Below are 71,661 nucleotides of genomic sequence, written 5' to 3' on the forward strand. Positions count from 1 at the left end.
TAGAGAAGAGCTTTGTGAGAGACATTGTGCTCGCCCCACGGGAGCCACGAAAAGCAACTCTAGTAGAGCGTGTCATTGAGCTACCCTCACTTTCGGGGTATGTTCTTACGATGCCCAACGTGCGGGCTTGGCGGATGATGCCAATTAGCCGCCGAACCACCAAGTGAGCAGTCGACACAACGGGGACTAGCGTGTTGGCAAGCACATGAACATCAGGAAAAAATCACTGTGTCAACTTTGTTCTTCCCATTGGTTTGCATACTTGTTACACAACCTTGTAATTACTTTTATATACATTGTGCTTGTGTAGTTGCTCCTGTAATTAGTTTGCTTGTATGGCTCACTAGTTACCTTCTTTCTTGTGTAGCATTGAAGTAGCTCCCTTGCATGACTAATTTGGTTTGTGTAACCTTGTTAGTCACATTGCTTAGTTTGTGTAGCTAAGTATTTATGCTCTCTAATTTGGTATTGGTTGCCTTGTTATTGAGTATTGCTAGTGAGCTTAGTTGGCTTTGTGCTTTTGCTTACTAGTATGTGTAGGAGCTCCTCGTTGCTTAAAGTACTAGTGGCATAGGTTTGTGTGACCTTGCTTCTATAATTGATTAGGTGAGCTCTAGCTAGCCCGACACCTTAGTTACTTAATTAGGATCTTTGTAAGGTGCTAGAGAACTTTGATAGAGGGGTGTAGTCTTGGTTAGACCGAATTGTTTTAATTCCACATTTGTTTCGGTTAGCCGACGCAATTAATTTTAGAAATGACTATTCACCCCCCATCTAGTTCACCATCTCGGCCCTACAGAAGGCCCGTTGCTCTCTTGTCATGGGTTCTGGCTCTTTCTAGACCAATTGATTGGAGGCGGGGATGGTGGAGGTCTAAGCACCACACTAAGTCCGAGACTCAGGTGTGGGGGTTGGAGTCCAAGTTTAGATGGATACCTGCACCCCTTGATAGGAGAGTGGTGGGTTGGTCCTACTTGTGCCTGGGGTACAAGCGGGGCATGTGTTTCAGGGTACCCAGCTGGGATACATTGGTTCATGAATCACCATGTAATACGGTACGACTTGTCTACGATCTAGCACCATAGTAAGAACTGGAAGATGAAAGGGAATGAATGGATCTGATTGCTCAACTCTTGCATGAAAGTAGAACAGGTGCTTACATAGAATAGTTAGCTAACGAACTAATCATGACTGCTAATAAAATACATACATAAGGATTCACTACTAGTAATGCTTATTGCAAAAAGGAAACCCAGAACACTATGAAGCCTATCATATCCTTTAGAGTCAGGAAATTATTCCCACTAATCGGGTAAGTCTTGCGAGTACATTGTGTACTTAGGATTTATTTACCCTATTGTAGGTACAGCTTGAGAAATGGCTGTTGTGTGGAGGATTCTTCTAGTAGGCATAGACGGATCATTATATCTTATCGTTAGATGTTTATTTTAATTTCGTTGTTTAAATTCCGCACTCTAAACTTGATATTGTAATAATGTATTTCTGAGAACTCTTGTTGTATGAAATGAACAAAGTAATGTAAACTCGTTCTTATTATTGGATCCTAGAGGGAAAACATGGATTGTTTGAGTTCTCCCTTGGGGTGTGCTCGATGGAACCGTCCGATGTTGCTTGCTTTCAGGGTGCTTAGTGTCTAGTGGAAGACAAACGCCTCCGGAAGCGTGTTATTTTAGGCAGTTCTACCACACAGCCAGGGTGCGCATACGGGGCTGGGTGAGGTGGATGGGAGTGGGGTATGCATGCATGGTGGGGTGAGGTAGATGGGGGAGGGACATGTGCGTGCAGCAGCGATACGGTGCAGCGACAAGCGTGGGTGGCTGGGTAGGGTCAGTAGCATGCACGGGCCGTCCGGACACGCACATCCGCTACGGACGTCCAGGCACTAGTAAGTCCCCTTTACTTTGCATTGGGTTGCTGCTGCTGCTCATCGACAGCCGTAGCATATTAAGCAAACTCTGCGTACGTCCTGGATGTATCATAGTATTTTAATTCTTCTAGTTTATTTCTTCACACCTCCTCTATCTCAGTCACTTGAGAACGAGGACACGCTCAGGCGACGCAAATTTAGGCGCCCCACGCCACGCACTCACTACACCTGCAGCACCTAAGCCCTACTCCGGCGAGCTCCTCCCCCCAACCCACTCCAATGAGTGGACCCAGTGACCTCCCCACCTCTGGTGAGCAGATCTAGTGGTAGCCATGGCAGATCCCATGAGGTAGGCCAGTTCTAGCCATGCCCTTCTTCCCTAACTCTAGAGGCCTTAGAAGGGTCCAGCCAGGGGAGGTAGGCAGGTCAAGCGGTGGGGATGGTGGAGGGTAGTTTTAGGGGCCCTCACGGTGATGGAAACAGCCGAGCTAGGTCAGGGCGGGGGCATCGAGGCCATTCTTGCCGGAGTTGGAGAAGAAAGCGGTGGGGGGAGAAGAGGGAGACCGCCGCGTGTCGACTAAAGATGCTCAACAGTCCACCGAGGGGTATGCCCACGATGATAGATTATTTGGTAGAGGTGCGCGTGATTAGGAACCAGATGGTAACAGAGACACAAGACACAAGATTTATATAGGTTCAGGCCGTCAAGATGACGTAAAACCCTACGTCATGTGCTCTGTTTGGTTTGTATTGATCTGGATGACCATGTAGCTCTCGACTAGGGGACCCCTGCCCCTCCTTATATACTCTAGAGGGGTAGGGTTACAAGGAAAGTATCCTAGTCGGTTATATGGCAGGTATTCTATTTGGATTATAACTTCTATAAGAGTCCTAGTAAATCATATCTTCTAGAAGCTTTGCGGTGTACGTCGACCAGTGTTGTGCGCCGCAAGTCTTGATGTCGTGGATTGGACCGTCCTTGATGGTACGACCCATGTCCCCTGCTGTAGGTACCTGGGGGTATATCCCCCACACCACGGGTGCGGTGGGTAGTGGCGGGGAGCGGGCGGGAGTCGGGACACGGTTGGAACCGAGGAAGAAGATGAACAGCGATTGCATCAACCAGGGATGTTGGATCTTGATCCAACGGCTCAAATCCATCGCTTGAAAAGAAGGACAATTCAGGCGCCTGATATATAACAATTCCCTTATTTCAATAATTATTTGTCTCTTCGGACACTAATTCACACTGTGTTTGTTTTTGACACAAGAATGCAAAAGCTCAAAATCACCTGGGTGTTTTTTACTCATAAATCGAAGGACATAAAATCACATACATGAAATAAGCATGTTGTGTATATTTCAGACTTGTTTGAATACTTATGTATTCGTTTCAATCCACATGTGTTGAGTGGATCGTAGTGTAAAATTAGTTTAAGTTCCACTCTATTCATCTCAACAAATGTGGATTGAGTTGAATACGAGGGTAACCCTGAAAGCGTTTTTGTAAGTAACATCCTATGTTTTTTTCTCATGCTAAAAAACACTAAAATTTTAAAATTTTACAACAAACCAAAACTTGTTTGCCTGTTTACACACAAAACCGTTTTCAAAAACCCTTTTAAAAACCTGCATTAAATTAAAGCATTTACATCTTTTAAGATTTCCTTGAATTTAAATGCAGCACTAAAAATCCATTTGCGTGTGAAACCATTTGAATTGAATTCATTCTTCTATAAATCCTAAAAGGGATAAGTCCTTTTTTTTAGAAACGTCCATTTTCTTTTCCTGTCTAAGCCAAATCAGACCCAAACCACATCCCAGTTCGGCCCGCTTCCTGTTTCCTTTTTCCTCTGCACCAGCCCACCTTCTTCTTCTCTTCCCTTTCGGCTTAGCCGACTCTGCTCCAGCCCACCTCTCCTCTTCCCTTTGTCCATGAGATATAATTAATTTTGCTCAAAAAAAATGAGATATAATTAATTGAAAAAGATCATATTAACCCCTCTTAATTTCGGTGGCCGTCCGATTTACCCCTTGTCTAGAAAATCAGTTTTTTTACTCCCCTCAACTTTTAAAACAGTTTATTTTAACCCTGAACGTTTTTAATAGCGGTATTGTTGTGGTGCCATGTTAGAAGAGGGTAAATTGAACTGAGTTAAAAATTCAGGGAGGCAAATTAGACTACAATCTTTTTCTAAAAAAATATCAAAAAATTCATAAAAAAATTCAAAAAATTATCCACGGAAAATAATAGAATTAAAAATCCTAAAATCTAGTTTAATCATAGAAAATTCATAGAAATTTTTTAGCTCGGAAAATTATGAAACTAGTTTTAGATTTCTTTTTTTCAATCATGCTCTATCCTATGGTGACTAGTTTGAAATTGTTTGAATTTTGATGGACTCATTTTGGTACTTATTTGATAGCAACAACTCTCATTATCTATTATAACAAATCGATGTTTGTAACATCCTGGCCCAGGGCTTAACAGGATTAATAGGATACTCATACCAACAAGTTGCAACTTCTTTTTCGGAAGCCCATCTCTAAAGAACTCTGAGGTTAAGCGTGCTTGGTCTAGAGCAATTTCAGGATGGGTGACCGACCGGAAAGTCCTTCCCGGGTGCGCATGAGTGAGGACAAAGTGGCCAGAAAAGACTTGTGTGGGTCTGTGAGGGCAGTCTATGTCCTAGAAAAGCTGCCAGATGTAAGCGGACACGGCCTTGTAGAGGCGGGACGTTATAGAATGGTATCAGAGCCGACTCTCGCGGTTTCACAGGTGCGTGTGTCTTAGTTGCGCAGGCATGGTGCGCATGGCTGGAGTGGTCCTAGAGTGGTCACACAGCATGGCACATGCGCTGGCACTGGACACACGGATGTGGCCAAGAGGGGACGTTCCTGGCTTGGGATTGACCGACGAGGACATCGGTCTCTTAAGAGGGTGAGGATGTAACATCCCGGCCTAGGGCTTAACAGGATTAATAGGATACTCATACCAACAAGTTGCAACTTCTTTTCCGGAAGCCCATCTCTAAATAACTCTAAGGTTAAACGTGCTTGGTCTAGAGCATTTTCAGGATAGGTGAAGTCCTTCCCGGGTGCACATGAGTGAGGACAAAGTGCGCAGAAAAGACTTATGTGGGTCTGTGAGGGCAGTCTATGTCCTAAAAAATGCCAGATGTAAGCAGGCCTGGCCTTGTAGAGACGGGACGTTACAATGTTGATCGTCCGGAGCGCTAGTGTTGCATCGTCAGGACCGTATACAGTGGGCACTGGTCCCCTGCCCTGGATAAATTTTCAAAGTATTCACATTAGCGTGTTTGGCTGCAAGCACACTACCGCACATATGCATACACCCTTCGTTTAATATATTTAATTAAGTTTTACAAATTACTAAATTTATTTAAGTTTTAGTACAATGAATTATGGAGTTTAGCGCGACAAGAAAATCTAGATGGTAGCACACGGATTATGGTGTGTGTGTAGGTAGGATCAAGTGATATGAACATGATCGAGTGACACATATTCATACTCAATAGTATTAAGTATGATGTAGTTATATAATACTTGTATTGTCATCTATGTCACTTGGTCATTAACGTAGGCTAATTATAATAGATAACAGAGCACGCATATATGCAGCAGGGTGCAAACAGCCACGTAGTCTAACACAACTACTTTGAATCCCGGCAGCATCCACTACGGTCCAAATGACTGCTCCACTAGCGTTTTTGTGTAGTCCAGGTCCAGATGATCAACTTTGACTAATTATAATTAGCAGTAAACAATTGATCACTTACCATCTAGCTATTATTTGAGCAAAAGGGCCGTTTAAACGGACAACACTACCGATTAAAGAGAAATGATGTACCAGCGAAACAAGTAGAGCAATGGGAGCAGAGCGCCAACACATTGAGGAAACGAACACGAGCAGCATTACTGTAACCTGGGCTACATGTAGAGTTTATTTGGCGGGTAGGGCCAAGGCCAGCCCGGACGAAATTAAAAAAATATAATTAATTATCTAGTTTAAGATTGGTCGAAATTTTTTGAGAAGACCACCCAAACAAAACTCAAAGGAACTTCCCTCAAAATGCACTGAGGGCAGTCCCAATGAAAAAAACTAGTAGTTTCTATAATATAGGATATCGCACCAAAAAAGTAATGTTTTCTAACCCATGGTTTCTATGAGTAATAATTATTTTCTCTTTCTCTCTCCCAACTCTATCTTCTTCCTCCAATGGAAGTGTGGCACGAGCCCCCTAGAAACTGGTGGTTTCTCCCCAATGACGATTTCATGGTTTTTTGATGCATTGGGTCAAGAGAAGACCTGATTTCTTCATGAGGAAACCATTTCTAGGATTTTTGCTCTCTTTCTTTATTAATTACGTTGCCATGTCAGCGTTTTGCCTACGTGGTAAGTCATTTAATGAGGATAGAAATCATCATCAATATACTATTGGGATTGCCCTGAGGGCTTCTCCAGTGGTGTTTTAAAAGCGACTCATGGGAATATTTTAATTGGCATGAGTTGATGGAGAGACCACCGCAACAAACCGATACATGGAGTGTGTCAGGAACCGACCACGAAACATGAGCCGATTTATACAGATTAAAATAGCATTCATGTGGAAAGAAAACGAGGAGAGAAGGAATGAAAAACACTGGCTCGCTTGTGCATGTGTCCTGCTCACGAGAGCAAAATAATTTTTTATTTAATTGGCCCACGGGAAGAGTTGACCCACCACTGGTGATTACTAGAATCGACTCACTGCCAGAGCTTACGTGGTCTTCTCTCTCCTCGGAAAATCGACTCACTGCCAGAGCTTACGTGGTCTTCTCTCTCCTCGAAAAATCGACTCACCCCTACGGATGGCCTAAGGCCACTAGATCAATAAACATGAAGGAACAGAATAACTCATTCACTACTGGAGGCCGCGGCTTTGCCGAGTGTTTTTACACTCGGCAAAGAGCCCTTTGCACTCGGCAAAGGCTTTGCGAGTGTAGCACTCGGCAAAGTCCGCTCGGTAAAATTTTTCTTGGCAAAGGGTCTTTGCCGAGTGCTTTTTATCGGGACACTCGGCAAAATAAAAAAAAATTTGCCGAGTGCTTGGGGCGGCACTCGGCAAAATATTTTCGGCCACTGCGGCGCCGGCCGTTACCGGTTATTTTGCCGAGTGCCCGACCCAGCACTCGGCAAAATTTTTTTATTTTTTTTAAAAAATTACTTTGCCGAGTGCCCCAGCCCAGGCACTCGGCAAAGTTTTTTTTTATTTTTTTTAAAAATTACTTTGCCGAGTGCCTGGGCTGGGGCACTCGGCAAAGTTTTTTTTTTAAATTACTTTGCCGAGTGCCCCTATCCAGGCACTCGGCAAAGTTTTTTATATTTTTTAAAAATAATTTCTTTGCCGAGTGCCCCTGTTTAGGCACTCGGCAAAGAATTTCTGATTTTTTTAAAAAAATACTTTGCTGAGTGCCTGGGCAGGGGCATTCGGCAAAGTACTTTTTTAAAAAAAAATAAAAAAAACTTTCAGGGCCCAAAACTGCCAACAGGGATGTTCCAACAAAACAGCAAGTTTCTAGGATTTCTATATACTCGTTTCTTTTTTTCTATTATTTTTGTTTCAAATTTATAATAAAAAAATGCTATGCAATGGAAACGATCTAAAGAAGAGGTGGATAGTTCAGATAATGATATATGTTATACACATTCAATGTAGATAAAAAATGAGTCAGTATGAACATCTAACTGTATGTAAAAGTAGAGCACTATGACCTTTGTGTCTTAGATGGATTGCTTAAACCATTAAATTTCCAGCTGACACTGATATAGATAATTTTTTGGGTAATAGCCATTGTGCAGAGCAATGCGTGAATTTTGAAATAGAAGAACCAATATGACAGAAAGAAGCAATCGTACCTTACATTTTGTAAGAACTTTTAAGTAATTAGATATACCAATTTATTGTCATTCGAGTATTCAAAAGTTCTCATCCCCATGCTGCAATTTAGTTTGATTTCCAAAGATCTGCAGCTATAACCTGTAAGGTGGGAACACTGTATGCTGGGGAGTATGCTGGTAGCTCCCAAGCAAATCAACCTATGTCCCTAAAACCTATGTAGTTTGCTCATATTAAGTGAAAAGTGGTGAAGAGAAGTCACTCATTATATTCTATCAGTTTAACTTCAAAAACAAGTGACTAAAATGGATGCACAGTATGGAGAAGATATGAACGTTAACATTTTTTCATGGAAAGCATAAGTGTAGTCGTAGACCAAAAAATGATAAAATAACTGAAAACCAGTTTACACAAATATGAAGATAGATTATACTGCATAAAGATTGTTTAGGTGCTATGCCTATGATCAAGTCACATGAATAAAATCAGTTTTTCTTTAGCTATATTCTGTAACACTATTGGGTCACATGGTAGTGAGCCACTACTACAACTTGGTAGCATTGCAGCTGCAGAGTCACTCAGAAGTTAGAACAAATCGCACTTGTAACTATTGATCTCAAGCTACCTCAATGTCGAATCAATCTATCAATATTTAGAGCCCAGTACATATGAACACATCTTGTTCACTTGCATTTTATAAAACATGAACAGAAGAAGAATAATGACCTGTTACCTCAAGGGCATATATCATTGTATACATTGTGTGCGGAGTAGTAGTACATATTTGGCTCAGATTTGCCCCATTGTAATCACATAGCCTCTAAATTGGTTGCTTGTATATGGTATGCAAGCCATCCTAGTTTAGCGGCTCACAAGTATGGGGACATTTCATCATCATTGCCGCTGCCTCAGCATACAAAGTTTCACATCATTGCATATGCCATTGCCTCAGTACAATTGGTTTAGAAGTTTGAACAAATTCATCATTGCAAATGCCACAAATTCAGTTAGCAGATAGAGAAGCAAGTAGTAGTAGTAAGCAACTTAAAATTTGGCATTTGCTCAGAAAAAATTGGCATCATAGGCATGCTCAGAACAAATTAGCATCATAGGCAATGGCATATGCTAAGCATTCCAAATATTGGCATCACAGGCAGCGGCAATGATACGGTAGCAAAAGAAAGAAGCCAGCCAAGTTGCCGATGGAAAATAGAATTAGCAAAAGCCTACTGCTGCTGAAAATCCAATTAATGTGAACTGCTGCTCCTGCTCTTGGTGCTGTGCGTGCACGGGTTCTGGATGAGCACCGATTGGTGCTTGGAAGCTGAGCACAGCCAACCAGAGGTGAGTGAGCTTCGGCGAGGACTGGACACTGCCGCGCCGAACTGCAAACAGAGGGAGGGAGCAGGCTTGGGTCTGCACGAGCACACACATGTTTTGACCGGTGAAGGCACCAGCGCCTGCGAGCTGCACCTGAGAATTACGAACTGGGACCGAGCGCAAGAAACAGACATGGGCGAGCGCCAAAAATTCGACGGGAACTCGACCAAAACAAAAGGATTCGTCCCCAAACTTTGCACAGGCAATCACCACAGAGTAGGTAAGCTATTCCCAAGAAATCATCGCTCAATTCGTGCTCAAACTCCAGAAAATCCAGATCACGTGCGAGAACTCGAAAAATCCCCAAAAACAAAATCGTGGTGCTCAAGTGAAGGATTTATTAGGGGATCACCCTAGCCTTGATCACACATGTCCTAGCACCAAAATCCCTCAAGAAGTTTCACCCCAATCACAGCCAAATTCGACGAACCAAAAATCACTAAAAATGCATCCGAAAATCACACAAAAATAAAAACTTCAGTTTTGGAGAGGGGAACAAGTGGTGCACGAATTTGATCCTGGGATTAGCTCAAGATGTCGGATTACAAGCCACTTCAGTTTTGGCGGCCGGGGGCAGGGGGCGCCGATGGCGGCCGGGGTCGGGTGTGCCTGTGTGTGTGTGGCGCGGGTGGGAGTGCGCGTGTGTGGCTGTGTGCGGCCGGATGCGGGGTATATGAGTGGGGGTTTGCCGAGTGTGCGAGATCTGGCACTCGGCAAACCCGTTCTTTGCCGAGGGTTAGAATTGAGGCACTCGGTAAATTCAGTTTTTTTTTATTTTTTTATTTTTCTTCTTTTCTTCTATCCTCATATATTATACTAAATCGGAAGTAAATTGTTTGTTTGAGGCCCTAAACGAATTCAAATCAAAAAGTGGTCAACTACAAAGTTTTATAACTTTTCGAGATCTACAATTTTTATTTAGGAAGTTTTTCCATCCGAGGTCATTTGAAAAATTCGAATTTTAAATTTTAGAGATTCAAACGTAGTTTTGCATGATAAGATGATTTCAAGTCAAAAAGTTGTCAACTAGATAGTTTCATAACTTTTTGAGATCTACAATTTTCATTTAGGAAGTTTTTCCATTCGAGGTCTTTTCAAAAATTCAAATTTTAAAATTTTCAAATTCAAACGTCGTTTTTGCATGACAAGATGATTTAAAATCAAAATGTTGCCAACTACAAAATTTCATAACTTCTCAAGATCTACAAAGTTTATTTTGATAATTTATTCATCCAATATAGTGGTAGTAACATTGTTCACAAATCTTATATATCTCTCTTCTACTTTCATGAAACTAATATGAGAGATATAAGAGAGATGTAGATTTTATGAACAATGTTATTGTCGCTTTGTCAAATGAAGAAATGACCAAAATAAACTTTGTAGATCTTGAGAAGTTATAAAACTTTGTAGTTAAAATTTTTTTCATTTGAATTCATTTAGGGCCTCAAAAATTGCTTTGAAAAAATAATTTGCCGAGGGAAAAAAAATGCACACGGCAAAATGCCTCTTTGCCGAGTGCCAAAAAATGGCACTCGGCAAAATACATCTTTGCTGAGTGCCAGAAAAAAGGCACTCGGCAAAGACTCATTTTGCCGTGTGCCGAAAAATAGCACTCGGCAAAATACATCTTTGCCGAGTGCTAGAAAAAAGGCACTCGGCAAAGACGCATTTTGCCGAGTGCCGAAAAATGGCACTCGGTAAAATACATCTTTGCCGAGTTTTTTTTTGCCGAGTGTATTTTATTTGGCACTCGGCAAAGACCATCTTTGCCGAGTGCCCGATAAAATACACTCGGCAAAGCCTCCGGCACTCGGCAAAGTGTCAGTTTCCGGTAGTGATTATTAGTCCCTCTATATTTTGAATTATAAGGCGTTTTTGTTTTTTAGAAACAATGTTTGTATCTTGTATTTAAATATAATGTATATCCAAGTACTTCATCCATACCAAATTTTAAGACGTTTTAGCATTTCTAGATTCATAGCTTCTTCTATAAATCTAATCATAACATATATCTAGATATATATAGCAAAAGTTATGAATTTATAAAAGTTAAAACGTCTTGTAATTTAAAACGAATGGAGTATAGTAAAAGCCACCTATATACATCTAGCTAGAAAAGCTAAAATACTTCCTCCGTATAGGATTTAGAAGTCGTTCTTGGAAGATAGGCACGCGTAGCAAAGGAAGTCGCCGGGGTGCACGGACGTGAGTTTGGACTGCTTTGCCCTCGTCGCCTCCAGACGCTAATACTCCAGCAACCCAAAAATTGCGTCAGCTAAGGGATTCGAACCCTGCCCACAGGCCTCCAGACGCGGCCGCCTGACCAATCAAGCTACGTACGATTGTTGTCTTGAGGATACCCGTAGCCCTATTTAATAAGGGCAAACATGGAAGAATACCTCCTAATTCATGACTCCTCGGTAAGCACAATCATATTCTAAACGACTTCTAAATCCTATACGGAGGGAGTACATTTTATAATTTGAAATGGAGCATATTCTAGCTAGGCCGGTTGCGTCAATACCTTCATTTTTTGTCGGTGGCGGCGGGCATGAAGAGGGGCGCACGGGCCGGTGCCAGCGCCGAGGACGACATCGACAGGAGCACGCGGAAGAAGCTGAGGCTGACCATGGAGCAATGCACCATCGAACCCCCTTCGTCTGCGTGGCTGAGCGTCTTGACAATTGGTGAGAGCGGGTTAAACAGGTAATACCCTCGAGTACCCTACGGTATATATCCACAAGACCACAAACAAATGGATAGCCCTCTAATCCTACCCAAACAATACGGATACGGATTTGGGTACGGGCAATGGGTACTAACTACAGAGTGGCATCACTCACTACCCGTTGTGACCCACGCACGGTAACTTTCATCGATTTGTTTCCCATCTGAGGATTGGAGATAGTTTGGTGTGGTTCGTCCTATATACTCCCTCCGTCCAGGAAAGAATACAATTCTAGTATGATGTTATGGTTTGGTATCTTAAGTTCGATCAATTATAGATAAAAAAGTATCAATATTTATGATATCAAATAAATATCATTAGATTATTTACGAAATGTGTTTTCATAATAAATTATTTCGGAGCTGTAAATACGAATAGTATTCACCATAAATTTAGTTAAACGTAAACCACTTTTACTGGCACGGCATTCTTTTCTGGACAGAGATAGTATACGGGACGGCCGCCTCTGTGTGTATGGTAAATTTGGAACATTGAAAGCTCCTTCTCTAGTGAATTTTGCGGTGCGGCAATGCGGACCTGGTCTGGTCTGGTGGTGTTTGTTTCAGAATTCTGATGCACCGTCTGACCGTCACCGACAACACCGTTGGTTCGTTCGTCCTGAAGCTTGCTTAGCCCTTGGTGCGGCTGACAACAAACAAACTCCTCTCTAGCACAGTAGCACGTCGACAGGTGTCCACCCGAAGCGTGCGCGGTGATCCCAGTGTCCATGATGGGAATCATGTGCACGGAACCAGCGAAGCAGAAAGCAGGGGGAAAACACATTTCAATCACGGCCTTTTGCGCGCATCAAATTTCTTGCTGAGCTAAGCACCAGATATAATACTCTGGCGCCTGATCTCTGGCTGCTCTCATGGAGTACCATGATAGTACTCCGATGTGGAAAGCAGCAGCTGTTTTGACGCCGTTGGCTGTGATCTGATTTCTTCATTTCCACCCAGCCCAACAAGGTACAGACGTACAGTACTTGGCCGTCTTGATCTGCTGTGTACTGTGATTTGTGATTGCTCAGGCTTCCGTACGTGATTACTGCCGCCGAAATGGACTCTTCCACTCTTTCTTGTTCAACTGTTTGCATCATCTGCTAGCTGCTGGAGATGAACGGAGACGGTTGCGGCCGGGCTCTAGGATGGTCCGAGATCTGTGCCACCCAAGGCCATGCTGCTCGACTCGTAGTCTGGTCACCGGCGCAGGATCTAGCTCGGTGGCTCTGGCTCCTGTCCTGCGGCTTTCGGCCTGGTTCGTTTCAACCCTGGTTGAAAAATACTGTTTTCACTGAATTGATGTGAGAGAAAAATATCGTTTCACTATAGATGATCTATACTATTGAATGGGTATCGTGTTTGAGATGTTTCTATTGGAGACGGTCTTAGGCCTTGATGTGGCTGACAACAAACAAACTCCTCTCTAGCACAGTAGCACGTCGACAGGTGTCCACCCGAAGCGTGCGCGGTGATCCTAGTGTCCATGATGGGAATCATGTGCACGGTACCAGCAAAGCAGAAAGCAGGGGAAAAACATATTTCGTGTTTAGTTCGCGAAATGAAAAATTTTGGATGTCACATCGGATGTTTTGGGAATATCGGAAGGGGTTTTCGGATACTAATAAAAAAAACTAATTACATAGCTCGCCTGAAAACTGCGAAACGAATTTATTAAGCCTAATTAATCCATCATTAGCGCATGTTAATTACTGTAGCACTTATGGCTAATCATGGACTAATTAGTCTTAAAACATTCGTCTCGCGATTTCCAATCAAACTGTGCAATTAGTTTTTTTCGTCTATATTTAATACTCCATGCATGTGCCGTAAGATTCGATGTGATAGTTTGGGGTGAAATTTTTGGGAACTAAACCAGGCCTCAATCACGGCCTTTTGCGCCCATCAAATTCCTTGCTGAGCTAAGCACCAGATACATGTCCTGTTCGCTTGGCTGATAAGTCATGACTGAAAGTAATATTAACTGATCTATTGTGGAAGAAAAATATTATTCGTTAGGTGAAAAAATACAGCTTATAAGCCAAGCGCCTGATCTCTAGCTGCTCTCATGGAGTACCATGATAGTACTCCGATGTGGAAAGCAGCAGCTGTTTTGATGCCGTGGGCTGTCCTCTGTTCGTTTTGGCTGGATTGACTTATAAGCTATGGGCTGAAAGTACTGCTGGTTGGTTATTGTTGGTTATTTTGGTGTAAGAGAAAAATATTGTGGCTCGCTGATAAGCCAAATCAGATACAGGTGCCGAACAGGCCGCTGATTTCTTCGTTTCCACCCAGCCCAACAAGGGACAGACGTACAGTACTTGGCCGTCTTGATCTGCTGTGTACTGTGATTTGTGATTGCTCAGGTTTCCGTACGTGATTACTGCCGCGGAAATGGACTCTTCCACTCTTTCTTGTTCAACTGTTTGCATCATCTGCTAGCTGCTGGAGATGAACGGAGACGGTTGCGGCCGGGCTCTAGGATGGTCCGAGCTCTGTGCCACCCAAGGCCATGCTGCTAGACTCCTAGTCTGGTCACCGGCGCAGGATCTAGCTCGGTGGCTCTGGCTCCTGTCCTGTGGCTTTTGCCCCGTTCGCTGGTCCCAAATTTGACTGAAACTGGCTGAAAAATACAATTTTGGCTGAATTACTGTGAGAGAAAAACGTTGTTCCGGCTGAAAAAAAAGAAACCAAACAAACCGAATATGGGAGGACCCGTAGCATGCTTGAGTGTGTTGTACAGTTGCTGTTGCAGAGATGGATCGATCAGAGACAGATAGAAAAGAGAAGGGGGGCCAACAGGGCCGGCCGATGCACCCAGGCGCAAGCAAGCAACAGGGACTGGATTAGGTAGGTCCGTCCGACAGACGAAGCAAGCAAAGCCATGTGACGGCTCAGTGAAAAAGAGTGAGAGAGAGGTGCGCGTCTAGAACCTTTAATCTCCTGTGCCTTTTTTGCAGCTTTCTTTTCGAATTGCTAGCTTGACAACAAGGGGATTCTGGTCGTGCCGACAGACAGGTTTCAGTCTTGGGTGAGTCTCACCGAGGTTTTCAGCACTAGTGTGTTGTACATTTGTGGTATGCCGAAAGGTTTGGCTTCCGGGACACCAAGAACGAGGCTTTTTGTGAGTTTGAAAACCCGATTTACGTCGTCCTCGTTGGTGATATGATGACAGGTAAACAAACTACAACTGCATCTGCGTGATACATACTTATTAAGCTTTTTTTTTCTACCGAGTTAATAGATTGATTGCTACTACATACAGTATCTGTTAGGCCATCAGCTGAAGCAACAGAGGATGCCAATGCAGCCTGACGGTGAGCGTCACTGTGTGAGGATAGCAGAGCGTTGCTTTTTAGCAGGCTACTCCAAACAGTATAGTAGTATAAAACGAGATGCTCGCCTCGCCTCCTCCAGCTCTAAAGCCTCACGGCTGGCTCTGCCTCTGCCAGGCCAAATAAAACTAACACATGGGGCCACATTTTCTGCACGGATCCACCAATCAGACGCGTGCGCTTTTACACCAAAGTGTGCACTGCATTGCACCAAAGCACATCTCGCCAGGGAGGGGGAGGGGGAGGGGAGCTTTGCTTGCTCACTCAAAGCATGTCATCTTGGATTTTAGCCATTTTGCCCGTGGCGGTTGGCCTGTTGCTACCTTGCTATAAGGGGAAGCCAGTGCGGTGCAGGACGGCTGCACTGCACGGCCCTAACGCAGTAGCCAGCAGGCTGGTACTGTGGAGTGAGTGCACAAGCGAGCGAGACTGAGAGCCACTGAGATTTATATACCAGTACCCGAGGTTGGTGCCCCGTGCCCGGGCGGAGAGATGGGTCTCACCGGCGGCATTGTCCAGAGGGTCTTCTCCAAGAGCCCTTGCTCGTCCGCCGGCGGCAGCCGTGGCCACAGTGTACGTGCTTTTTCTCTTATAGACGATCTCTTCCTCCGATCCCCCTCTGTCGCTGACACCAGCAGATGTGTGTTCGTGACTTCCTGCTACTCTACTCGAGTGCAAAAAAAAAAGGAGGAGATCATTCTTCGCACCCACAGTCACTTGTTCGGACTGATGACGCTTGCATGAGCATGGTCGTCGCAGGAGAAGGGGTCTGCTGCTGATCACAGGAGGAGATGGAGCTCTCTACGGCTGTACCTCTGCGGCGAGGAGATGAACGCGGCCGCAGAGGAGGAGGAGGACGACGACGGCGAGACGGTGTCCGTCAAGAGCTTCGAGACCTGCTGCGTGATGCCGCCGGACGAGGCGCACGTCGTCCCGGTGGTGGATCATCGTTTGATGAGCCACGCGGACAACACCGTGGACGACAACCCTGGGGAGCCTGCAGAAGATCGAAGCAGGGTTCCTGGTGGCGAGCAGAGCCACGGCAACGTCGTCGTGCCGGCCAGGAAAGAAGAGGGAGCAGCAACGCTGATCCAGTCTGCGTTTAGAGGCTTCCTGGTGTGAATTTCTAGCTTCTGAAACTAAACTAATTCCGGTTAATAGAAAAAAGCAAACTAAACTGAACTAAACTAAATTTGCTGGACCGCAGGCGAGGAGGCAGCTGCAGGAGCTGAGGACGCGCCAAGAGCAAGAAGAAACGGACGGCGCCCAACAAGAGCCCACCAGGAGCCCCACCTGGGCGTCCGTTGCGACGTCGGTGCTGGTCCAGGTAGGCGAGCCGTTGAGCAACCTCCGGCTGAGCGAGGAGAGCGCGTCGGTGCAGCAGCAGCGGTCCAGCCAGAGGTCGCGCCCGCCGCCGCCGCCGCCAGCGTTCAGAGTCAAGGAGGAGTGGGACGACAGCACGGTGAGCTCCAACGTGTCGAGGATGCGGATCCAGAGCAGGATCGAGGCGACGACGCGGCGCGAGAGAGCCCTCGCCTACGCATTCTCGCAGCAGGTAGGTGCTGAATGAATGTCGTGAAGCTGAATGAGTGCATGATGCATGCGCTGACCGCTGAGAGGTAGCGCTGATGGCGATTCTTGTTGTCTAGCTCCGGAGCTGCGGCGGCGGGAGCAGTAAGAAGCGGACGGCGCGGGCGGAGCAGGGGGAGTTCAACGTGGGGTGGAGCTGGCTGGAGCGGTGGATGGCGACGCGGCAAGCGGAGCCCGCGGCGGACGACTGCATGAGCCGGAACGCGGACACGGCCTCGGCCACGGCGGCGGGGCACCGGCGGGTGGTGGTCGTCAGGAGGCGGAACAACGACCTCGCCGTCGAGGAGAAGGAGAGCTGCGGCTCCAACGACGTCTCCGTCGTCAGCTTCGACGGCTCCTCCAGCCTCGGTGGTGCTGGTGGTGCCCGGAGCGGGCTCAGCTGCCATAAGCCGCCGGGCGGCAAGAGCCGGCTCAAGGGCGGCCGAAACCTGCCGCGCCGGAAGCAGGCGGCGGCGTCGGACCACCACCGCTTTCAGGCAAGATCACACAAGGTAACGTAACTGATGATCCCTTCGTATTCTTCACCGACCGTACGTAGTTCCAATTGCCGCTGATTTGTGATAATGCGCAGGTGAGCAAGAAGGGGCACCACCGAGTGGAGCAGGCGCCGCACAAGGACCGACTCGACGCCGGCGGCTTCGACTTCGACGCTTGCCAACCTCCCACGGATTACTGAGACGGACACGGAGCCTTGCGTCCACCTGCTCTGCACATAGATTTGGAAGGGATTTGCAACGCTGCTACCTGGAGCAGCTGACGATTTGTTTGGGCTCGCACCAGTCTAAGACTGTACAGTTCCTATCTGCTGTCTGTGTCGCGTCAGTCATGTAAAGTTCCTCGCTACACGCGTAACACGTCGTATCAAATGTCGGTCTCTGTAACTCAGCATTTCCTGTCACCAACTTGGCGACGAGCAAAAGCGTCACGGCTACATACACGATAACAAGTTCGCTACACACGACAAGGAGCAACCAGAGAGTGATAACTGATAATGTGATAGACCATATCCAGCTCCGTTTGTACCTAGAGTACGTACATCCGATCTACGGCACCACCATTCCACCACCAATCAGGCTGCAAAGGTACTATAGCTCTTACTACTGCACTGCACTGGTATACTTGTATCTAAACAAAACACGGCCACAACAGTTCAGTTACTACCAACCAATTCAGTTGCTGGACGCCTGCGAGGTCGCATCTTCCTTGGCGATGGCGACGTAGTTCACCGGGGCGACGGGTCTGCTGGCATCCCTCCTCCCATCCCGGCTCTCGGTCCTGCCGCCGCTCTGGAGGGCCGACAGCCTGCGAACTGGCGTGCCATTGGCAGCACCACCGACACCGCTCGTCCGTGCGCCAGCCACCTTCCTTGAGGACGACTGGGGCCGTGCAGGGCTCGGCTTTGACCCGAACAGCTTCTCCTGTTCAGCGGCCAGCTGATCATTCAATCTTTTTCTGGTCCTGATGAAAGGTAATAGTGATTAGATTAGATTGTAGCTCATGAACCAGTCACAGGAAGCAGCAGGCTTTGCGCACTGAGAATGTATATACCCTCATTCTTCGTTTCTCGCCTTCCTTCTGCCTCAGGATTTTGTATTCATCCAGCATTGCAAGAAGAGGAACGCCGTCGTAGGTGAACGCCATGCCATGCTCTTGTTCCCATGCCCGGGGGTCTTTGCAACCAGTGTGTCGACAATAGCTAGCGTGACAAAAACATCAAAGGTATTCATCAAAAGTTAGCTCAAGCCATGAATAATATTGTCTTACAAAATTCCAATGTCATGTGAGCAAGCATAACCAGCAGGTAAAGTACATCTACATCCTGTTCATGTTCAGAACATACCTGGAATTTTATTGACCTTCAGATGTGCACCCCGAGTTGCACTGTACCTGTTATCATCCTGCAATTAAGAAAGCATAAATGTCAGGGCCTTGTGATAGGACAGCAAGTGAAGGCAATGGAAAGTATATAAAAAATGCAATTTCAAGTATTGCAATATGTACAGGAGACAAATTACAGCTTGGCATCTTCCATGTGATGGATAAGTCTCATGTGTGGCTGGTCTTTGTGGGGCTATGATGCTCACATGGTCATGGTCCTTGTGGCTGTTTTTCTGTTTTTAGGACAGCATCTTAGACTAGAGGACAGCATCTTAGAGGACAGCATCTTAGACTAGAGGACAGCATCTTAGCTAGGACAGCATATTAGCATCTTAGACTAGCATCTTGGCATATGCTTGGCTGGCTAGCAGCCTATAAATATGTAACCCCAACCCCTTGGGTTGGCATGGCATTTGTGTGAGCTTGTGTGAGAAATAGACAAGAAAATTGCCCCAACTCCTAGTGTCATCCTCTCTCGATGAGAGTAAGAATTCTCCTACTACCAAGAGTGAGAATTCAGCGACTAACAACTGGTATCAGAGCCGTATTATCCTATAGCCTGAGCATCTCTTGTTCATCTTCTCTCCCAGCCCCACAACAACCCCAGTTGTTGGCAGCAGCAGCTCCTCCGGCCGCTCCTGTTCACTCCTCTCCCAGCTCGTCTGAAGCAGCCCTCTCCCCACGCAGCAGCCCCCCGGTAGCGCGTCATGTCCGCAGAGCAGTCTCAGCGCTCGGTCGCCTCGAGCACGCGGCGTCGGCAGGAGGCCGAACTTGCTGCGGCAGAGGAACACGAGCGAGCGGCGGCAGAGACCGCTGCGGCGGCGGCAAGGGCGTCGAGGCTAGCAGCGGCGGAGCTGGCAGCAGCCAGAGCGGAGGCGGAAGCAGCGGCGGCGGCGAATGCAGCGCGTGCGGCGGCGGCGGAGGTCGAGGCTCTGCGCGGCAGCATCGGCAGCTCCATTTCCGCTGACGACACCGCCGACGCGGACCTCGAGCTGCTAGAGAGGGAGGCAGCGCGAGCGCGGGCGGCGCAGTGGACAGCCGCGCACGTCCACGAGCGTGGCGGCAGCCCAGACAGGCGCGGACGCGCTGGCGGCGCTCCTGGAGGAGGCGCGCACGGCGGTGGCGCTCCTGGGGCAGCCGCGCACGCCCACGAGCGCGGCGGCAGCCCAGACAGGCGCGGACGCGCCGGTGGCGCTCCTGGAGGAGGCGCGCACGGCGGCGGCGCTCCTAGAGGAGGCGCGCACGGCAACGGTGGCGGACGGGTCGATGGAGAGCGCGGCCTTCACAGGCAGCGTGGCTCTCTCTCCCCGGATCGGTACCGACGGGTCGATGGAGAGCGCGGCCTTCACAGGCAGCATGGCTCTCTCTCCCCGGATCGGTACCGTGGTTACCACGGGCTCCAGGCTGTTGTCAGGGACGTCGGTCCCGGCGGTGGGTGGCCTACCCTCACCAAGACCAACTACGTCGAGTGGGCTGCGGTGATGAGGGTAAAGCTCCAGGTGCGGCACATGTGGGAGGCAGTCCGGTACGGCGACGTCGACTACGACCTAGATCGACGGGCGCTGGATGCTCTCATCGCTGCAGTCCCGCCCGAGATGCAGTTCTCGCTTACCAGCAAGCGGACTGCCAAGGAGGCTTGGGACGCCATCGCTGCGGCACGCATCGGCAGCGACCGCGCCCGCAAGTCCACACTGCAGGCACTTCGCAAGGAGTGGGAGAACCTGGCCTTCAAGCCAGGTGAGGACGTTGATGACTTTGCTCTCCGTCTCAACACTCTGTTGCAGAAGATGGTGCAGTTCGGCGACGACACCTACGGTGAGGAGAGAGCTGTCGAAAAGCTCTTCCGCTGCGTCCCCGAGAAGTACAAGCAGATGGCTCGCTCGATCGAGTCACTGCTGGATCTCTCCACGATGTCGATCGAGGAGGCGATAGGTCGCCTCAAGGTCGTCGATAGTGATGAGCCACAGTCCCTCTCGGGGCCCATCACCACTGGCGGGAAGCTCCTTCTCACTCGGGAGCAGTGGCTTGCCAGCCAGGGTGACCGGAGGAAGGGGGAGCCTTCTTCCGCGACAGGCGGCCGCAAGCGTGGCAAGCCGCGCAAGGCGCGCAGAGACGCCCAGGCCGGGGCGCGAGGACGTGCCGAGGGTGATGCCCGCGGAGGCGCCCAGGGCGGCGCCGCCGGCAGGCACAAGCCGGCACGAGACGACACCTGCCGCAACTGCGGCCAGCTTGGCCATTGGGCCAAGGACTGTCGACAGCCACGACGCGGCCAGGCCCACGTCGCACAGGCGGAGGAGGAGCCGGCTCTGTTCATGGCACATGCCAGCGTCGAGCTACCTCCAGCGGCACCGGCCGCAGCGGCTCTCCTCCACCTTGACGAGCCAAAAGCACACGCCCTCCTCGGCGACAGCTCCGGCAACGACAAGACTGACGGGTGGTGCCTCGACACCGGCGCCACCCATCACATGACCGGTCGACGGGAGTTCTTCACCGAGCTTGACTCTAGCGTCCGAGGCTCCGTCAAGTTTGGGGATGCCTCTGGCGTGGAGATCAAGGGCGTCGGCTCCATCATCTTCACCGCCGTGTCTGGTGAGCACAGGCTGCTCACCGGAGTCTACTACATCCCCGCGTTGAGGAACTCCATCATCAGCTTGGGACAGCTGGATGAGAACGGTTCGCGCGTGGTGGTTGAGGACGGAGTCATGAGGATTTGGGATCGTCGTCGTCGCCTTCTTGCCAAGGTATCCAGAAGCGCAAATCGACTCTACGTCCTTAACGTGCAGGTGGCACAACCCCTCTGTCTCGCTGCTCGTCGGGACGACGATGCGTGGCAGTGGCACGAGCGTTTCGGGCACCTTCACTTTGAGGCCCTGAAGCGGCTCAGTGCCACGGAGATGGTGCGAGGCCTGCCGTGCCTCGACCATGTGGAGCAGCTCTGCGACGTCTGCGTGTTGACGAAGCAGAGGCGACTCCCCTTTCCCCAGCAGGCGAGCTTTCGAGCCAAGGAGAGGCTCGAGCTCGTGCACGGGGACTTGTGTGGCCCGGTGACACCGGCCACACCGGGAGGACGACGCTACTTCCTGCTGCTCGTCGACGACCTCTCCTGCTACATGTGGGTGATGGTCCTCGGCAGCAAGGGAGAGGCTGCGGACGCCATCAGACGCGCGCAGGCTTCTGCGGAGGCGGAGTGCGGCCGCAAGCTGCGCGTGCTGCGCACCGACAACGGCGGCGAATTCACGGCGGCTGAATTCGCGTCGTACTGCGCTGACGAGGGCATTCAGCGCCACTACTCCGCGCCGTACAGCCCGCAGCAGAACGGCGTCGTCGAGCGGCGCAACCAGACGGTTGTGGGGATGGCTCGGGCCCTCCTCAAGCAGAGGGGGATGCCGGCTGTCTTCTGGGGAGAGGCGGTGGTGACGGCCGTCTACATCCTCAACCGCTCGCCTACCAAGGCGCTCGACGGCAGGACGCCGTACGAGGCTTGGCATGGGCGCAAGCCGGCGGTCTCCCACTTGCGGGTCTTCGGCTGCCTCGCGTTCGCCAAGGAGCTTGGCCACATCAGCAAGCTCGACGACAGGAGCACTCCGGGAGTGTTCATCGGCTACGCGGAGGGCTCGAAGGCCTACCGCATCCTCGACCCGAAGACACAGCGTGTGCGCACGGCGCGCGACGTTGTGTTCGACGAAGGGCGAGGATGGGCGTGGGACAAGGCGGTGGACGATGGCTCGGCTCCGACTTACGACGACTTCACTGTCGAGTACGTCCACTTCGAGGGAGCTGGGGGAGTAGGCAGCTCTTCTTCGGCAAGCGCGTCTACCCCAGTCCCCGAGCCTCCACCGACCCCGGCGCCTGCTACTCCGACAGCTCCACGCTCTCCAGCCAGGACCTCGGCTGCGATGAGTTCTTCGCCGGCTTCACCACAGCCGGCAACGCCACGCACTCCAGCACCGACAGGCACCTCTCCGGGCACGTCTACTCCAACACCAGCTCGTGTCGAGCATAGCCCGGTTGAGCTCGCTACTCCGCTCTCTCACGACGAGGAGCGCATCGACGCGTACCACGACGGCGAGCCGTTGCGGTACCGTACGATGGAGAACCTTCTCGGCGACCAGTTGGTGCCGGGACTGGTGCCTCATGACCTGGAGGACCTGGAGGCGCAGTTGCACCTTGCGTGTGACGACGGCGAGCCTCGGTCATTCGCAGAGGCCGAGAGACACGCGCCATGGCGCGCCGCGATGCAGTTGGAGATGGATGCGGTTGAGAAGAACCGCACCTGGGAGCTTGCTGACCTTCCTCGTGGTCATCGCGCGATCACCCTTAAGTGGGTGTACAAGCTGAAGAGGGATAAAGCCGGTGCCATCGTCAAGCACAAGGCTCGCTTGGTGGCACGAGGTTTCGTGCAGCAGGAGGGGGTCGACTTCGACGACGCCTTTGCTCCCGTGGCACGGATGGAGTCCGTGCGACTCCTCCTTGCGCTAGCTGCCCAGGAGGGCTGGCGTGTTCATCACATGGACGTCAAGTCGGCGTTCCTTAACGGCGACTTGAAGGAGGTCTACGTGCACCAGCCGCCGGGATTTGCGATCCCCGGCAAGGAGGGCAAGGTGCTCCGCCTGCGCAAGGCCCTCTATGGCTTGCGACAGGCACCGAGGGCGTGGAATGCCAAGCTGGATTCCACGCTAAAGGGGATGGGCTTCGAGCAAAGCCCGCACGAGGCGGCCATCTACCGACGGGGCAATGGAGGTAATGCCCTGTTGGTGGGTGTCTACGTCGACGACTTGGTGATCACCGGCACCAAGGATGCGGAGGTGGCGGCATTCAAGGAAGAGATGAAGGCCACCTTCCAGATGAGTGATCTGGGGCCTCTCTCCTTCTACCTGGGAATCGAGTTACACCAGGATGACTCTGGGATCACGCTTCGACAGACCGCCTACGCCAAGCGCGTCGTTGAGCTAGCTGGGCTCACCGACTGCAACCCAGCTCTCACTCCGATGGAGGAGAGGCTGAAGCTGAGCCGCGACAGCACGACGGAGGAGGTGGACGCTACGCAGTACCGGCGTCTTGTGGGGAGCCTTCGCTACCTCGCCCACACACGGCCGGACTTGGCATTCTCCGTCGGCTACGTTAGTCGGTTCATGCAGCGACCGACGACGAAGCACCAGCAGGCTGTGAAGAGGATCATCCGCTACGTTGCGGGGACTCTCGACCACGGCCTCTACTACCCGAGGTGCCCTGGGGCGGCACACTTCGTCGGGTACAGCGACAGCGACCACGCCGGCGACATCGACACCAGCAAGAGCACGAGCGGGATCCTCTTCTTCCTCGGCAAGTGCCTCGTTAGCTGGCAGTCGGTCAAGCAGCAGGTGGTGGCCCTGTCCAGCTGCGAGGCCGAGTACATAGCGGCCTCCACCGCTTCGACTCAGGCGCTCTGGCTCGCTCGACTGCTTGGTGATCTCCTCGGCAGAGACACTAGAGCGGTGGAGCTCAGGGTGGACAGCAAGTCCGCTCTGGCCCTGGCAAAGAACCCCGTGTTCCACGAACGCAGCAAGCACATCCGGGTGAGGTACCACTTCATCCGAAGCTGTTTGGAGGAAGGGAGCATCAAGGCGAGCTACATCAACACCAAGGACCAGCTTGCGGACCTGCTCACCAAGCCCCTTGGGAGGATCAAGTTCCTTGAGCTCTGCTCCAGGACCGGGATGGTTCAACTCTCCCACAAGACGACGCACAAGACTTAGGGGGAGAATGATGGATAAGTCTCATGTGTGGCTGGTCTTTGTGGGGCTATGATGCTCACATGGTCATGGTCCTTGTGGCTGTTTTTCTGTTTTTAGGACAGCATCTTAGACTAGAGGACAGCATCTTAGAGGACAGCATCTTAGACTAGAGGACAGCATCTTAGCTAGGACAGCATATTAGCATCTTAGACTAGCATCTTAGACTAGCATCTTGGCATATGCTTGGCTGGCTAGCAGCCTATAAATATGTAACCCCAACCCCTTGGGTTGGCATGGCATTTGTGTGAGCTTGTGTGAGAAATAGACAAGAAAATTGCCCCAACTCCTAGTGTCATCCTCTCTCGATGAGAGTAAGAATTCTCCTACTACCAAGAGTGAGAATTCAGCGACTAACACCATGAGACGCAAACCACAAAAATGAATAAGCAGCATAAGTAGCAGAATCAATTTTAAATACCCGGCTATAGTCTTCAAGCCAGCTTTCTTCTTCACATGCTGACATCCACCTATCGACCCTCTCCAGTATGTCCTTTCTGCTTAAGGACTCCTCATTTGCTTTAAGTATCTGGTTCTCCATGTCAGCCAGTAGTTCTGAAGGCTCAAAACTACTGGACTCAATAATAGACATTATCCTATCTCTTGCAGCACTAGAATCTATTGCAACATGAGCCCGGGCATATATATCTTCAAGTTCAGTCTGTTTCTTGAATGCAATATCCTTCATCCTACTAGCTTTTAGCTCATCAAGCCTTTCAACTTCGAGTTCAGCCTTGAAAGTGCAAGGATAGTTATTAACACACAGACAACAGAATGCTATTTAACAAGACCAATGAACACTCTGAAAAGAAACCAGTTTTTAACCTGCTGAATTACATCAAGAGCCAGGGCCCCTGGAACTGTCACATCATCCAATGTTGAGAACATATTGATGTGACATGATGAAAAGGTTGCCGTTCCTCCACAGGAGCATCCATTAAGTTCCAAAGATCAGATAGCTGCGAAGCTAGGGCTTGAATCTGAGAAAGCACATTGATATTGATAAGCAGAGATAGTATCCACAACTCAAATATATCTCTGATTCAAAAGGGATGCATAATAAAGATCAAGAAGCTCATTGCACATATTTACCTTTGCAAACCTCTTTGATTTTTCTTGAAGTACAATCACCATTTTAGACAGCTTGGATATTGTTTCATCACTGATGCTCTTGGATTGAACACCAACAGAGTCATCAAGACTTGGATGAACTTTAGTAACAGTTCCCACAAAATCCATGCCAAGTACAGAACAGAGATCATGCACTGAACTCACAGATTCAAGAATCTTGCGGAGCCTAGTACTCTGCAAGGGGGAAAAGTATTAGGAAGTACCATTCACGTCGGTTCATTTTTAGAAGTCCAAAAAGATACTAGTAGGATGATCATCAGCTATATCAAAGGAATATTGTCTGTCATGTTGAAAGTGTTATGCCCAACCTTTTCCTTTTGCAGGGCTTGTAGTTCAGAAAGATATTCATGTTAGTCGCTGAATTCTTATATTCATGTTAGTCGCTGAATTCTTACTCTTGGTAGTAGCAGAATTCTTACTCTCATCGAGAGAGGATGACACTAGGAGTTGGGGCAATTTTCTGGTTTATTTCCAAATGCCATTTACCAGTCTGAGGGGTTGAGGGTACATATTTATAGGCTGCTAGCCAGCCAAGCATATGCCAAGATGCTAGTCTAAGATGTTGTCCTAGATGCTAAGATGCTGTCCTCTAAGATGTTGTCCTCTAGTCTAAGATGCTGTCCTAAAAACAGACAATGCAGCCACAAGGACTATGTGACCAGCACAGCCCCACAAAGACCAGCCCACACATGAGACTTATCCCATCATTCTCCCCCTAAGTCTTGTGCGTCGTCCTGTGGGAAAGTTGAACCATCCCGGTCCTGGAGCAGAGCTCAAGGAACCTGATCCTCCCAAGGGGCTTGGTGAGCAGGTCCGCAAGCTGGTCCTTGGTGTTGATATAGCTCGCCTTGATGCTCCCTTCCTCCAAACAGCCTCGGATGAAGTGGTACCTCACCCGGATGTGCTTGTTGCGTTCATAGAACACGGGATTCTTTGCCAGGGCCAGAGCGGACTTGCTATCCACCCTGAGCTCCACCGCTCTAGTGTCTTTGCCGAAGAGATCACCGAGCAGTCGAGCGAGCCAGAGCGCTTGAGTCGAAGCGGTGAAGGCCGCTATGTACTCGGCCTCGCAGCTGGACAGGGCCACCACCTGCTGCTTGACCGACTGTCAGCTAACGAGGCACTTGCCAAGGAAGAAGAGGATCCCGCTCGTGCTCTTGCTGGTGTCGATGTCGCCGGCGTGGTCGCTGTCGCTGTACCCGACGAAGTGTGCCGCCCCAGGGCACCAAGGGTAGTAGAGGCCGTGATCGAGAGTCCCCACAACGTAGCGGATGATCCTCTTCACAGCCTACTGGTACTCCGTCGTCGGTCGCTGCATGAACCGACTAACGTAGCCGACGGAGAATGCCAAGTCTGGCCGTGTGTGGGCAAGGTAGCGAAGGCTCCCCACAAGACACCGGTACTGCGTAGCGTCCACCTCCGTCGTGCTGCCGCGGCTCAGCTTCAGCCTCTCCTCCATCGGAGTGAGAGCTGGGTTGCAGTCGGTGAGCCCAGCTAGCTCCACGACGCGCTTGGCGTAGGCGGTCTGTCGAAGCGTGATCCCGGAGTCATTCTGGTGCACCTCGATTCCCAAGTAGAAGGAGAGAGGCCCCAGGTCACTCATCTGGAAGGTGGCCTTCATCTCTGCCTTGAATGCCGCCACCTCCGCATCCTTGGTGCCGGTGATCACCAAGTCGTCGACGTAGACACCCACCAGCAAAGCATTTCCTCCACTGCCCCGTCGGTAGATGGCCGCCTCGTGCGGGCTTTGCTCGAAGCCCATCCCCTTTAGCGTGGAATCCAACTTGGCATTCCACGCCCTCGGTGCCTGCCGCAAGCCATAGAGGGCCTTGCGCAGGCGGAGCACCTTGCCCTCCTTGCCGGGGATCGCAAATCCCGACGGCCGGTGCACGTAGACCTCCTCCTTCAAGTCGCCGTTAAGGAACGCCGACTTGACGTCCATGTGATGAACACACCAGCCCTCCTAGGCAGCTAGCGCAAGGAGGAGTCGCACGGACTCCATCCGTGCCACGGGAGCAAAAGCGTCGTCGAAGTCGACCCCCTCCTGCTGCACGAAACCTCGTGCCACCAAGCGAGCCTTGTGCTTGACGATGGCGCCGGCTTTATCCCTCTTCAGCTTGTACACCCACTTAAGGGTGATTGCGCGGTGACCACGAGGAAGGTCAGCAAGCTCCCAGGTGCGGTTCTTCTCGACCGCATCCATCTCCAACTGCATCGCGGCGCGCCATGCCGCGTGTCTCTCGGCCTCTGCAAACGACCGAGGCTCGCCGTCGTCACACACAAGGTGCAACTGCGCCTCCAGGTCGTGAGGCACCAGTCCCGGCACCGGCTGGTCGCCGAGAAGGTTCTCCATCGTACGGTACCGCAACGGCTCGCCGTCGTGGTACGCATCGATGCGCTCCTCGTCGTGAGAGAGCAGAGTAGCGAGCTCAACCGGGCTGTGCTCAACACGAGCTGGTGTTGGAGTAGATGTGGCCGGAGAGGTGCCTATCGGTGCTGGAGTGCATGGCGGTGCCAGCTGTGGTGGAGCCGACGAAGGACTCATCGCAGCCGAGGTCCTGGCTGGAGAGTGTGGTGCTGTCGGAGTAGCAGGCGTCAGGGTCGGTGGAGGCTTGGGGACTGGGGTAGACGCGCTCGTCGAAGAAGAGCTGCCTACTCCCCCAGCTCCCTCGAAGTGGACGTACTCGACAGTGAAGTCGTCGTACGTCGGAGCCGAGCCGTCGTCCACCGCCTTGTCCCACGCCCATCCTCGCCCTTCGTCGAACACAACGTCGCGCGCCATGCGCACACGTTGTGTCTTCGGGTCGAAGATGCGGTAGGCCTTCGAGCCGTCCGCGTAGCCAATGAACACTCCCGGAGTGCTCCTGTCGTCGAGCTTGCTGATGTGGCCAAGCTCCTTGGCAAACGCGAGGCAGCCAAAGACCCACAAGTGGGAGACCGCCGGCTTGCGCCCATGCCAAGCCTCGTACGACGTCCTGCCATCGAGCACCTTGGTAAGCGAGCGGTTGAGGATGTAGACAGCCGCCACCACCGCCTCTCCCCAGAAGACAGCCAGCATCCCCCTCTGCTTGAGAAGGGCCCGAGCCATGCCCACAACCGTCTGGTTGCGCCGCTCGACGACGCCGTTCTGCTGTGGGATGTACGGCGCGGAGTAGTGGCGCTGAATGCCCTCATCAGCGCAGTACGACACGAATTTAGCCGCTGTGAATTCGCCGCCGTTGTCGGTGCGCAGCACACGCAGCTTGCGGCCGCACTCCGCCTCCGCAGCAGCCTGCGAGCGCCTGATGGCGTCCGCAGCCTCTCCCTTGCTGCCGAGGACCATCACCCACATATAGCGGGAGAGGTCGTCGACGAGCAGCAGGAAGTAGCGTCATCCTCCCGGTGTGGCCGGTGTCACCAGGCCACACAAGTCCCCGTGCACAAGCTCGAGCCTCTCCTAGGCTCGAAAGCTCGCCCGCTGGGGAAAGAGGAGTCACCTCTGCTTCGTCAACACGCAGACGTCGCAGAGCTGCTCCACATGGTCGAGCCACGGCAGGCCTCGCACCATCTCCGTGGCACTGAGCCGCTTCAGGGCCTCGAAGTGAAGGTGTCCGAAACGCTCGAGCCACTGCCATGCCTCGTCATCCCGACGAGCAGCGAGACAGAGGGGTTGTGCCACCTGCACGTTAAGGATGTAGAGTCGATTTGCGCTTCTGGATACCTTGGCAAGAAGGCGACGACGGCGATCCCAAATCCTCATGACTCCATCCTCAACCACCACGCGCGAACCGTTCTCATCCAGCTGTCCCAAGCTGATGATGGAGTTCCTCAACGCGGGGATGTAGTAGACTCCGGTGAGCAGCCTGTGCTCACCAGACACGGCGGTGAAGATGACAGAGCCGACGCCCTTGATCTCCACGCCGGAGGCATCCCCAAACTTGACGGAGCCTCGGACGCTAGAGTCAAGCTCGGTGAAGAACTCCCGTCGACCGGTCATGTGATGGGTGGCGCCGGTGTCGAGGCACCACCCGTCAGTCTTGTCGTTGCCGAAGCTGTCGCCAAGGAGGACGTGTGCTTTTGGCTCGTCAAGGTGGAGGAGAGCCGCTGCGGCCAGTGCCATTGGAGGTAGCTCGATGCTTGCATGTACCATGAACAGAGCCGGCTCCTCCGCCTGTGCGACATGGGCCTGGCCGCGTCGTGGCTGTCGACAGTCCTTGGCCCAATGGCCAAGCTGGCCGCAGTTGTGACAGGCGTCGTCTCGTGCCGGCTTGTGCCTGCCGGCGGCGCCTCCCTGGGTGCCTCCGCGGACATCACCCTCGGCACGTCCTCGCGCCCCGGCCTGGGCGTCTCTGCGCGGCTTGCCACGCTTGCGGCCGCCTGTCGCGGAAGAAGGCTCCCCCTTCTTCCGGTCACCTTGGCTGGCAAGCCATTGCTCCCGAGTGAGAAGGAGCTTCCCGCCAGTGGTGATGGGCCCCGAGAAAGACTGTGCCTCATCGCTGTCGACGACCTTGAGGCAACCTACCGCCTCTTCGATCGACATCGTGGAGAGATCCAGTAGAGACTCGAGCGAGCGAGCCATCTGCTTGTACTTCTCGGGGACGCAGCGGAAGAGCTTTTCGACAGCTCTCTCCTCGTCGTAGGTGTCATTGCTGAACTGCACCATCTTCTACAACAGAGTGTTGAGACGGAGAGCGAAGTCATCAACGTCCTCACCTGGCTTGAAGGCCAGGTTCTCCCACTCCTTGCGAAGTGCCTACAGTGTGGACTTGTGGGCGCGGTCGCTGCCGATGCGTGCCGCAGCGATGGCGTCCCAAGCCTCCTTGGCAGTCCACTTGTTGGTAAGCGAGAACTGCATCTCGGGCGGGACTGCAGCGATGAGGGCATCCAGCGCCCATCGATCTAGGTCGTAGTCGACGTCGCCGTACCGAACTGCCTCCCACATGTGCCGCACCTAGAGCTTTACCCTCATCACCGCAGCCCACTCGACGTAGTTGGTCTTGGTGAGGGTAGGCCACCCACCGCCGGGGCCGACGTCCCTGACGACAGCCTAGAGCCCGTGGTAACCGCGGTACCGATCCGGGGAGAGAGTCACGCTGCCTGTGAAGGTCGCGCTCTCCATCGACCCGTCCGCCACCGTCGCCGTGCGTGCCTCCTCCAGGAGCGCCACCGCCATGCACGCATCCTCGAGGAGCACCGCCGCCGTGCGCGCCTCCTCCAGGAGCGCCACCGGCGCGTCCACGCCTGACGGGGCTGCAGCCGCGCTCGTGGGCGTGCGCGTCTACCCACTGCGCCGCCCACACTCGTCCTGCCTCCCTCCCTAGCAACTCGAGGTCCGCATCGGCGCTGTCGTCAGCAGAAACTGAGCTGCTGATGCTACCGCGCAGGGCCTCAACCTCTGCTGCCACCGCACGCGCTGCATCCGCTGCCGCCGCTGCTTCCGTCTCCGCTCTGGCTGCTGCCAGCTCCGCCGCTGCCAGCTTCGACGCCCTTGCCGCCGCCGCAGCGGTTTCTACCGCTGCTCGCTCGCGTTCCTCTGTCGCGGCAAGTTCGGCCTCCTGCCGACGCCGCGTGCTCGAGGCGACCGAGCGCTGAGACTGCCCTGCGGACATGACGAGCTACCGGGGGACTGCTGCGTGGGGAGAGGGCTGCTTCAGATGAGCTGCTGCTCGTCTGCGCAGAGGGAGAGGAGTGAGCAGGAGCAGCTGGGGCTGTTGTGTGGCTGGGAAAGGAGATGAGCAGGAGATGCTCAGGCTATAGGATAGTACGTCTCTAATACCAGTTGTTAGTCGCTGAATTCTTACTCTTGGTAGTTGCTGAATTCTTACTTTCATCGAGAGAGGATGACACTAGGAGTTGGGACAATTTTCTGGTTTATTTCCAAATGTCATTTACCAACCTGAGGGGTTGGGGTACATATTTATAGGCTGCTAGCCAGCCAAGCATATGCCAAGATGCTAGTCTAAGATGCTGTTCTAGATGCTAAGATGTTGTCCTCTAAGATGCTGTCCTCTAATCTAAGATGTTGTCCTAAAAACTGACTATGTAGCCACAAGGACCATGTGACCAGCACCGCCCCACAAAGACCAGCCCACACATGAGATTTATCCCATCAATTCATTTAATTTTTCCTCACTGAAATATCATCCTCATTGACATGGGGTGTTTCCAAGTGTTCACCAAGATGTAGATTCCCAGCGATTTCATCACGAAGTATCTGAATCTGAAGTTGCACATCAGCAAACTCTTTCACCCTACTCTCTTTTCCTGCAGAGTATTTCTAAAGATGGTGATAAAGCTGCTAGCTGCTCCTTGATTGTACCAGATGTCTAGTCAGGCTGCAAAAATTAGAAGCAAAGAGAAATGAGCCCTGTATTAGGGGAATGACATCATAATTGAACATATAATATATCAAAACACAAAAGAAACATGAGCAAAAATCTATCAACTGGGTAAATACTTAAATACTGATGAAATAGGTAATCAGGAGCCAGTACAAATGGATAACAAACTTAAATCTACACAGTACTATATTGTAGCAATAAATGAATAAATTACACATTGCAGTCTATTGTGTCCCAAAACTTGTTCTACAAGTTCTAGTATTCTGCTTTAAAGAAAATGTTTACTGCATTCACAAATACATTTTCTCAGATACTTACAATGCCACAAAATGTTGACTCTCCTAACGCAGAGAGGAGTCTAGTCAATTCCGATTTGGAGTTGGAAAGCTGTTGGAGGAGACGTGACCTAGAGGTAGAAACCTGATCAACCTTTCTCCTATAAACATCTAAGCACTCCTGCTCTAGCTGAAGTAACATCTTGTCGCGATCTTCATCGCTTTCACCAACCTCATCCCATATCAGCTGAAAACACATATCAGTCACTTGTTGATCCTATACTACTCTTAGAAATGCTATCTTAACTCTTAATGTAGATAATGGGTTAGAATGGTTTTATGTTACTACTGTTCCAAGGCACAGCTCTTAAAAGAATAAATAGAAGGAAAATACATTTTTTTTACTTGAATATGAACTATCCCAAAACTAGCAAAGCACCTGAAGTTGCTGCAGCAAAGACCCAGATGTTGTTTCACCTAACAATGGATCATTGTGACCTGCCACTCCCATTTTCGCTCAGCAATCTGCATGGACAAAGATAACGATTATTTACATTTGTAATTATTTAGGGTGAATCTCAGTATGTATATCGTGGCTCATGACATATTTTTCACAACGTACAAGGCAGAAAAACTACACACCCAAGCAGATCCGTTTCCCAATAAGGAGTTTGAAACTGAAATATTTATTATTATAGCAGACAGTATGGTGCATTTATTCAGAACATTAAACCCAGAAAAAAATTTATGGCTGCTGGATATATTCCTAGTTTTTTATACAGTAAACACTATTAAACCTACTCAATACTGTTTGGGCATGATTTATTGAAGTGGCAATTGTTTATTCAGGGTGGTGAGGCACTCATACTACTACAACAACAACAACAACAACAACAAAGCCTTTAAGTCCCAAACAAGTTGGGGTAGGCTAGAGTTGAAACCCAACAGAAACAATCAAGGTTCAGACACGTGAATAGCTGTCTTCCAAGCACTCCTATGTAAGGCTAAGTCTTTGGGTATATTACATCCTTTCAAGTCTCCTTTTATTGCCTCTACCCAAGTCAACTTCGGTCTTCCTCTGCCTCTCTTCACGTTACTATCCTGACTTAGGATTCCACTACGCACCGATGCATCTGGAGGTCTCCGTTGCACATGTCCAAACCATCTCAACCGGTGTTGGACAAGCTTTTCTTCAATTGGCGCTACCCCTAATCTCTCACGTATATCATCGTTCCGAACTCGATCCCTTCTTGTATGCCCGCAAATCCAACGCAACATACGCATTTCCGCGACACTTAGCTATTGAATATGTCGTCTTTTCGTAGACCAACATTCTGCACCATACAACATAGCAGGTCTAATCGCCATCCTATAAAACTTGCCTTTTAGCTTCTGTGGTACCCTTTTGTCACATAGGACACCAGACGCTTGCCGCCACTTCATCCACCCTGCTTTGATTCTATGGCTAACATCTTCATCAATATCCCCGTCCCTCTGTAGCATTGATCCTAAATATCGAAAGGTATCCATCCTAGGCACTACTTGACCTTCCAAACTAACATCTTCCTCCTCCCGAGTAGTAGTGCCGAAGTCACATCTCATATACTCAGTTTTAGTTCTACTAAGTCTAAAACCTTTGGACTCCAAAGTCTCCCGCCATAACTCCAGTTTCTGATTCACTCCTGTCCGGCTTTCATCAACTAGCACTACATCATCCGCGAAAAGCATACACCAAGGGATGTCCCCTTGTATGTCCCTTGTGACCTCATCCATCACTAAAGCAAACAAATAAGGGCTCAAAGATGACCCTTGATGTAGTCCTATCCTAATCGGGAAGTCATCCGTGTCTCCATCACTTGTTCGAACTCTAGTCACAACATTGTTGTACATGTCCTTAATGAGCCCGACGTACTTCGTTGGGACTTTATGTTTGTCCAAAGCCCACCGCATAACATTTCTTGGTATTTTATCATAAGCCTTCTCCAAGTCAATAAAAACCATGTGTAGGTCCTTCTTCTTCTCCCTATACCGCTCCATAACTTGTCTTATTAAGAAAATTGCTTCCATGGTTGACCTTTCGGGCATGAAACCAAATTGGTTCATAGAGACCCGCGTTATTGCTCTCAAGCGATGCTCGATAACTCTCTCCCATAGCTTCATAGTATGGCTCATCAACTTAATTCCCCGGTAATTTGTACAACTTTGAATATCCCCTTTATTCTTGTAGATCAGTACCAATATACTTCTCCTCCACTCATCAGGTATCTTGTTCGATCGAAAAATATGGTTGAACAACTTGGTCAACCATACTACAGCTATGTCCCCGAGGCGTCTCCACACCTCGATTGGGATACCATCCGGTTCCATCGCCTTACCTCCTTTCATCCTTTTCAACGCCTCTCTGACCTCAGATTCTTGGATTCTCCGCACAAAGCGCCTATTGGTGTCATCAAAAAAGTCATCCAACTGAAAGGTTGTGTCCATATTCTCACTATTGAACAATTTGTCAAAATACTCTTGCCATCGATGTCGGATCTCATCCTCCTTTACCAAGAGATGCTCCCTTTCATCCTTAATGCACTTAACTTGGTTGAAGTCCCGTGTCTTTCTCTCACGAACCCTAGCCATCCTATAAATGTCCTTTTCTCCTTCCTTCGTACTCAAATGTTGGTAAAGATCCTCGTACGCTCTACCCTTTGCCACACTTACAGCTCGCTTTGCAGTCTTCATTGCCACCTTGTACTTCTCTATGTTGTCCACACTCCTGTCATGGTACAAGCGCCTATAGCATTCTTTCTTCTCCTTAATAGCCCTTTGGACTTCCTCGTTCCACCACCAAGTATCTTTAGCCTCGCATCCCCTTCCTTTGGTTACTCCACACACCTCTGAGGCTACCTTCCGAATGTTGGTTGCCATCTTGTCCCACATATTGTTTATGTCGTCTTCTTCCTTCCAAGAGCCCTCTTTGATAACCCTTTCCCTAAATACCTCTGACGTCTCCCCTTTCAGTTTCCACCACTTTGTTCTTTCAATCTTAGCTTGTTTATCCCTACGGGCACGCACCTGAAAACGAAAATCTGCCACCAAAAGCTTATGTTGAGAAACAACACACTCCCCTGGTATCACCTTGCAATCCAAGCATGCTCGTTTGTCCTTTCTTCTTGCGAGGACAAAGTCAATCTGGCTACAGTGTTGTCCGCTACTGAAGGTCATTAGATGAGATTCTCTTTCTAAAGAAAGTGTTGGCTATCATCAGGTCAAAAGCTACCGCGAAGTCCAGAACTTCCTCCCCCTCCTGATTCCTACTACCATACCCAAAACCTCCATGAACTGCCTCGAAACCTGCGCTTGTAGTACCTACATGCCCATTAAGATCTCCTCCTATAAAAAGCTTCTCACTACTAGGTATAGCTCTAACCAGGCCATCTAAGTCTTCCCAGAACTGTCTCTTAGCACTCTCGTCGAGGCCTACTTGGGGGGCATACGCACTAATTACGTTCAAGACCATATCACCAACGACAAGCTTGACTAAGATAATCCTATCTCCTTGCCTTCTCACTCCCACCACACCATTCTTGAGGCTCTTATCAATCAAAACTCCTACTCCATTTCTATTCGCGACTGTCCCTGTGTACCAAAGCTTGAAACCTGTATTGTCCACCTCCTTCGCCTTCTGACCCTTCCATTTAGTCTCTTGAACGCATAATATATTTACACGCCTCCTTGTCGCGGTATCAACTAATTCTCTTAACTTACGTGTAAGTGACCCTACATTCCAACTACCTAAACGGATCCTAGTTGGTTCGACTAGCTTCCACCCTTCGCACCCGTCGACTCTGATGCGAAGACCCTTGCTCATTTTTCACTACACCCGGGCGCCGATGTAGCGCGCCACTAAGGAAGCGACGACCCGATCCTTGGTTACTTGACACCATGCCCAGATCACGACACGGCGCGTCACGGGGGTGACGACCCGGCCCTTGCCCATTTAACACCATACCCGGGTTCCGATATGGCGCGTCGCTAAGAGGGTAGGCACTCATACTACATTAAAGATTTAGCATGCAACCTCAATAACTTCGGCAGCTAGTTTAAACCAAAAAGTAAATCTATAAACATAATTAGCAACACTATACCATCGACAGGACACCCCTAAAAACCCAACAATGCATTACACCTTTATAATTAGCCAAGAAATGATAAGAAAACTTGTATATATCTGACAAACATAAAATGAGTAAATCCACATACAGATGTCAACACCTAATAATACTCCACTTTGTCGCTTTCGCCTATAAGCGACAAAAAAGAACAAAAACATACAACAAGCTCATATCCTGTTCTGCTTAATCATCATTCGACATCCTGGTAGGATGCTGGCGACATTCACCAACCCTGCCCTCCGAAGGGGAAAGAAAGGAAACAGAAAGATTGCATTGTGGTACTATGTGTTTATTACTCCAATAACTTAACTACAAATGTCATGAGTTATGATTAATGTTGAAGCATCCACAAATTATTTACATCGAGCTACAAGATTCACGGTAAAACTAACAACAGCATGTTTTATAACCAATATGATAATATCTTAGGCACAAAGAAATGGCCCGTGTTGGGCACAAAAATCTACACTAGATATAGCACCTTCCCGACAGTCCGGCCCCCTCAAATTTCACAAACGTGGTGGGCAATCTCGAAAAAAGAACACATAAAACTACAGAATTGCGATGTGCGCTGGTAGTTACTAAGATAGCTTTAGCAAAATAAAAAATCTTGGACCAAAGAAACGGTCCTTGGCACCTAAACACCCACATGAAAGATCCAATCCAACCATCGGGCTGAAATTTGCAAACCCTCAATCAGACGCGCGACAAACCGACCGAAAATCTCAGGCACTTGCCAACCGCCGCGCACGGGACAAACCCAGAAACGCTAGCAACCCCAGAACCCTACAAACCCGACGGGAATCCATCGTAACGCCCGTAAAATACTAAAACTGCGAAAGGCAAGAACCCGCCCAGGAAGACCTCCTCCTGCTCGCACTCACAGGAACCCCTCAGAGCCCGCATGTCGCCACGAGATCGCGGGCCCAAGAATGCACGAAGAAAGTAGATAAACGCCGCAAGAAGATGGGGGGAAATGGCCACGCGGAGGCCTCACCTTGCGGCCCACCGGCGCCGGGGCTAGGGTTCTTGCCTCCTCGTCCTCCCGTTGGGCCTCGAGCCCTCGCGAGGGGATTCGGCGGCACGGAGCGCGCGAGCGGGCGTCGTGGTGCCTGCCTCCGTGTCTGCTTGTGCAGCGAGTGGGAGTGCGGAGTACCAGCACCCAGCGGCGGTGACGGCCGCCGATAGAGAAGTGAGAAGGGGATGGAGCTCAGTCAGAGGAAGGTTGGTAGGGAACGGCGGAAAGGGCGGTGTGTGAAAAGGAGACGTGGAAACTGTGACCAGTTCTAAAAACCCAGCAAATGACAGGCCAGGCCGGGGCGGGCTGGCTATGACTGTTTGCTTCGGGCTGGGCTGGCGGCGCATACAAGAATTTCCTAACAAGAGCACCTCCAATCCAACACATTATATATGTAAAATCTTGCCTGAAATCTTTGTATCTAGAAAAGGTAGAACAATTTACAATTTGGAATGGAGGAAATACTTAATAGTCTCTTATGTACAGAAGATTTCTTATTATTTGATAATTTGGGTTTACTATCGCTCCTCCAACGAACTACCAAAAGCCTACTACCTCTGTCCACAAAGAGTGCCATTCTCTTTTCGTCGTAAATCAAACAATCTTGAGTTTTGTTAAGTCTACACGAAAACATATCAATATTTATGATATCAAATAAATATCATTAGATTCATCATGCATTCATAGTGATATATTTAGTATTGTAAATATTGGTAGTTTTCTAAAAAAAATAATAAAACTTGAAATATTTTGACTTAGAACCAAACCAAAATGTCAATCCACCTTTACATTTGGAGCCCACGTGTTAATGGCTAAATTATTTTTCCTTTTCTTCTCAACTCCCTGATCTCTCTTCTCTCCTCCCACATCTTCTCTTCTTCCACATGTATAGCTCTCCTCTTCCTCTCCACCCGATAGCACTCCACCTCGCCTATGTTCATCGGTGCTCCTCCTCCCCTCCCCTTCCACCTCCTCTCCCCACCTCTTATCCTCCTCTCTTCTCGCTCGCATCGTCCCTTACTCTACGTTGGTTACTGTTGTTGGCGCCAAGCCGCCAACCTTTGCATCGTGTTGTCCCTTCATCCACGTTGGCCATCATGGCTGAGATGAGGTGTGGTAGCGGTGTAGGGCAAAGCAGAGTGCAACGTATATGGTCGAAGAGAGATTGGGTTGTGTTGCTGATTTAGAAAGGGACGAACCCATTTGGAATCAGACCAATGCAACCCACTCCAAGCCAGACCAAACAACTACTTCCTAGAATCCAAAGTAAAGAAAAATTGCTTGATGCTTGCTAGCATCAAGCTAGAACAAGCCTAATTGAAAAAATCAAACCGTTAAAACCATTTGAGCACTAAGGCTGATTAGGCAAAGGCAAGGAGATGGTTCCACCCCACTCTCTAAAAACCTACCCTAGTTCTTCATCTCTTCGTATTGTATCCACTTGCTTGGGTATGTTTCTAACAATACATACTTTTGTGGATAACTTATCATGAAAACGTTTAACAATCACAATTTTGAACATGTTTTTATGTATAAATTCTCATGGATAAACTTATCATAAGACTTACTGACACCACTTATACAAATAAACTCACAAGCGTAAGTTTTTGTTATTTTTAGCATGTTTTGGAAAAAACTTACTTAGCACAACTTTTACATATGTTTACGGCACGGACTTCTCAACATAAAAAAATGTTTATAACATGTAGAAGCAAAACAGGTAGGATAAATATGAAAAAGGGAAAAGAAAATGAACAAGAAGGGACTAAAAAGCAAAGTGAAAAAAACAAATAAGGAAAAAAGAAAAAAAAACTTTAATTAGGATTTTTCCTTTTATCTTTAAATAGGAATTTTTTAATTAAAAAGGCTAAGAAACTTTAATTACGAAAAGCAAAGGAAAAAGGAAATGAACAAGAAGGGATTCAAACGCAAATGAATGATTTTGACATACGTCCGTAATGGATCCCCTGTCCAAATCATTCATTCGGAGTGAGTTCTCATCAATTTCGATTTACGGTTGCTTAAGGTTGCTTTGAGAATTGAGTCTATGCCACATTCACGATTTCAAAAACATTTGTTCGTTGGTTGGCGGGATCAGGACCCCCAATGACTTAGCCTCATCTGCTACCTTCTCCACTTTGTCCTTTGCTTGCCGAGAAAGGAGAGGGGGTTGGAGATAAGAGTTGCAATAGAACAATAATGGACTCGCATCGGAGTTGTAAGTTAGCTTTGATGGATTAATTCATAACATGGTTAGGGAACTAACATATTTGATGAGATGATATACAGATGTTCAGGCCCAGGTTAAGTTGGGTACGATTGGACCCATATTAAAGTAGGAGTAAATGTCATGTAAATGAGAAATATGTCCAAAATCAATTGAGAAAAATGCAAGAATAACAAGTACTAGTAAAAATGATTAAAGGGACATGAGCACTATGGGCCTTGACGTTGGACCAAAGGCAAACAAGCAGGAAGCAGCCAAGGAGGAGCTCAGTGTTAATAACCTTTGAATCGTCTAGCAGTCGGTCTAGAGGGTAGAGATAAAGGGCAGTAGACAACGGTAACGGTGTAGACCTAGGAGGCTATCTAGAGGAAGGAGAAGGTGTCGAACCTGAGATCCCAGAGGGAGTGGATCCAGAGGCCTCCATCTGCTTCGTCGGTGAAGTCTGCTCACGGGCAGCGATGGTTGGAGTAGAGGTTGTACGGACGTCGATGCAGAGTAGACGGGGCGTAGCAGTGCAGTGACGATGGGATGACGGTGATGACGGTGGCGGCTTCCCGTCGCTGGCTGCGCGCCCTCTTCGAGATCGGAATTAGGGTTTTTCGGTGGGGTTTGCGGCTCACGGCCAACCTCGTGCTTTGAGCCGCTGGCCCCCACCTCTTTTTATAGCGCAGTGCGACGGGGACCCACCAACCATATAGGGTTGGGCGCCCCCGATCAGGGCGCGTGACCAAGGCCCAATAAGCCGTTGGGCTTATTGGTTAGGAGATCAATCTAACATTCTCCCCCTTGATCTCACTATTACTTTTATCTTTAAACTTTAAACTTCAATCATTTTATCCTTACTTATTTCTTCACAGATGATGCATAGAGCATGTCTCATCGTCACGGTCAATCGCCGATAGATTTAACAGCTACAATGTACATCTCTGATATGAAATAGTCACTTTAACTTTTGGGCCCTTTATAGTCCAGGAATCATAGGCTTTCCCTTAAACCCATGCCGGCTACATGTTCTCTGAACACGTTGGGTGGTAAGCCCTTTGTAAGCGGATCCGCGAGCATCTTTTCGGTACTTATATACTCAAGACTTATCATTTGATCTCGGACTTTATCCTTCACAACATAATACTTTATGTCAATGTGTTTGGTAGCACCACTTGACCTATTGTTGTGAGCATACTGTACTGCTGGATTATTATCGCAGTATAACTTCAGTGGTCTATTGATGTCGTCAACCACCTTCAAACCGGGTATGAACTTCTTTAGCCAGTTCACCTGCCCCGTTGCCTCATAACATGCTACAAACTCGGCATACATTGTGGACGATGTAGTGACGGTTTGCTTTGAGCTTTTCCATGAAATAGCTCCCCCTGCGAGAGTAAACACATATCCAGACGTGGATTTTCTATTATCTCCCGCATAATCAGAATCTGAATATCCCACTATATGGAGTGAATCAGATCTTCTATACGTCATCATGAGGCCTTTCGTTCCTTGCAAATAACGCAAGACTTTCTTTACCAATTTCCAGTGTTCTATTCCAGGATTGCTCTGGAATCTGCCAAGTAACCCGGTAACAAATGCCAAGTCAGGGCGCGTACACACTTGAGCATATTGCAAGCTTCCGACAGCTGAAGCATATGGAACCACTTTCATTTGATCGATCTCATATTGGTTCCTGGGGCATTGAAAATCCCCATATCTGTCGTCCTTGACTATAGGAGCAGGTGAGGGACTACATTTGTGCATACTGAATTTCTTTAAGACTTTTTCTATGTATGCCTTTTGTGACAGTCCTAATACCCCTTTACTTCTATCTCGGTGAATCTCGATCCCTAGAACGAACGAAGCTTCACCAAGATCTTTCATATCAAACTTTGAGGACAAAAACTTCTTTGTTTCCAGTAGTAGACTGACATCACTACTAGCGAGTAAGATATCATCCACATACAGGACAAGAAAGATAAACTTCCTATTCTTAAACTTTGCGTAGACACAATTGTCCTCAACATTATCTTTAAACCCAAAATTCTTTATTGTCTGATCAAACTTCAAGTACCACTGTCTTGAAGCTTGTTTTAATCCATAAATGGATTTCTTTAGGCGGCATCCCAAACGTTCTTTTCCTTCCATGACAAAACCTTTCGGTTGTGCCATGTAAACATTTTTCTCTAAGTCTCCGTTGAGAAATGCCGTCTTTATATCCATCTGATGTAATTCCAAATCGTAATGTGCCACTAATGCCATTATGATTCTGAAGGAATCCTTACATGAGACTAGAGAAAAGGTCTCATTGTAATCAATCCCTTCTCTTTGTGTAAAGCCTTTTGCCACAAGTCGGGCTTTATATCTCTCTATATTCCCTTGAGAGTCAAGTTTTATTTTGTAGACCTATTTACAGCCTACTATTTTGGCTCCTTTAGGAATTATCTCCAAATCCCAAACTTTATTTGCATTCATTGATCTCATCTCATCTTCCATGGTCTCAAGCCACTTTGATGAATGATCACTTTTCATTGCTTCTTTAAATGAGGTGGGATCATCCTCCATTTGAAATTCTTCAGTGTTGTACACTTCATAATCAGTAGGAATAGCTGATTTTCTAACTCTTTGAGACCTTCTAGGGGCCTCCTCAATTGGCACATTTTCTGTTTGAGGCTGTTGTTGCTCCCCCTCATGTGTGGCAATAGGTTCTATAGGATCCTGAGGCACGGGTTCCTCATCATCGTTCATTGTTGCCACAGGCGGGATAACAACAGGTGCTGGCACCATAGTGTCTTATACTGTAGGTGCAGCAACAGCAGGTAGTGAGAAAAATGGCTCATGAATGATCGGAGTGGGTGCATACACCCGCTTCTCTTCAAGGTCAATTTCTCGAGCTACCATGCTCCCCCTTATCATTTCATCCTCTAGGAAGACAGCGTGTCTCGTTTCCACAAACTTCGTATGTCTATTAGGACAGTAGAAACGAAAACCTTTTGACTTTTCTGGGTAGCCAATGAAATGGCAACTCACTGTTTTGGGATCTAGCTTTCCAATGTTTGGGTTAAAAACTTTAGCCTCAGCAGGGCTCCCCCACACACGCAAGTGGTTAAGTGAGGGTACTCTTCCTGTCCACAACTCATACGGTGTTTTGGGCACCGACTTATTTGGTACTCTATTGAGAATATGAATGGCGGTTTTTAACGCCTCCATCCACAGACTCGTGGGTAAAGTGGAGTAACTTATCATACTACGCACTATATCCATTAGGGTACGATTACGCCTTTCAGCTACTCCATTCTGCTGAGGTTCGCCCGGTGTTGAATACTGGGCGACTATACCATTCTCCTGTAAGAACCTTGCAAAAGGTCCAGGAACTTGTCCATATGGGGTATGCCGACCGTAGTACTCTCCTCCACGGTCAGACCTGACTATCTTAATCTTTAAATCATGCTGATTTTCAACTTCTGCTTTAAATATTTTAAATTTATCCAACGCTTCTGTTCTTTCTTTAATTGGATAAATGTAGCCAAACCGAGAGTAATCGTCTGTGAATGTTATGAATGAATCATAACCATCCACACTTTTCACAGGAAAAGGACCACATATGTCTGTGTGAATAATCTGTAGAATTCCTGCGCTTCGTTTGGTATCTTTCTTAATTTTCTTTACATACTTTCCTTTTATGCAATCTCTACATTGTTCTAACTCTGAGAGCTCTAATGGAGGAAGAATATCATTCTTAACTAGTCTTTCTATTCTCCCCCTCGAAATATGGCCTAAACGACAGTGCCATAATTTCGACAACGCATCTTGAGCTCTCTTTCGTTTTCTGTTTCCATTGTTCGATGAGGATACATTTTCATTCAAATCATATACGGAATTCACATTTTCACGAAGTGATAACAAATAAAGCTCGTCTTGTCGGAAGGCAAGACCAATACATTTATCATTAAACAATATCTGACATTTGCCATTTCCAAAATGGCAATCATAACCATCATGGTCCAACTTTGATACACTAATCAAATTTCTTTGCAAAGAAGGTACATAAAGAACATCTCTAAGAATAATGAAGCCATCAGCAAGCTCTAACGGAAGATCACCAACGGCCTCAACATCTGCTTGTTCTCCATTTGTGACTTTAATGAAACTTTCGCTTCTTTGCAAAGTTCTCATCGAACGGAATCCCTGTAATGAATTAGCAACATGAATAGTTGCACCTGAATCAATCCACCAAGTAGATTTTGAAAAACTTTACATACAAGGATTCATTTACGAACGTAATAATGTTCTCACCTTTATTCTTCATTATCATCTTTAAGAAATCAGGACAATTCTTTTTATAATGCCCCGTCTTCTTGCAGTGGAGACACTGATCTTTAGTCACTGGGAATGGCTGGTTCTGAGACTGTTGCATGGGACCTTTTCCAGATGATTTGGAGGAAGAACTGTTATTATAGTTCTTTTTCTTATCTTTTAGGTAGTTGACAGAACCACCTTGTGAAACTTTTATTCTTTCCTCCTCCTGCACACACATGGCAATGAGCTTTTCTAAATCCCATTTTTCAGACTGTATGTTGTAATTAACAACAAATGTGTCAAATTCTTTAGGCAAAGAAGCAAAAATCAAATGAATGAGGAACTCATCCTTGAGTGCCAAATCCATTGGTTTGAGCTTAGATGCCAGATTGCTCATTCTCAGTATGTGCTCTCTAATGCCACTGCCGCCACCAGAGTACCTTTCTGTAACCAGCTGCTTGATCAGCTGGGTTGCATATGTCTTTGAAGAGCCAGTGAACTGACTCTTTATTCTATCTAAGTACTCTGTGACGGTGTCACAGTCTGGAATTGAGCCCACAATGGCAGGCTCAATCGTGTTCTTTATCACTGCCAAACACTTCTTGTTGGTAGTGACCCATTTCCTATGCTCAAGGTCATAGGACATCTTTATGGGAGCAAAATCTCGCTCTCTGTTCTGCCATGCAGTATCAGTCTTATCTGTCTCCCTCACCGGTGCCACAGGTTCTTTGGGGCACGGTGTGGTGACAACCCAGTCCACCTCAGCGAGGATAAAGGCCAGGTCTATCTTTTTCTTCCACTCAATATAGTTATCACCTTTTAGAGTGGGGATCTCTTTGATACAACTCATCAAGTTGTATCCTCCTGAAAACATAATTCAAATAGGGTGAGAACAGAAATAACAACAATAATTGCATGCCTTAATTTAACGTTGGTCAAAATTAAAACATACAATTATTTTCTACACTAATTCTACATCACCGTTGGGCAGAAATAGAATTAATGTATAACAAAAAACATTATAATATTGCCATTAATCAACGTTGGTCAGAATAACAACAATATTATAATCAATTTAAAACATATCCATTTTCAAAATTAAATTCTCCCGTTGGTTCGAATTTAATAATGAAAATTACATCTTTAAATACGCAGCGGAAACTTTAATATTTAATAATCTTTTTCCTATTTTCCAGAAGCAAATTTACTATTTACTGAACAAAAAATATCGTTGGATAAATTTTGTACAGAAAATTATCATAAAAATCAATTCAAATTCATCAAACTATTTTCTGGAAAATAAGAAAAACAAAAACTGTGACTTTTTCTGTTCATTTGACCATTTCGGCCCAGCCAGCACACGCGCGGCCCACGGCCTGCCCACGCGCGCGCTCGCCTGCGCATTCGGCCCAGCTGTCGCGGCCCATCCGCGCGCTCCAGCGCACCCGGCGCCCAGCCGCGCGGCGCTCTCTCCCCGCGCCCAGGCCGCAACCTAGGCCTGGGCCGGGATTTCGGCCTCGCGCCCTTTCCCGCCTGGGCTGCGGCGCTGGCCCAGTCGCTCGTGGCCGTCCATCTCCATCCGACGGCTGCCCGCGCGCGTCGCGAGATCAAAACCCCAGCAACCGGCGTGGTGCCCTTGACCTAGCATCATTCGGCTTTGCTCTCTGTCTCTCTTCGCCCCTCACTGCTCTCTCCTCTCCACTCAGTCCCGCCGCAGCAGACACCGAGCGAGGAGCTTCGACGGCGAGAGAGAGCTCAGCAAGCCCCGGCGCCATCTCCGGCCCCCTCGCCGGCGTGCGCGCTCCCCAGCGGGTGAACGCGCCGCCGTCGAGCGGCCTGGTCGTGGCGCCCTAGTGGCCGTTCCGGCGAGCAGATCACCCCCGGCCGGCCCTTTCTTTTCCCTGCGCGGCGGCGTGCACGACGGTGAGGTGAGCCGAGCCGAGCCACCCTCTTCCTTTTCTTTCCCCTTTCGGTTTCTTTGATTCGGATTTGGCCCGATTTTCCGATTAGGGTTAGGGTTTGATTTGCCGATTTGAAATCGGTTCTTTTCCCCTTCTCAGTCAATCACCGAGCGGGTTAGGGTATGGGTTGGAGACGGCACTGTTTTCCCTAAGCCATGGCCGAGCCGGGCCTCTGTCCGCGCGCCAATCATGGCGGCGGTGATAGCTTTTCCACGTGGCGGCGGTGTCGGGAGGACCGGGTAGGTTCCCCTCTTCATACTTTTCCTTCCCTAAAACCCGATCTAGGGTTAGGGTTTCATCAGATCCGATCCAAGATCGTGATCTCATTCTTTCTCTACCCCTATCTAGATCTACGTGCTAGTAGGCTCCGATGCCATTGTTAATAACCTTTGAATCGTCTAGCAGTCGGTCTAGAGGGTAGAGATAAAGGGCAGTAGACAACGGTAACGGTGTAGACCTAGGAGGCTATCTAGAGGAAGGAGAAGGTGTCGAACCTGAGATTCCAGAGGGAGTGGATCCAGAGGCCTCTATCTGCTTCGTCGGTGAAGTCTGCTCACGGGCAGCGATGGTTGGAGTAGAGGTTGCACGGACGTCGATGCAGAGTAGACGGGGCGTAGCAGTGCAGTGACGATGGGATGACGGTGATGACGGTGGCGGCTTCCCGTCGCTGGCTGCGCGCCCTCTTCGAGATCGGAATTAGGGTTTTTCGGTGGGGTTTGCGGCTCACGGCCAACCTCGTTGTTTGAGCCGCCGGCCCCCACCTCTTTTTATAGCGCAGTGCGATGGGGGCCCACCAACCATATAGGGTTGGGCGCCCCCGATCAGGGCGCGTGACCAAGGCCCAATAAGCCGTTGGGCTTATTGGTTAGGAGATCAATCTAACACTCAGGACTCAGGAGCGGCGGCGGCTGCACACTACCAGTAGGTACGGTGGCGCTAGACCACGTCGGGATGCCCTCAACCTCAATCCGATGGTCCATCAGCCGCATTGATTCCGCACTCCCGGCCCCTTTCGGCTTTTTGGTGTACCGCCCCGCCAGCTGCTGATCTCGTCGCCAAGATTGGGCTGCCAGCCTGGCGCATGTATATACATGCTTCTCGTACACAGAGGGAGTTATAAGATAGTGAAAAACTATCGGAATTGATAGGAAGCGGGCGTCTGGACGACTTCGATTTATCGAACGTAGCGTAGCTGGGTCCGAACGGCCCAACAGTTTTCCGTCATCATCCATAGGTCCTTATCAGTTATTCTCCCCAATCTCTCAGACTTCCATCTGATTTTTTTCTTCTTACAGTTCGCTCAGCGCTGCCCATAAGTTCCTGCGTCGTCGCCGTCGGCCGTCCGACCGGCACCGGCCGCTTTCTCCACCGCGGCCGTTCGCTGACTGCTCCTCTCCACCACGCCCCTCACCAGCTTAGCTCCCTCTCTGGCGACAGCTCTCGCCTGAATGGTGAGCAAGCAGCATTCTCTCTCTCTCCGCGCGTGCGCTCGTCCACCTTTCTCCATTGGCAAGTCGGCATATTACAAGCCCATCCGTTGCAGCTATCCTCATGCTCCAAGCCAGGCATCTTGTGTTGCTCAGGGAGGCCTAGATCCACAACCTCCTCTTGGGATCTAGGACTGCAGTTTCTCAACATATAGTTTTTGATATGTTGTATTTGTTGTTCTCTATGTTGCATCAGAAGATTTCTCATGTTTCCACAATAATTTTAGATTTTTCAGTAGATGGTTGCTCACTTTGTTGTAATAAAACTAGCATGTTGCATTTTATGAATGTTGGGTGTTGCATTAGGTGATGATTTCTTGGTGTTGCAGTAAGCAATGATTTTCTCATGTTTTGATTAGAGATGTTGCATCTGCTTTATTTTGATATTCCGGTAGCTGGCTATTGGATATTGCATTTTGTTGGTTTTCCATGTTGCAGTAAACAAAATGAGATGTTACAATAAATTATTTATCATGTTGCAGCAATAAAACTGAGATGTAGTAACAGGTTATTTTGATTAACCATTTTTTTCTGTTGTTCCTAAGTGTAGCTTTCTATTGTTGAGATTGACGCCCCGTTCGCTGTGCTTATAAGCCATCCCTTTTCAGGCAACGAACAATATTTTTCTCTCACAACAAATTAGCTAACAGTACTTTCAGTCATAGCTTATCAACCAAGCGAACAGGACATGAATTGTTTTGACGTTGCAAACATGGTCTTTTTTCTCGTATATGTTGCAGCATGTGCTTTTATGATGTTATAATAGCAACTCATGAATGTTGTGGTTAATGTCTTATTTGTTTCAAAAATCTTTTGTATAAAACATGTTGTGAGGAGATAGAAACTAATAATTTTGCTCTTATCTCTAGCTTCTATGAGACTTCGAACTTATCAGCCTGACTTATCATATAGTGTTTTTCTCTTACAATAAATCAGTTAATAGTACTTTTCAGTCTGGTTTTTCAGCGAAGCGAATATGACTTTATTGTTTGTTGTTGCAGTACAAATATTTATTTATCCCCCTCTCTTTCTTGTGTCTCTGTCATGTGCCGGATGTGTGCAGCAGGCACATGGCATAGGAGAACCTAACCCGCTGTAGACGTCGCTCGAGCTTCCTTGGGTCCGTTGGGCGCAGCAAGGGATGGGGGCACATGGTGCGGCAAGGGAGGGGGCGCAGCGTCGCGCCGCATGCTCCGGTTGCGGAGGAAGTCGCGCGGCAAGGGGCGGTGCGCGGCGTCGCGCTGCACTCTCCTGTTGTGGTGGAAGTCGTGTAATATGAGGGTGCTCAAATGATGACCGAGAGCTGCCTTCGGACGTCAACCAAGGGCCGGACCCGGACGTCAGGGTGCTAGCAGCGCCGAAAACCTATCTAAAAGGGTTTTAAATTTGCCCGGTCCTTCTTTTGTCAAACAAAGTGTACCATCTTACAGTCACGATGAGGGATGGGGACATCGTAATCTTCAATTTGTATTTCTGTACCACTGATCACTGCTGACCACTTTGGTGGATGCAGGTGATCTGGGTTTATTCATGATTCATGGCCGGATCAGCAAGCTCCTGGGGCGAAGCCGACGACCTTCTTGCCGAGGTCGTACAGCACGCTGTACGTCTTCTGCTGCGTGTTCCCGACGATGGTCACGTCGGTGTCGTCGTCGTTGGCCGCGAACGCCAGGCACGCCTGCGACACGTCCGCCACGTACAGGATCCCCGACGCGTCCACGTCCAGGCACGCGCCGCCCTGGAACACCAGCGACACCGCGGGTAGCTCGATACTCCCCCCCTGGTGCCCCGTCAGGTCGTAGCAGGTGTCCAGGATCGAGAACGCCGGGGCCGTCTTGTACCCCAGGCCCTCCATGCCCTTGGCGAACGCCGACCGCAGCGGCTCGTACGCCGACGGCGGCAGCCGCGTGATCACCGTGCCGGAGTCCACCAGCGCGCCAGCGTCGGAGAAGACGGTGCCCGGGATGGACAGCAGGTGCCCGCCCACCTTGATGCCCGTCATCCCCACGTAGTAGAACGTCGGCCCGTTGTCCACCAGCATCGGCGTCAGGCGCGCGTTCACCGCCGCCGGCGCGCCCGGCCCGAAGTCCAGGAACCCCGTCCCGGCCGACGTCGCCGGGATGCAGTACGCGAACACGCCGCTGTACTTGTCGTACGCCTGCACCGGCAGCGATGTGCTGCCGCGGCCGAGGCCCATCAGCCCCGCCGATTTCCCGAACAGCCCGCGGTTCTTCTCGCCGCACCCGAACCGGAAGTCCTGCATGTACAGTGCACGCACACGTGTCATCTGTCAGGACATGACATGGCGAGGCCCATCATCAGTCACGTACGTACCTTGACGGTGTCGTAGCCCAGGGTGAGCGTGTCCTGGGCGTAGAAGCCGACGGTGTAGGAGCCGTCGCCGTACTGGACGGCGTAGAGGCAGTGGCCGCCGGAGCAGCCGCTGCTGTCGAGGTCGGAGCAGTAGGACGACGTGCAAGAGATGTTGGCGTAGGTGGTGGACTTGGTGGGGTTGAAGAGGGGCTCCTTCTGCCGGTAGCAGTAGGCCACGCACGGCTGGCACTGCACCCACGTCGTGTCGCTGCCGGTGTCGAACACCACCGTGAACCGCGCCGCCGGCGTGCCGAGGCGGATGGGCACCACGTAGTTGCCCGTGTTCAGCGCGCGCCCGGACGACGCCGGCAGGTTCGTCGACGTGGCGGAGGACGACAGCGACGACGCGGGGGTTGACGACGACGGCGTGCCGGGCGGGAGCTCCACTGGTGCGCTTTGCTTCTGCCGCCTCACCCGCCCGGTGGTATCGGACACACGGCGATGGATGTACTCGACGCGGCGCTGGTCCGCGACGAGGATCTCCGTGTGGGACGGCGCCTTCTTCCCGTGCTTGTCGGCCAGCGGCGAGCACGGGCCGTGCTGGTGCACGATGGGCATCCTCGTGGCCGTCGCAGCCCCAGGCCTTTGTTCTGAATTTCAGGTACAGATGTTCGTTCGGTTCGATTTGGGATGATGGTCAGAAACAAGTTCAGAACTTTCACTTGCAATTACAGATTAATTTAGAAACCGTACTTGTTTCGAAAATTTTAAATCTTTGAGTGAACAGTTTAGAAAACTTCGCAATTTATGCAGTGGAAAAAAATGGTTTTATTGGAGAAACGGTACTGAAGAAAACAAGCACATCATTTTCAGACATGAAACGTGTTTTTGTATCTAGTGGCTGGTTATTATCATTCTCTGTATGGGCTTAGCATGTTAGCCATTGCTTTAGCTTCTAGCTGGCCATTTCGACAAGGACAGCAGACAACTCTGTTACAGCACAAGGTTATTCACCCAGCACGTAGAATGATCAAAATAGAATGCTTTGACACTGAACTTCTACAGTTACATGAAGCTGCTGTTTAACTTGGGTTGTTAAATTTTTTTTGGGGGTCATTTTACTTCTTTCACTTAAATGTTTCTCCAGTTTGCACTATTGCCCGTCCCTATCGTACCTAGAAACTTGTTTTTTTAAAAGAGAGAGAGAGAGAGAGAGAGAGAGAGAGAGAGGAGGAAAAACATACTCTCTTGTTTTCTCTTATGAGTGCTAGATATTTGAGGATCATATAAGAGCTGAACAGATAAGTTACGCGCATAGCTCCAGATTCTTCATGCTGGATCGCCAGCTGAGCTAAGTTGCATTGGAGAACAATTTAATCACAAGTTCGACGGACAAACTTTTTCTTCTAGTTCATGTGCCTTACTTCTTCCAATTATGCTACTGAACTCTCTGTTCTTTTTTTGTTGAGTAAACTCAATTCAGATTTCAGAGTACACATCTTTGTATGCAAATTCATCATGACTTCTTACATAGAACTGACACAAAGGAAACGAATTGTACTAATTAAAATACGAACCAAAAGAAAAGAATTTGTTCGTGTGAATGGGAAAAAGACATACTCCATGCATGAGATGCAGCAGGAATACACACACACGCACGCATGGCCCAATCAGTGACGAGCAAAGCAGACTGACCTTGTGGCGTGGGGCAAGACGCGGCTGCTGTGGAAGGGAGCAGCGACTCCACGTCCAGCTGCACAAGCACAAGGGAAGCGCCCTCTGCACCAAGAGCACCCGCGGCAGCAAGCAGCATGAGCAGGGGGAGCAGCCAGCAGCCATGGCAGCAGGGCGCAGCCATGGCGCTACCGGCCTAATAGCTAGTGGTTGTGAGTGTTGAGTGGAGCTACCGGCTCGGCGAGCTGCACCTGTCGCGTCTTCTTATCGTCTGCGTGTATATATAGGCCTAGGCCCTGCCGCCGGGGCTTGAGAGATGAATCGTGTAGTGCAGCGCAGTAGCTGGTAGGTCTATTTTGGAGTGCTCGGTGCTCCTGCTGCAGACCTGCAGTGTCCTCCTTTCCTTCAGTCAGGGCTGCCGGCTTGTGCAGGGCAGATCGATCGGTTTTGCAAGACAGATCGATACAACTTTTATCTTTCGAAAAGCAAGACAGATACAATGCAACTGAAACAAATTGATCGGCCGACGGCCGGCCTGTATGTGTTTTCAGTGTGCTGCTAGCTCTTCCCCTGATCCGGCCGAGAAGGATGAGAGCGATTCAGGTATCTCCATTTTGTTCAGGTGTGGCAGCCGTGTGGACTTGTCTATTTAGGCTGTTTCCTTGGCAGATATGGCACTCTGCGTTTGTGATAACTGCACAGAGGAATAGGAGCACTGCTGCTAATTAACAGGTTAATGGCCAACGAAAAAAAAATGCTTCTGTGTTTTTAATTTACATGCCCACTTGGCCAGTTTATATCTTTCATACCACTGATGCTTCATTCCCAATTCCCATCACCTCTTTTTGAATGCAAACACGGCAAGTTGATTAAGCGTGCACATTAGCACGTAAACTTCACTGTCCATGCACGTCCCTTTCGCGCAAGGACCTGCCGCATCGTCATTTGGATAGACAGCACAAAGAACGAACTTGATGATGGTACACACATTATTTCTGCCCATGCATGCATTTTATTTGGAGCGAGCCTATCCACAGCAGCTTCATACTGGATAATTCATTTCAATTTCCCTGCGTTCCAGCAAAAAGGCTGTGTGATTCTCGAGTAATGCTGTAAGTTGCATACTGGACTCACTGCAAGTGCGTGGATAATTCATTTGAGTAAGTTTGGCACAACTTCGGTTGGACTTTATTGCAACTAACGGTTTTGCTGTGGCATGTTCGTTTGGCTGTGGCTTGTCGTAAACGATCGTAAATTTTTAGCCGAAACAGTATTTTTTCTCTCACACAAACCAGCCAGCAGTACTTCTTTACGAACCAGCCAACCGAACAGGCGGTTGATCGACCACACGGTGCTTCTATATTTTGTACAAGGAACAGAGATGCTCCTGCTTTTATTTCACTGGAGGAATGGTGCTGAGATGTTCAGCCAAGCCAATTTGATGTTTTACCGGCAAAGTACAAAATAGCGGCGTAATTGCGGCCGCAATTGCGGTAGCGGCCCATTGCCACTACTGCTACCAGGTTGCGCTCTGAAGTTTGCGGCGTGGAACTTGGCGGCCGCAACGGGCCGATATAGCGAGCGCAATTGCATGTAGCAGACCGCAATAGCGTGGGAGCAGTAACCCTAACCAGCGCCCCAGCCCACTATGAACGACTCACACCCCAACCCCAACTCACACACCCCCACGCATCGACTGTAGGCTCCATTCAGCGTCGCCACCCTTGGCCTCCAGGTTCGGCGCCACCGCCGGTGTGCTGGCTGGCTGCCGTCGAATTGCCATGCGCCACGCCACCACGCCACCGCGGAGGTCGCAAAAGGGAGGGACGCACTCTGCCCGAGCTCCTTCTGTCCTTCCCCATTCAGATCGACAGATCGAGCGCTCGAGTGGAACTCCCTGCGACAGCGCCTCTGGAGCTCCGGCCAGCCGTCCGGCGTCCAATCCTTTGTGGAGTCTGCGTACTGGTAAGACCTTTTTTCAATAGAAAGTCACGCTGCATCAATGTCGTCTTACTTTCTTACTGACCTTTACAAGATTTTACAATTTACTACAGATTATAGAACTTGCAAAATGTCATCTGCTGCATCAACTGCACATACAAGCCAGTCAACATCAAGGAAGGATCCAGCTTGGGAGCATGCCTTACCTTTAACTGGAAAGGAAACCGAATCAAGTTGGATGCAAATATTGCAAAAATTACTTCAACGGTGGAATAACAAGATTTAAGTATGTGAGACATCAATTATTGGAGTGCAATTAAATGTCTATTTATACACATTATTCATGATATATGTACATAAAATTATGTGAAATTATTAGGTGCCGCAAATGGAACTTATCGTCCGCAACATCGCCCCCTATCCGCAATCCGCTACCTCGACGTTAATCCGTTATCAACCCGCTATCCACTATTTTTTACTTTGTTTACCGGAGATACTTGCGTCCGGACGTCTGGACAGAAGTGTGTGTCCCGATGCCCGCGCTACATCCATCACGCGCACCTACGAAAAACGCCGCGCCTGCCGCTGCTTCCCCTTGGCCCTCTTCTCTCTCCAGGACCGCGAGTCCAGATGCACGCGCGCCCGTGGGAAACGCCACGACCGCCGCTCCTTCTCACTGACCTCCTCCTCTCTCTACGCGGGCGGGACTAGAGAGCCGGCATGAGGACGAGCATGCCCCGTCCGCAAGATCCTAGGTGCGTTGTGCGCCCCGACTGCCGGCCAACGGCTCGCCGCGCCCCATCCCCCGACGCCCGGGCCATTCCTACATGACTCTCTACCTCTAAAACATGAAACACTTGTATCAACATACATATGAAATAGATGAAACATTTGAAACATACAGTTGCAACATATGTGTGAAACATATTAAACATCCAAATAAAATATTTGTAACTTGCAATATGGAAACACTTATTGCAGCACAAGACTGAAACAGCTGAAACATTTTGAATATACTCTTGCAACATATGTGTGAAACATGTGCAACATCCAGATAAAAAATGCTTACAACATAAGTCTGAGACAAATGAACCATTTTGAACAAATACTTGCAACATGCCTCTGAAACACTTGCAACATATGCAACATCCCAATCTACTTTTGCAACATCCATATGAAACACTTGCAACATACCTCTGGAACATCTAAACCACTTCAAATATACATTTGCAACATATGGGAGGGGAGATCGGGCCGATTGATTCCGGCCTTGGGGTGGGAGCTGGCGGCGAGCGGTGGCGCGCAAGCACCACCACCACGGGCTGCGCTCATGGGTGCCCTTGGCTTGGTCGGGATTGACCTGAGGTGCACGATGGCACCACTAGCACCAGCAGACGTGGGCGGCGCGTCGGATGGCGTGAGAGCGAGTGGCATGGGTGGGCGCGCGGCGGGTGGGACTACGGGAGCAAGGAGCAAGAGTTGTGGACTTGTGGGTGGCGTGCGATGGGTAGGAGCGAAGAGCGGATATCATAGGATGGCAACACGTGCGGGGAGATGGCTGCGGCGGTGAATGCGAAGTGGGACGGACGGATGGCTGCATGGCGCCATGAAGCGTGCGATGGGCGAGCAATTGGGGAGATATTTTTGAGAGAGAGACGTGAGAGACATAAAGAGGAGGAGGCAGGCTTGTTGGGCCATGGTAGCGCCCTGGCCAGGAAGACGACCTCCGATCAGACCGACGCCTGCCGCTAAGCATTACCGATCCTTCGTACATACTAGATGTTGTTACATGCCTCGCTCTTACTTCTCTATCTAATCTCCTACAACTAAAAGGAACAAAGTGTGGACATTGTTTGGTGCGACATTTGTTTTGGTTCGTCCGTCTGTCCACGCCTGCGATCCCACGACATCTCCTTGATTGAATATTACCTGTCATGTGATAGAGGAATCATGACAAAATAGGAAGTAGAAAATTATTGTGCTATCCATATACACATTGCATGTTTGCATGCACCAGCATACATGGCAATGAGCAAAAGGAAAGAGAATTAACACAGAAGGAAAGAGAATTAAGACAAAAGGAACCTCTTTGCATTTCTGAGAACCTTGCCAAATCTGCCTACATTTAATTACTTTCCCTCTTTGCATTTGCAAAAGGGATAGCTTTTTCCTCATTTCATTTGGTTTCACGTTCACATGTTCCATCACCCTCGCTTGTTGTTTCTTGCGTGAACCATAGTTGATGTCATCTTTCTTCCATGGCTCAACCTCCGAATCTCAAGAGAAGGTCCCTACCTCTCTCTGACTGGAGATCCGGCCTGCCAGAGGATCTCCTCGAGTTCATCGGGCAGCGTCTCGCGTCAGGCCACGACGCGGCATCCTTCCGATCCACTTGCTCCCCATGGCGCGCCGCCGTCCCGTTCACGACCTTCGGGTCGCTCCTGCTACTCCCGTTCGACTCCGACTCAAACCGCGTCGGCTTCTACTGCGTCCCAGAGAAGAAGGTCTTGTCCAAGACGCTGCCCGACGTGCGCGGCAAGGTGGCGTGTGGCTCCTCGTGTGGGTGGCTGGCGCTCATGGACGAGGTAGCGTCCGTGACGCTGCTGAATCCATTCGCCAGTGCCCGTGCCCCCTGCGTTGAGCTCCCGCCAGCAGGCGAATACGTCGTGGCGGCGTCCTCATCAGAACGCGTGTCTAGGGTCCATGGCCGGTGGGTCCTCCATCCCACCAACGGCTATGGGGACGCAGATGCCGCAGGCAGAGCCATCAAGCTAGAAGACATGAGGGACGTGTTCTTCCGTGAGATCGTACTCTCGGCACCGCCTGACGCCGCCGGCCGCGAGTGCGTGGCCATGGGCATGCTTGGGTGCTCCACGGAGGTCATGTTCTGCCGGGTTGGAGTCGACAGCGCATGGACGCTGCTCGACACCAAACTGGAGTTCTCCGTGGGGTCCATCGTCCACTACCAAGACAAGTTCTTGTGATCGATTGTACTGGAGAAATCTCCGTATGCAGTAGCAACGCCACCGGCGCTACTCCAACCGCAACGCTGCTGCCATCGCTGTCGCCGCCTGCGGGGCTCTACCACCGCAGCTACCTGGAATCAAACGATGAGCTGCACATTGTGGGTGCCATGGTGAGCACGTTCCACGAGACACAGAGCTTCACCTACAGCAGCGCGATCTACAAGTGCAACCTCCACGATCGTACGCCGGAGTGGTCCAGGGTGAGGGACATCGGTGATCAGACACTGTTCGTGTCTAAACATTTCAATGAAAGCTTTAGTGGAACAAGTGTATCCAAGTACAAAGAGAACAAAATCTACATGTCTGAGCCATTGTATGGGGATCCATACGACTTGGTCCATCGACTGGAGATCGTTGATATTGCTATCGGCGCATCCGAAGTGAAGCCCATCCAGGAAAAGATGTATGGTTCCGAGGCTCTAGGTTAGATTCGATCCAATCTCTGAAAGCTCTAGAGTTTGTGAGCCTATGACGCCGCGCACTCCGTGACTGTGTTAAATTCATAAACTTTGTTTTTTGGATAAAATGTCACTTTAACGTTGGTATTTAATTTAACAGTATTATTATCTTATCGTGCGATCTATGTGTTTTTAGTATAAATTATTAGTTATCCCTTAGCAATGCACGGACACGCTATCTAGTAATAAAAAGAATAAACAAGGCGAGGATCGGACAAAGTAAGAGCGAGATTTTGTTAAGTATACTTGTGGAGGGGGCGAGGATCGGACGAAGTAAGAGCGAGATTCTTGTTAAGTATACTTGTGGAGGGGTCCTTCTCTGGTTTGGGCTACACGCATTGCTTTCTTTCCCGAATTTGTTGCGTCTTGCAAATACGGGAGCAGACTCATGCAATAGGCCACGAGAAGACCAATTATAAAATTGTTGATTTGCATGATAAATTTTGCACACAGAGAAGATAAGATCATGTTTGGATTTATTAGCTGCTAATAGTTAACTAGCTAATAACTTATAATTAATATTAGCTAGCTAACTATTAATTGCTATTAGCTGGTTTAGTCTAACTAGTTAGATAGTTTTTTTTTTGTGAATCACAGTTAGATAGTTGTTAATTGGATTAGCTAGAGAGCTAGACTCGTTTATTTAGATCTATAAACAAGCTAATTACTAGTAGCTAATTAATAGTTACGTGGATCTAAACAGTACCTAAGAGTATACTGTGCATGTACTCACCAAAAAAGAAGGGGAAAAAAGACGAGTGCACAAACGAGATGAGATGTCTAGAGAAGCAGAGATATTGTAGAAAAAGCACACCATCTATTCTAAATTATAGGATATTTTGATTTTTCTAGATATACTATTTTTACTATGTATATTAATTATATAAGAATCTATGTATTTAGAAAAACTAAAACGTATTATAATTTGGAAGGGAGGAGAAATGTGGTGGGGCTTGGTACGGTGGAATACAACCAGAGGAGACGAAACAACTGAAGCGTCGACGTCTCTACGATTACGACAGGGTTGCTGACTGGAAGCAAGCAATGACAGTGGGCGATGTTCAACGGAGCTTTCAGCCAGCTAGCTAAGTTTTGCCTTTGTGTGCGTGACTCCGTACGTCCAAGTCTTGCACACTGGAGCACATGTCTAGCTACTTTACACCGAAATGTTTCTAAAGCTTGTAGCTAGGTCAGCTCCTGGTCAAAAGGCATGCACATATGGCCACACCAAAAGATACATCGTGCGTGCACTTATCTTGCCATATAGACTAGCAAATTAAGACCCTATTTGATCATAGAGCTAATAGTTAACTGCTAATAATTAACATATTTGTATCCAAATGGATCTAGCTAATATACAGTGTAGCTAATTGTTAGCTAATGCGCATCTAACAACCACTACTACAGAAAAGGTGGAGAGCGCCATGATTTTCACTGCCGGATGATGCGTCGAACGGGTGGTGAAAACTTTTAGCACCGCTGGTTTGTCACCTCACTGCGCCCCACCCGCCTTTGAACCGATGCTGAGAATTATCACCGTTGTCTCTCATAAAATCGGCTGTGAAAGTCCTAAAAGCAAAATGGACCCTAGGCCCATTTACTTTAGATTTTGGTGTTTGATGACCAACACAACCAACGCGTCCGGTGGCATGTAACCGAACGCCATCAGCGTCCAATCAGTTGATCGCGCGCTCTAACGGTCGGGACGACCGGACGCGTCCGGTCAGGACGACAGTAGCATCCGGTCAGTAGCAGAAAAGTGGGATTGTGTCCCCAACCGGTCATTTGAGAAGTGTGGAGAGCTGAGAAAACATACCAAGGGTGTTAATACACCATTTTAGCGGAAATAAATATCTAATCATGACACGATGAAGTATTGATATATAAACCACGATAACATATTATGAAACTTTCATTTATAAAAACATTTGGTGGGAGTTATAAATAACAACTACGATCGTAGCGTAAACGAATCCTCGCTGAGCCCACCAGGAGGTATCCACATACAAGGGTTAGCTCTAGCATCCACTTGTCTCCTGCAACAGGGGGAATAAAACCCTGAGTACTCAATTGTACTCAACAAGACTTACCCGACAGGAGAAAAGAAAAGACTCCAAGGATATGTCAGGCTTTCTGGCTTGTGGGTTTATTGCATTTGCAGGAAGCATTACTTAGCGTGCGTCCTTATATTCGATTTTTATTAATAGTCGCATCGGTTCATTAACTAACCATTCTATGTAAGCACCTGTGCTACTTTAAAGCAGGTGGTAAGCAATCAAATTTCCTTTTTTCATCTTCCATCTTTCATCTTTTAGTTTTTACTACGATGCTAAACCGTAGACAAGCCGTACCGAAATGCCGGTGATTCACGAATTAATGCCCCCAGCTAGGTACCCCGAAACACATGCCCCACTTGTACCCAAAGCACAAGCAGGACCAACCCATCACCCTCCTATCCTGGGGTCCTAGGTCCCTATCCAAACTGGGACTCTAAGCCCCCATCCCTGAGTTTCGGACTCAGTGCGGTGCAAGGACCTCATCCACCAAAAAGAAACCCTAATAGTCGGTCTGGAAAGAGCCGAAACCCACGACAAGAGAGCAACAAGTCTTCCAAGTGCCCATACCCAAGTATGTGCTTGGGATAATAAGTCTGTGACTTGCCTAGAGCCTTATGCAACGGTCGGTCCTTAACCGACACAGACAGGGAAAACAGTGTAACCAAGCCATGCCCCACGTCCACGGCGACACAACCTCTTACACCCACCAATACCCAAACCATATCCCTGCCCGGTCACCATTTTCCTTTCCACCATTTTTATATATTCCAACTGATAATAATCCAATAATATATTTCCTATCTCTCGCGAGTGACAGCCATCACTCGACTTCTACCGGAGTCCTGTAGCATAGCAATCTATATGATCCTGTCATACTAGTAAGACTCATAGGATAAAGATATATATATGCAAGTGGATTTCATTCAACTCCTTAAAACTTAATGCACAAATATAATTTAAACTGCAGAAAAGTAGAGGTTATGCACCGAGGCTTGCCTGGGTAAGATATATATTAAAAAGTTAGCATCTGCATCTTCCAATCATCCACCATCATCCGAATAGAAAGCCCATCGCATCATCTCCTAGAGAGAATACCATCTGCAGGTTCCCAATCATCCTTCAATTGATCCGTTGATCCATCATCGTACCTACATGATATGCATTGATGCAAATACATAGATGTAAATAATCAACGATAGCCGAATGCTTAGAAACTCGATCACACCTCACAAGCTAACGAGATAGCTCTAATGCTGGTCTACGTATCCATGTTGTCGAATAAGATGATATTTCCCAACAATTGTTTTAGTTATATAAACCAAGGTTGTTTCTTTATTCTATTCTATCAATTTAATCTTTATTCACAATAGGACATCATTATCTATTTAGCAAACTAATTATTCCAGAGCTACAAAAATTATAGTGAGTACCTAATATTGCTAGGAGCCTACTGTAAAAATTTCAGATCCAATAATATTACCAATTAATCACAACAATTCCTACAAGTTTATATTTTTACAATATTAAGTACCTTAAATTAATTATATAGCTTCCAAGAATATTATTAAACTACATGAACAAAATATACCAATAGTTAGATCATAATTTTAGGAGACTAACAAAATTGGTTTTATAATTTTTGGACACCTACACAATTTTATATTGATTTTGTAAGTTTCAGCCCTTTTAAACAAAAACTAGAAAAAGAGATAGGCACTTGGGCCGGCGGCACAAAACTGGCCCAGCAGCGGGCACGGCCTCAGTGTGGCCTACTGCCGGCGAGCTGGCCTGGACCGAAGGCGCGCGCGCGGCCCAGGCGCAGGCAGGTGACGCGGATGGCCTAGCGGAGGCAGGCGGCCCAACAGGCGTGCGCGCGACAGCGGCCCATGCGGCCAAGGTGGCCCAAACGATGGGACGAACGCGCGGACGTGCATGGCCCAATAGGCCGGCCCACGTGGCGTGGCCTAGGCACATGCACACACTTTTGTAGAAAGAACCTCATGTTTTCCTCTATTCAACCTACGATCTAGCCCACTATTCAAACGAGTCATGTATTTTGCAGTAAAGACCCTGTATAAAACTTCTCCTTGGATTCGTACCCTTCTCACCTTATCTTCTTCATACAGGGGAGCAGAGGAGGTCTGGTCGGCGGTCAATCCCTGCCGGGAAAGACACAGTGACGACGGAAAGCCCACCGGCGAGCGGCATGGGAGGCTACACGACCACGACAGCAGGTGAGGCGGTGGCCGAGCTCGGTGCGGATGGACCAATGAAGCGAGATAGCTCCACGACTTGGCGCGTTCGCACACGGTAGGGGCAGTGGAAGCAGCCATGGGCTCACGCGTGGGAGGGACGACAGCGAGGACCTGCACGCTCGGGTGGCATGAGCTCGCAGTGGAATCGGCAGCATGAAGCTACGGCCAACGAGGCGGATGCGGCGCGTAGCAAAGGTCTCGGTGGCAACAGTGGGGGTGCGGCGCTATGAGGTAGGGCCGACACTGGCGGGGTGCTATGGCTCGAGGAGACGGAGCTGAGATGGTGGAGCGCCGACACGGCCGCGACGCATGGGCCTCGAAGGAGGCGCTTGGAAAGGGGCGACGCCAAGGAGACGGAGGCCCAGCACGGGTCCTAGGCGAGGCACGGCAGCCGTAGCGCTGTGAGCTGTAGCCCAGCATGGAGAAGGAAGGAGCGGCAATGGACAGCGTGGCCACAGCAGTGCTACAGGACGCATCACGATGACCTTGGCGTGACGGCGGGCGCGCGTGCGCGGTCAACAGTGGGGCTCGGGAGGAGCAGCGTGCCGATGCCATAGCCCATGGTGATGACGGAGTTGTAGACGCAGTAGTCGTACTCCTTGGCGGTGTCCAGGGAGACGGTGGCCCAGCTCCGGTGTTGCTCGGTAGCCACACCCAGGCCGAAGGCGATGACATCCAGGAGGACCACCGCCGCCTGCATGAAGACAGATGCCACCATGAGCGAGCGAGCTAGCCCGGGTTGCTCCAGCCGGTCGGTCTCTACTTAGCACGTGGTTGAGCTGCTGTTCTAGACTGGGTACTGCTAGGGTGAGCCTGGCGAACCTCAAGAAGGCAGAGGGCAGGACAGACAGCAGAATGATCGGCCCATAGCTATGTGCTAGCGTAGATGGGTGCTCAACTCTATGGAAGCGACAGAGACAAGCCGAGGCAGGCAGCACGACAAGGTGTGCTGGCATGGCAGCACAAGCAGAGGCAGACAGAGGCAGTAGAGTGATGCAACGACACTGACATTTGGACGGAGGCAGTGTAGAGCAGGCACGAGAGGGAAAATGAGGAGCCGTGCGGTACACCACCATCCTCATAAACGCGGCGTGGGGGCAGGGCAACACGGCGTGGTTGCATGTGTGCATGCACTTGCTTGCTTGTTGTGCGCACTTGCATCCTGTGCGGGTACTCCTACCGGGTAAGAGCTGCTGATACTTATTGTTTGCTCTGAAATGATGCAACGGAAAGCAAGGCAGAGAGCAGAGAAAAGAAAGAGCGAGGAGCAGTCGGTCAACTTGTTTAGTCAATCGCTACTAGTATCGCTGAGTATGTTTGCCCTTTCTTCTAATTCTTTGTTTTATAGTTATCGTCGTAACATGTGTGTATATATATATATAACCGTTATATATATATATATATATATATATATATATATATATATATATCTAAAACAGTTTACTAATTTAGATAATTTGCAACGTCTAGACACAGGAAAATTTCAACAAAGCTCGAATTTAGATTTGATTCAAAAGCTATATATATGTATATCGTTCTATTTATTAATGGATTTTATTTTATTTTATTTATAAAAGTTGCTTTTCATGCTTAATCTAACAGGACAACCCGTCCGCTAGCATCATCGTTCGACATTCCTATATATCTTTACGCACTGAGTAATTTAACTTGGACGTTTATTTGAATCCACAAAACTGGGTCACCAGATTCACTTATCACATCAAGTACATTTTAAATCCAAAAATTTCAAGAAACTCGTTTCAAAAATTTTACTTAGAATTACGGTGCTAAACAAGATCATAACACCAGGGGTGTTACAACCAACCCCCCTTAAAAAGAATCTCATCCCGAGATTCAAAGCTAGAACCAGAAAAGGGAAAACGCGATTACATTTTAGAGATCAGCAATTACACGAAAGATTACACGACTTCGAATTCTTACCCACATGGGGATCTAGGGATACATGGGTAAGAGCAACCTAATACATCCGAGACTTAATCCAGAAGTTGGGATAGATGAGGACAATGGAGAAACAACAAGATAATGATTATCCAAAACATGGCATAGGTCTAACAGATCCAAAAACAGTTGACTGAGAAGTAAAACATCAAGAATCCTAAGACTAAACTAACCAAGGAAACTTGAATTTCTTCAATGAACCGGATCCTTTCTTCTTCTCACATTACACTATCACCTCAGACTAACAAATCTAGCTTTACAATGGTGGCTGGATCTTGTAGCTCTGCTCAGATTTAAGAGGATGGGGATGAAGAAGAAGAGCAAGGACCAAGGGTATCTTATAGTGGCGAACGGAGGTGGGGCGCAACACACCGGAGGCGGATGTGGCGAGGATGGGATACACAGATGGTTCATGCTATGGGGATAAACATGGCCATGGTGCGCTCCCTGCACATGTGAGCGGATGGGAAATAAAGGAAAGGAGATAAGAGGGTGCGCTCGACGAGGGAGGCGTGCGGGCGGTCGTGTCCCCAAAAGATGAGAGAAAGGCAAGGGAAGGGGGGTTCGGTATGAGGGATGAGGGTGCGGGGTAGAGAGTCGACCGGATGCCAGGGAAAAGGAAAAGCGTACAGTGCACAAGGATGGCGAGTACAACACAATGTCGTGGCCATGCGAGAATGGGGAGCTAAGGGCTCGATACAGATAGTGTTCGTAGGGCACACAGCGAAATGACCCAGCATGCGTAGCGCGGTCAACTAAACACATGACTTGGGATATGACATCCATTCAGGCTTTTACAATTACTCCCGACTATCCAAGGCTAACTTCCCTTACTACTCTTCTTTTTCTTTTCTTTACTCGACCACATCCGTCTTTCATGTAGACTGAGACCATGTCATACTTTCTTCCCCTAAAACCACCTCCTCTTGCTTACCTTGCAAGAACACTATCTCATCAATTCGTTGTGGATTTCCTGTTTAAACACCTAAACATTTCCAAGGAAATTATTTGTAGCAAAAGTGGTATGGCTGTGTAACTTGGTAAAGATACTTGGTCAACAACCTCGATACCAGTGCGTGCCAAGCAGCGTCACCATGTGGCAGCTGTTCCATAGGGAGCCCTTGGTTTCATTACAACACCATAAGCTATTAACCAGGCAACTACTACCAATTTACACGCCATGAAGGCGGTGGGGTCATAGACCATAGAGTAAGGGGAGTATTGCAAGGGAAAAAATTCAAACAACAAGGGTTCCCTTCATAACAAGGGACAAGGAAATCAAATCCAATGGCGGATTTGGTTTAAAGAGATTCAAGTGTTCTGCTGGGACATCCATAATTAGTCGATACAGTGTCCTATGTTATTCCAAACATGGCTAGTCTACTGGCATTTGAATGGAACTTCTCTTGTAACCCTCTTAACATCGCCTTGAAAACTTTAAGCACATCTAACAAAACTTAAGGTAGATGAACGCAATAAACATAGCGAAATAAACAAAATGCACATTCCAACGGTCTTATATGGGTACAACGTACAGGCATTTAGGCTCCTATTCATGACACAACACTCACCTACGATCGAACGATCTCAACAACTACAAATGAAAACAACGACAAGAGGATACTACCGGAGGACAGCGACAAAAAGCACTACTACTATGGGTACAGCATCCCAAAGCAACTAATCTACATCTTCTCATGGCAATGGCTGAGTGAGAGGAATCAAGGGCTCTTCTTCTGACACTTCTAAGGGTGGAGGTGCTGGCGGTGCTGCAACACCAGTTCTTCTTCTTTCAGGTGGGTGGATAGGGATCCCTTCCAAGATCGGGGCATCCTGCCTTTTAGCAGCCAGCGTCCTCCGCTTGGCCCTGGTGACAAGATAGGCCACCCGCAGCTGATGGACATGCTTGATCTTCAACCTCCTTCAGAACTTTCAACATGGCAGTCTCCCGGCTCTCAGCAGCTGCAGCACTAGCATGCGCTTCAACGAGCTGCACCTAGAGCATCTGGTTGAAGATCTTAGCTTCCTCGACTCAACAGAGGTAGATCCTTAGTTCCAAGGCTTGCTAGTCATACTGCTCATCCAGAGCAAGCAGGTACATGGTCAAGTGCACCACGGTAGGACTGTCCTCTTGCAACTCCCGCCCTTGCAAGGCCTCCATGCGAGCCCTCTATGCACGCCGATTCTTGTCCAAAGGTGGAAAGAACCTCATGGGGGTACGGGCAATGGGCTCCTCATAGACCTAACAGAGGTACCGCAAGGCTTTGCGGGCCACAACCTGGTAGGTGTCGATGAAGCTAAACCTGGTTGCAGTCACACTTTAGGCTTTAGTGAGGTCGGGGAACTCCTCACTCTTCTCGATGTAGACGGTAACCTCACACCGCTCGGTGCCATGCTCCTCATACTCATGGCCCTCATACTCGGGATAATCTTTGACTCTAAGCTTTTGTAGGGTGGCATGCATGATTCTAGGAAAACCCTCAATGTTCAGGCAGTAACTACTAACCCAGGTTCCTGCCATCTCTAGCAATAGTAGTGAGGAAGGCTGAGCGAAAAGCTGGCCTAAAGGAAAAGCTAAGCGAGCTAAAGTACGCCGAGTGGTGGTACCAAAGGCTAAGTCAGACTCTACTTATAAAGGCGGAGCATTTAGTGGTCCTAACACGGTCCACTAGTGTTCCCGCGCGGGATCACTACAACAATCGACCAACTTCCGCGCGTTCGAGGCGAGCGACGTGCGATGCCATTTCTGACTAGCACGACTATAGGGCAAGGGTTCGACAAGAGCGCAGAAAAGGGATATGGGGAGACATGGGTCACGATAGGTGTGAACCATGGGCGAACACAGAGCATGAAGCCACAGTGCAGACCTAACTCTGGAATAGGAATGAGTCAGTTGTGCACAATACGGCACACGTCACACCTATGGATGGCGTATCTACAAGCAATACGAGTACTACAATGCACAACAAGGTATGCATGAATGCACGTCCTATATGTCCTTCCACTGTTGCCACATATAGGTCAACCATTCTCAAATTTTTGGCACATCATTCTCTCCCTGTAACTAGCCGATACTATCGAACTATGCTCGAGTCAGTGTACCTGCACAAAACTTGATTAAACCTACCTAAGTCAGTAGAGTGCCATCTATCCTAGATACATAACCATAGTAATAGGGCTACTTATATAGCTTCGCATAAAGACGCCCGAACTTTTTGAAAAGAATTTGTTGTCAAATTTTATTTTAGGAAAGGTTTTCGAAGCCTTATTTCCTCATTTGTGCTCTGATACCACCTGTGGCAGAACTGCCTAATCTAACGTCTCCTAGGAGTGCTCGTCTTCCATTAGACACTAAGCACTCAATGGAGAACACTAAATTACTCGGTTCCGTCGGGCACACCCCTGGGGAGAACCAGAAAATCCATATTTTTGCCATCAGGATCACAAATGAGAGAATAAAGCTTACATCATTCTTAACTATTTCTTACATCACTTTACATGTACATTAGAGTATAACATTTATTATTATAATAGCATAATATAATCATATTATCAGGGTTATGAACAATTTACTGTAACAATGGAATATAAACATGTGATCAGAATTATAGCGAAAATAAATATCTAATCATGACATGATGAAGTATTGATATATAAACCACGACAACAGATTATGAAACTTTCATTTATAAAAACATTTGGTGGGAGTTATAAATAACAACTACGATTGCAGCGTAAATGAATCCTCGCTGAGCCCACCAAGAGGTATCCACACACAAGGGTCAGCTCTAGCATCCACTTGTCACCTGCAACAGGGGGAATAAAACCCTGAGTACTCAATTGTACTCAGTAAGACTTACCCGATAGGAGAAAAGAAAAGACACCAAGGATATGCAAGGTTTTCTGGCTTGTGGGTTTATTGCATTTGTAGGAAGCATTACTTAGCGTGCGTCTTTATATTCGATTTTTATTAATAGCTGCATCGGTTCATTAACTAACCATTCTATGTAAGCACCAGTGCTACTTTCAAGCAGGTGGTAAGCAATTAAATTTTCTTTTTCCATCTTCCATCTTTTAGTTTTTACTATAATGTTAAACCGTAGACAAGCCGTACTGGAACGTTGGCGATCATCTTTTAGTTTTTACTACGATATTAAAAAGTTAGTATCTGTATCTTCCGATCATCCACCATCATCTGAATAGAAAGCTCATTGCTTCATCTCCTAGAGAGAATACCATCTGTAGGTTCCCAATCAACCTTCAATTGATCCGTTGGTCCATTATCGTACTTATATGATATGCATTGATGCAAATACATAGATGTCAATAATCAATGATAGCCGAATGCTTAGAAACTCGATCACACCTCACAAGCTAACGAGATAGCTCTAACGCTGGTCTATGTATCCATGTTGTCGAATAAGACGTTATTTCCCAACAATTGTTTTAGTTATATAAACCAAGGTTGTTTCTTTATTCTATTATATCAATTTAATCTTTATTCGCAATATGACATCATTATCTATTTAGCAAGCTAATTATTTCGGAGCTACAAAAATTACAGTGAGTACCTAATATTGCTAGGAGCCTACTGTAAAAATTTCAGATCCAACACTATTACCAATTAATCACAACAATTCCTACAAGTTTATATTTTTACAATATTAAGTACCTTAAATTAATTATATAGCTTACAAGAATATTACCAAACTACGTGAACAAAATATACCAACAGTTAGATCATGATTTTAGGATACTAGCAAAATTGGTTTTACAATTTTTGGACACCTACACAATTTTATATTGATTTTGCAAGTTTCAGCCTTTTTAAACAAAAACTAGAAAAAGAGATAGGCACTTGGGCCGGCGGCACAAAACTGGCCCAGCAGTGGGCGCGACCTCAGCGTGGCTTACTGCCGGTGAGCCAGCCTGGACCGAAGGCGCGCGCGCGGCCCAGGCGCAGGCAGGCGACATGGATGGCCTAGCGGAGGCAGGCGGCCCAATAGGCGTGCGCGCGACAGCGGCCCATGCGGCCAAGGCAGCCCAAACGGCGGGACACACGTGCGGACATGCGCGGCCCAACAGGTCGGCCCACGCGGCGTGGCCTAGGCACATGAGTTCACTTTTGTAGAAAGAACCTCATGTTTTTCTCTATTCAACCTACGATCTAGCCCACTATTCAAATGAGTCACGTATTTCACAGTAAAGACTCTGTATAAATTTCTCCTTGGATTCGTACCCTTCTCACCTTATCTTCTTCATACAGGGGAGCAGAGGAGGTCTGGCTGGCGGTCAATCCCGGTCGGGAAAGAAACAACGATGACGGAAAGCCCACTAACGAGCGGCACGGGAGGCTGCGCGACCACGGCAGCAGGCGAGGTGGTGGCCAAACTCGGCACGGACGAACCGGCGAAGCGAGATGGCTCCAGGACTTGGCATGCTTGTGCGCGGTAGGGGCAGTGGAAGCAGCCATGGGGCTTGCGTGTGGGAGGGACGGCAGCGAAGACCTAGGCGCTTGGGTGGTAGGAGCTCACGGTGGAATCTGCAGCATGAAGCTACGACCGACGAGGCGGGTGCGGCGCGCGACAAAGGTCTTAGTGGCAACGGTAGGGGCACGGCGCTGTGAGGCAGGGCTGACACTGGCGGGGTGCTACGGCTCGGGGAGACAGAGCTGAGACAGTGAAGCGCTAACATGGCCGCAACGCACAGGCCTCGGAGGAGGCGCTCGGAAAGGGGCAACGCCAAGGAGATGGAGGCCCGACGTGGGTCCCGGGAGAGGCATGGCAGCCACAACACTACGAGCTACAGCCCAGCATGGAGAAGGAAGGAGCGGCGATGGACAGCGTGGGCACGGCAGCACTGCAGGACGCGGCACGACGACCTCGACACGATGGCGGGCGCGCGTGCGCGGTCAGCAGCGGGGCTCAGGAGGAGCAGCGCGCCGACGCCGTAGCCCGTGGCGATGACGGAGTCGTAGACGCAGTAGTCGTACTCCTTGGCGGCGTCCGGGAAGACAGTGGCCTGGCTCCGACGTTGCTCGGTGACCATGCCCAGGCCAAAGGCGACGACGTCCAGGAGGACCACCACCGCCTATGTGAAGACGAACACCACCACTAGCGAGTGAGCTAGCCCAGCTTGCTCCTGCCGGTCGATCTCTACTTAGCACACGGCTAAGCTGCTAGTCTAGACTAGGTACTGCTGGGGTGAGCCTGGCGAACCTCAAGAAGGCAGAGGGCAGGACAGACAACAGCATGTTTGGCCACGGCTATGTGCTGGCGCAAATGGGTGCCCGGCTCTGCGAAAGCGGCAGAGATAAGCCGAGGCAGGCAGCACGACAAGGTGTGCTAGCACGGCAGCACAAGCAAAGGCAGACAGAGGCAGCAGAGTGATGCGATGACACTGACATTTGGATGGAGATAGTGTAGAGCAGGCGCAAGAGGGAAAATGAGGAGCCTTGCGGTACGCCACCATCCTCATAAACACAGCGTGGGGGTAGGGCAGCACGACGTGGTTTCATGTGTGCATGCACTTGCTTGCTTGTTGAGTGCACTTGCGTCCTATGCGGGTACTGCTGCCGGGTAAGAGCTACTGATACTTGTTGTTTGCTCTGAAATGATGCGACGGAAAGCAAGGCAGAGAGCAGAGAAAAGAAAGGGCGAGGAGCAATCGGTCAACTTGTACAGTCAATCGCTACTAGTAACGCTGAGTACGTTTGCCCTTTCTTCTAATTCTTTGTTTTATAGTTATCGTCGTAACGTGTGTGTGTGTATATATATATATATAATGGTTTACTAATTTAGATAATTTGCAACGTCTAGGCACAGGAAAATTTCAACAAAGCTCGAATTTAAATTTGATTCAAAAGATATATATATGTATATCGTTCTATTTATTAATGGATTTTATTTTATTTATAAAAGTTGCTTTTCATGCTTAATCTAACAGGACTACCCGTCCGCTAGCATCGTCGTTCGAAATTCCTAGATATCTTTACACACTGAGTAATTTAACTTGGGCGTTTATTCGAATCCACAAAACTGGGTCACCGGATTCACTTATCACGTCAAGTACATTTTAAATCCAAAAATTTTGAGAAACTCGTTTCGAAAATTTTACTTAGGCCTAAATTACGGTGCTAAACAAGATCGTAATACCAGGAGTGTTACATCCATAGAGTTACCCGACCGGGATCTTGGCTCTTACGAGGGATTCCTTGCGAGGGGCTCTAACAAGGATTAGGGGGAAGCTTGTGCGTTTCTCGATAGCTTGGTAAAAATACCAGAGTCATCGATGGGAGTTTGCATATCTCTACCTTACTCTTTAGCTTCCGCATTTACATTATTTGCATAAACTCCTTTTGCGGTAGAGATAGCAACACACTAGCAAAACCGTAGTTACACATTTAGATAGTTTATCTTTTTATATAGGTTTTGCTAAGGTTAGAAAAAGAGGCCATTGTTTAGAGTTATAGTTTTAAGTTGCCTAATTCACCCCCCCTCTTAGGCATTATGGTCCCTACAAGTGGTATCAAAGCCAGGTTGGCTCAATTTAGACCTTTGGCTTAACCGCCGTTGAGCCGACGCTATTTAGAGTAGTTGGGATGTATACCTTTAGGCCTCCGCACTTTGACGGCACTAACTTCCCCTACTATAAAGCTAGAATGGCTTGTCACCTTGAGACGGTAGACTTAGGTGTTTGGAGAGTCACTCATGACGGGATAAAACCCATTAAGAATCCCTATAAACCCACAAAGAGTGAAGAAAAAGAAATTCATTTCAATGCTAGAGCTAAAAATTGCTTGTTTGAATCATTTAGTATGGATGTGTTTAACCAAGTGTTCACTTTAAATACGGCACATGAAATTTGGTTAAAACTCCAAGAGCTCCTTGATGGCATAGCTAATGTCCGTGAGCAAAAACATTATCTAGCTAAACAAAATTATGATTCCTTTGAAATAAATGATGACGAGCTTGTTCGTGATATGTATTCTCATTTGAATCTAATTATCAATGAGCTTTATTCAATAGGATTAACAAAGCTAGATGACACGGACATCGTGAGGAAGATCATCTTCATGCTACCACAAAAGAAATATGCAAGTATCATTACCATTCTTCACAATATGGAGGACTTGAGCACCATGACCTCAACCATAGTCATTGGCAAGATAGTGGCATTTGAAATGTCACACAAGATGGGTCAAGAAGAAGCCTCTCAATCAAGCAAAGGCAAAGCTCTCACATGTAGTGAGAAAAAGAAGATGAAGGGCAAGCAAATTGAGACAAGCTCAAGCTCAAGCTCCTCAAGTGAAGATGAAGAAGAAGATGAGGATGATGATGATGATGATGAAGATTCAAGTGATGATGATCAATCTTCCTCCTCCACCTCTGACCTTGATGAAGAATCAATCAAACTTATCAATAAGGTTGAGAAGATGATCCAAAGGCTCAATGTCAAGGGTGTGCCCATCCAAATTCAAGATTTCATCTTCACCAATCAAAGAAATGAGCAAAGAAAGAAAGGATGCTATAGATGCGGCGAGTTGGGGCACTTTGTGGAAGTTTGTCCAAACAAGCCCACACCCAAGACAAAAGAAGAAGGCGTGCAAGGACAAAGCCCTTACATCAATAAGGTCGTGGG

The 71,661-nt window shown here is 48.6% G+C and overlaps 3 protein-coding genes and 1 pseudogene across 3 annotated transcripts; 2 read left to right on the forward strand and 2 right to left on the reverse strand.

Annotated features, from left to right (window-relative positions):
• The first annotated feature begins 15,449 nt into the window (after positions 1–15,449).
• Positions 15,450–17,711, forward strand: LOC136522388 (protein IQ-DOMAIN 33-like). Its single transcript, XM_066516208.1, has 5 exons — positions 15,450–15,806; positions 15,993–16,349; positions 16,441–16,788; positions 16,883–17,314; positions 17,395–17,711. Exons 1-5 carry the CDS (start codon positions 15,726–15,728, stop codon positions 17,497–17,499), a joined length of 1,323 nt encoding a protein of 440 aa, XP_066372305.1. The 5' UTR covers positions 15,450–15,725; the 3' UTR covers positions 17,500–17,711.
• A 91-nt stretch (positions 17,712–17,802) lies between these two features.
• Positions 17,803–37,607, reverse strand: LOC136522389 (65-kDa microtubule-associated protein 1-like; annotated as a pseudogene).
• An 11,178-nt stretch (positions 37,608–48,785) lies between these two features.
• Positions 48,786–51,597, reverse strand: LOC136520429 (aspartyl protease family protein At5g10770-like). Its single transcript, XM_066513941.1, has 3 exons — positions 51,347–51,597; positions 49,673–50,301; positions 48,786–49,595 (listed from the first exon to the last, which is right to left on the reverse strand). The coding sequence occupies exons 1-3, from the start codon at positions 51,507–51,509 to the stop codon at positions 48,885–48,887; spliced, it is 1,503 nt and encodes a 500-aa protein (XP_066370038.1). The 5' UTR covers positions 51,510–51,597; the 3' UTR covers positions 48,786–48,884.
• Positions 51,598–55,524: 3,927 nt separating this feature from the next.
• On the forward strand, positions 55,525–56,250 carry LOC136524210 (uncharacterized). The gene has a single exon (XM_066517661.1). The coding sequence runs from the start codon at positions 55,525–55,527 to the stop codon at positions 56,248–56,250; it is 726 nt and encodes a 241-aa protein (XP_066373758.1).
• Positions 56,251–71,661: the final 15,411 nt, after the last annotated feature.

Source organism: Miscanthus floridulus, chromosome 18, assembly GCF_019320115.1.
Source record: "Miscanthus floridulus cultivar M001 chromosome 18, ASM1932011v1, whole genome shotgun sequence".
In the NCBI taxonomy this organism is placed as follows: Eukaryota; Viridiplantae; Streptophyta; class Magnoliopsida; order Poales; family Poaceae; genus Miscanthus; species Miscanthus floridulus.

Excerpts from the sequence above, each read along its gene's own strand:
- LOC136520429 (XM_066513941.1), bottom strand. The coding sequence starts at position 51,509 with ATGGCTGCGCCCTGCTGCCATGGCTGCTGGCTGCTCCCCCTGCTCATG. Across the intron at positions 50,302-51,346 it reads GTCTTGCCCCACGCCACAAG|AACAAAGGCCTGGGGCTGCG; the intron begins GTCAGTCTGCTT and ends CCTGAAATTCAG. Across the intron at positions 49,596-49,672 it reads TGGGCTACGACACCGTCAAG|GACTTCCGGTTCGGGTGCGG; the intron begins GTACGTACGTGA and ends CTGTACATGCAG.
- LOC136522388 (XM_066516208.1), top strand. The coding sequence starts at position 15,726 with ATGGGTCTCACCGGCGGCATTGTCCAGAGGGTCTTCTCCAAGAGCCCT. Across the intron at positions 15,807-15,992 it reads GCGGCAGCCGTGGCCACAGT|GAGAAGGGGTCTGCTGCTGA; the intron begins GTACGTGCTTTT and ends TGGTCGTCGCAG. Across the intron at positions 17,315-17,394 it reads TTCAGGCAAGATCACACAAG|GTGAGCAAGAAGGGGCACCA; the intron begins GTAACGTAACTG and ends GATAATGCGCAG.
- LOC136524210 (XM_066517661.1), top strand. The coding sequence starts at position 55,525 with ATGGCTCAACCTCCGAATCTCAAGAGAAGGTCCCTACCTCTCTCTGAC.